General features: G+C 34.8%; 4 protein-coding genes across 8 annotated transcripts in view; 2 read left to right on the top strand and 2 right to left on the bottom strand.

The window, feature by feature from the left end:
* The first annotated feature begins 2,185 nt into the window (after window positions 1–2,185).
* On the top strand, window positions 2,186–13,284 carry LOC106059895 (uncharacterized). Its single transcript, XM_013217589.2, has 5 exons — window positions 2,186–2,619; window positions 5,822–5,982; window positions 6,370–6,498; window positions 9,660–9,705; window positions 12,063–13,284. The coding sequence occupies exons 1-5, from the start codon at window positions 2,506–2,508 to the stop codon at window positions 12,315–12,317; spliced, it is 705 nt and encodes a 234-aa protein (XP_013073043.2). The 5' UTR covers window positions 2,186–2,505; the 3' UTR covers window positions 12,318–13,284.
* Window positions 13,285–13,355: 71 nt separating this feature from the next.
* Window positions 13,356–32,614, bottom strand: LOC106059896 (uncharacterized). Its single transcript, XM_056023790.1, has 5 exons — window positions 32,307–32,614; window positions 23,592–23,752; window positions 21,643–21,768; window positions 20,799–20,841; window positions 13,356–15,473 (listed from the first exon to the last, which is right to left on the bottom strand). Exons 1-5 carry the CDS (start codon window positions 32,418–32,420, stop codon window positions 15,135–15,137), a joined length of 783 nt encoding a protein of 260 aa, XP_055879765.1. The 5' UTR covers window positions 32,421–32,614; the 3' UTR covers window positions 13,356–15,134.
* A 5,564-nt stretch (window positions 32,615–38,178) lies between these two features.
* LOC106059899 (uncharacterized) lies at window positions 38,179–44,720 on the top strand. 4 transcript variants are annotated; one of them, XM_013217595.2, is made up of 5 exons: window positions 38,182–38,403; window positions 40,579–40,733; window positions 41,581–41,706; window positions 42,835–42,877; window positions 44,359–44,720. In XM_013217595.2, the coding sequence occupies exons 2-5, from the start codon at window positions 40,591–40,593 to the stop codon at window positions 44,593–44,595; spliced, it is 549 nt and encodes a 182-aa protein (XP_013073049.2). In that variant the 5' UTR covers window positions 38,182–38,403; window positions 40,579–40,590; the 3' UTR covers window positions 44,596–44,720. The 4 variants fall into 4 exon arrangements, with proteins under 4 accessions (XP_013073048.2, XP_013073049.2, XP_013073047.2 ...); XM_013217593.2 differs by having other exon boundaries at window positions 38,185–38,398; XM_056023791.1 differs by lacking the exon at window positions 38,182–38,403 and adding an exon at window positions 39,522–39,625.
* A 3,399-nt stretch (window positions 44,721–48,119) lies between these two features.
* Window positions 48,120–62,901, bottom strand: part of LOC106059897 (E3 ubiquitin-protein ligase FANCL-like) — a 15,238-nt gene continuing 456 nt past the window's right edge. Inside the window, exons 2-13 of one of the 2 annotated variants that reach the window (XM_013217592.2) lie at window positions 60,798–60,926; window positions 59,471–59,527; window positions 58,738–58,832; window positions 58,248–58,344; window positions 57,473–57,541; window positions 56,513–56,663; window positions 55,710–55,793; window positions 55,422–55,467; window positions 54,395–54,476; window positions 52,910–53,026; window positions 48,607–48,675; window positions 48,120–48,246 (exon numbers count right to left, since the gene is read on the bottom strand). In XM_013217592.2, coding sequence (XP_013073046.2) covers window positions 48,211–48,246; window positions 48,607–48,675; window positions 52,910–53,026; window positions 54,395–54,476; window positions 55,422–55,467; window positions 55,710–55,793; window positions 56,513–56,663; window positions 57,473–57,541; window positions 58,248–58,344; window positions 58,738–58,832; window positions 59,471–59,527; window positions 60,798–60,926 — 1,032 coding nt within the window. In that variant the 3' untranslated portion in view covers window positions 48,120–48,210. The other variant, XM_056023787.1, reaches the window with a different exon arrangement.

Below are 62,901 nucleotides of genomic sequence, written 5' to 3'. Positions count from 1 at the left end.
AAGGAAATTTGTCTTACAATTTGTGCATTACACCAAACAAAAAACATTATAACTATAAGAAACCAAAGTGTACACATATATAATCTATCTAGATATTTTTCAAGCAGAGGACATAAATAGGCCTATTCTTGACTCCCCTCCCCTTTACAAACAGTAGTAAACACAGCCCGCCCCTTGTTTGCAAGCAGTAGTAAACACAGCCCGCCCCTTGTTTGCAAGCAGTAGTAAACACAGCCCGCCCCTTGTTTGCAAGCAGTAGTAAACACAGCCCGCCCCTTGTTTGCAAGCAGTAGTAAACACAGCCCGCCCCTTGTTTGCAAGCAGTAGTAAACACAGCCCGCCCCTTGTTTGCAAGCAGTAGTAAACACAGCCCGCCCCTTGTTTGCAAGCAGTAGTAAACACAGCCCGCCACTTGTTTGCAAGCAGTAGTAAACACAGCCCGCCCCTTGTTTGCAAGCAGTAGTAAACACAGCCCGCCACTTGTTTACAAGCAGTAGTAAACACAGCCCGCCCCTTGTTTGCAAGCACAAGGTACACGTCTACATTCTGTATTCACATATGGCGAGTAGAATCAACAGTCTTTATGCATTCTTATTTGAGCAGCATTCAAAGTTGTAAAACTAATCTTGTATTATTTTTTATCTAGTCCTTATAATGTATGCAGTTAAAATGATTAATTTAAGCATAAAGCATATGCAATTACCTTGTGTCAGGCTGTGTCACTAAATGTTGCTACAACTAGAAGTTATTCCGTTGAAATGTGCTTTAAATGGAAGGAAGGTTTAGGATATTACCTAATTTTTTTATATGTTTTAAAATGCTTTTATCATTATAGTAATTGGATTGTTTAATCTAAACTTTCATTTGAAGTGTCCCCCTCAAAAGCAGTTAACTTCTTTTCCATTGGCCTGAGGGGATGGGGAAGTCTGCTAAACACTTGGTGCAGTTGGTGTTATACAGTATTAAAGATTTGAATAGAAATAAGAACTGCCCCTCCATAATCATACAAGTAGGATTATTAGACAACTAAAAGTCCAGAGAAGAACAAGTGACAATAAAAGTTTTTTTTTTTTCAATCAATTTCTCCTTTATGACTCTAATGACTAATAGTGTTCAATGTATTTCTTGGAATGCTTCATTGCTGCAAGGAGGCTTTCCAGTGAGCTTTGCATAACCAAATTCTTCTATATACAGTTCAGCTGATGATCTCTACATAAAACAATGCTCAAATTGAAGATTTTCGTCTATTTATTCCTTCAACTCTTTACTGAATACAGAGACATTTAAGCCAAGGGCGGTAATTCCTGCTGAAGCCAAATTTAATTTAAGATGCATTTATACTTGTAAACTGCCCAACCAGATTTTTCTAATTAGGTAGTTTTTTTTTTTTTTTTTTTTTCAGAAATGTATACATAAATTTTCAAATATTTAGGAAACTCTTTTGAGCCATTTTCGAAATACCTGTCTAGTTTCCAGGCAGTTTTCAACTTTTTGAGACTTCATCTATGAGAGTTTGCAAACTAATAAGAGGAATTGTTTTTAAAAAAATGGGTAGGGCGCATGAGAGTAGAGTTTAAAAAAACTGGTTTATGTGATGAAACATGTCAGTAACTCAAATGCTGTAAAAAAAAAAATAAACAACATAGAATAGCATTTCTCAAAGCGACATTTTATGGTAGTTTCTTATTCCCGCTAATATAGATTACGTGTGGAAATGTATGCAACATTTCTCCAGATAAAAAGCTTCACTTTGTCATAAAAAAGGCTCTCAGTGAATCAATGTGGAGTATTTTTATTTCTTTTTGTTTATTACGTTGACCAATGAACATCGGGAATGCAAAAGAAAACTTCACAGATCATGGTCAGCTCTGAGTAATAAGATAAGAGTTTGTCTGAAGCTATAAAGGATTGTTTACAAAAATATTACCATTGTGGTAAACTACAGACTGAAGGCCGGCCATTTTCACTATTTACCCCAAGGATGCCTAATAGAGGACACGACCCCAAAAAGGAGAATACGTCCTCCTTTTTACGGAGGTCGGATAACCTTATATATAAGAGCAATAGCTGCATTTGATTCGTTTCTTGTAGATGTTAGAATCACCATCCGACGCTTCTATAGACGCGGTCTAAGCACTGACAAATAAAATCCATATAATCCACGGATCCATTTCTGGAGTAGCAAAACGCTGAAACACACCGCACGCTCCGTATTGACTAATCAGACCAGTCATGGACCAGTTGTGTAGTGTTTTCCTCGCTTGAATGTACGCTTATTATTTTTGTTCTATATAGATCTGGAGCTACGTTTTACCTGTCACTAGAGCAAGGGGAAGTAATGAAATTCTACTGGTAATATACACAAAACAATGTCATTGATGTACCCTGCAGTGTAGGCCATTGCATTGATGGCACTAAGACGGCCAGCCAACTTTGATTATTTTTTCCTTGTTGGATTCAGAATTCAAAGCCTCGCAAATGTGGTGTGACAGTTGAAAATAAATCATGAGGCTCAGTGACATATTCACGCTGAACAATGCCAGTTTGGCCAGGCTTGTTCTGTACAGTGCATTGTTTTGTTTTAGTTTTTTCATCTTCGTGGGTGTGGCCATCGTAAAGGTAAGCCAGCCAAGGTTGTCAATGTATTAAATAATTAAATGCCAATTTACCTTGTAATTTTTTAAGAAAAACAAATATTTCTTTGACCTAGTCATTAGTTGTTAACAATAGTCTTATATAAAAAAAAACAAAAAAACAAGATTAAACAGAGAGTTTATGGTAGACACACGTATTGTTAGAATTCAATAGAAGTGAAAGAGAAAGAGGAACAGTAAACACGCAAAATATAAAAATATCCTTTTAAAAAAAAAGCTTTTCTTACAACTAATTCTTTCAATAATGTGCACATTTTCTCCCTTATTTGATATCAAACCAAACAATTAATTAATAGACTAACTGATTACTTTTTAAAATTGATTTATGCTTTGTCAGGTAAATAGCTGTTTCCACTTGATTCTTTCTAAAATGTGTATTCAACACACACAAAACTCATAATTATACTTATATCTGTTATGCAAAAAAAAAAAATGGATCTGGGCTTTGTCAGAGTTCTTATAATATTTCCAAAAGCCAGTAATTAACATTTTTAAACGTAGCCCAACGTTAATTAAAATCCTCATTCGCAACCAGCACACCGAAACTATTTGGCCCTTGGCTGATTTGGTTTGTCAAGACGTCAGCGCGTATGAAGGTTTAAGTTTACCTGTATGCTAATATAGTCAATTTGTTAAGGTTTTAATTTATGCTATACACTTCTATAAGTCTTTTTTTGCTCTTACGGTGTCTATTTAAAAAAATCATATGTTTAAACATGGTTTAAACGGTATATTGAACTATATTGTACTGTATGATTCTTATCTAGACAGCTATACAACTTCCCATAAATCATGATATAAATTCCTCTGCTCTAGTGTAGATAGTGACAGTTCGAAAATAGTTCCTTTGTTGAAGTTAAGTTTTTGTTTCTTTCCTGGGACCCATCTCTATCTTTTAAACATGGTTCCATAGTTTCAACAGACACTGTAGGTTTAGATTTTCTTACTTTCCTTTTTGTAATTGTAATCAGATAAAAGTAATAGTGCGAAAACAAAATACAAGTTCATTAAAAGTTAATATTATGAACAAATGGATTATAAACTTGTCCCCCTCCATCACCTTACCCGGCTCATTAAAATGTTGCATTTTCTTGATTTCAAAATGTTTTTTAGGGTTTTAGTTTTGAATGAAAGATGTGTTTCAATAATAGATGTGAAAATCTTCGAATTACTTTGAATAAAAATAATTAAGAAAAAGAATCAAAAGATTTTAATGCAAATTACCAATACTATACTTTTTTTTATAGCTTGTGCATAAAAACATTATTTCTTTTTATTGCTTAAGGAAACAATTTCAAATATTAAAATTTTTCATTCCCGTCAATTTGAAAAACCAATTAAATTTTGAATAGAAAAAAAGAACGGCAGAAAAACTAAAAAGAGGCAAAGAAAAGAAGCCTTGAGCCCAAGAATCCCCATGATGAATAGTGAAAAGCACAAATACTGAGGTTTCCTTTAAAAACAACTTTATTTCTAAAACTCTTCCACAAGAGTGAAAACATCTATAGGCTCAACCATTACATGTTAAGTAGCTTCTTGACCCAATGTAACAAATGATCATGCAACTCCTCCCCTTTTTAATTGTTTAATATGTATGTGACAGGTTCGAAAGGAACTCCCACACATGCACATTTGATCTATAACCGGCATTAAAGCATCTGAGCATCGTTTCTGTTGGATCTAGATTTTCCTCGAAATCTTATTAGAGATTTGCATCTTTGGCGTATAAATTTAAATAGCTAGTATTTCTGGTGCACATGGTATCAGAATTGTTGATAAGCTTTGTATTTTAAAATAATATATAATAATAATTTATTGTGCACTGTTTAGCAATGTAAAATAACATTTTTAATTTCTCTCGCACACCCTCAACAAAGTGTATCACTTACTCTTACAATATGGCTTACTTGACATTGTTGAGGTTATCTCTGAAATCTCTCCATATCTTCTTCTTTTAATTTTCTTACATTATCTCTTTAGGTTACCTTTAATCGCTTCCACATTTCCAAATTTCGCTTTATCTTCATTTTCTATTTAATCTTAAATGTAATTTTTTTTTTGCTTACATTCTGTAAACCGGATCTTAAAAATAGAAAATCAAATTAAAGGGAGATTACTGTGGTTACTTGTTTGACATGAAAATTTCTCGATATGCCTTGTCCAGTCTATAAATATAACACAGGAAGAAATATTTAAAAGAAAAAACTACACGAACAAAAGGAAGAAAAAAAAAGAAAGAAAAATGACACACAGTTGATTGTTTGGTGTCTAAATGTGTTGTTATAGTTCTGTTGACAAGATGGAGTGCATTGTTGTTGTTTCGTGTTGACTACATGGCGGTTGAGTGCTTTGCTGTAGCTGTGTTGACTGTTTACAAAACTTGTTTTGTGTTGACTACATGGCGGTTGGGTGCTTTGCTGTAGCTGTGTTGACTGTTTACAAAACTTGTTTTGTGTTGACTACATGGCGGTTGAGTGCTTTGCTGTAGCTGTGTTGACTGTTTACAAAACTTGTTTTGTGTTGACTACATGGCGGTTGAGTGCTTTGCTGTAGCTGTGTTGACTGTTTACAAAACTTGTTTTGTGTTGACTACATGGCGGTTGGGTGCTTTGCTGTAGCTGTGTTGACTGTTTACAAAACTTGTTTTGCTGGGGTTTTTTTTGTTGGTATTACATCCTAAATGCCTCTGTATTTCCAGTGCCACATCAATGCAACTGAAACCCAGGGTTGCTGCCGTCGTAAACCCATGGATGCTGCTGTTGTAAACCCATGGATGCTGCCGTCGTATAATCAAAGCAAACACGCGACACGTTACTCAGGCAACCGCGTGACATTTGAGAAATCGTTAAACAACAAAACAGAAATGTTTGACACGAGCTGCATTCATCTTTTCTGAAAATATTATTAGAAAAAACTATTCTCTGTATGTTAGCCTAAATTGATACTCAAGCCCCTAATGAAAATGAGCCTTGAACGCCTTTTAAACCCTAAACCTCAGATTCGAACCCTACAAGAAGATCCATATTGAGCTCTCTACTTCTCTAGTGAGTCTCGAGGGCGACGAAAGGATAATATCAATCCTATTTGAGAACGTTTTTAATGTGAATTGTTTTCTAATTACTAATGAAATTTTATCCCTTCTTTATTTGTATCATGTTTTATTTCAGAGTGAAGCCAATGGGAGCTGTCCACTTTTTCTGAACTACAGGTACTCACCAGTCTCTTTGTGCAATTATCCAATGGTGATAGCCATTATATTTCAACTCTGGTATTCTTTAGTGCGACTTGTTTACCTGGTGCTGTTCAAATTAGGAAAACTTCCAAATCCGTATGTGTTAATTTTACATTAGTAATTACAATCTCTCATTCTCAGCTCTGTTTGTCTGTCTGTCTCGATCCCACATACTAACACACCTAATAACTGCTCATACGTGTGTACACATGTAATGAAGTGTTAATTTAACTAAAGTAATTACAATCTCTCATTTTCAGCTGTTTGTCTCTGTCTGACTCTCACACATATTAACACACCTAATAACTGCTCATACATGTAATGAAGTGTTAATTTAACTATAGTAATTACAATATCTCATTCTCAGCTCTGTTTGTCTGTCTGTCTGTCTCGATCCCACATACTAACACACCTAATAACTGCTCATTCGTGTATACACATGTAATGAAGACGTTTGGACATGGTACATTCTTGACTTTGCAGATTTCCCACTCACTTCAACTTGATCGAATTCATTTGTCTGTGTGTTGATGCTGGGAGTCTCATACTTACCTTCATTGCAGCTATTATACTATCTGCAGGATACAACACAACATGTTCAAATCATAATAAGTAAGTGTTGAATAATTCCTCCCAGTTAACTAGTCGATGTGTATAAGCATTGATAAGAATCACTGCAGGTTACAGGTAGGCTTACTATATCGTTAGTTAGGTGTCTGTTGTCAGGGCCTGCCTTAGGTAATTGGAGGCCCTAGGCAAAGTGAATTTGGTGGCCCCAAATAAAAATTAACAACGAAAAAATACAATCCTGCAAGTTTTAAAAACATACCTGTATCTTTATGGAAATATGTTTTCGACACGTTCTTTATGGCTAATTGAAGATGACCAAAAGACTAGATCTTTCCAATCGAAACCGATCCTGCATCGCTTTATGAACTTGCATCTTCTTTACCGTGTTCATGACTTTTTCCTGCTAATTAGCCGAATCTTTGACTACTTTTTCTAAAGCCATCTGCTTTTCCTTTGCCTTTTGATGTAGATCTACCAGACTTGAAATAACGTCTCGACCATAGACTTATATATTATATCTAGACTGGAAACCGGAAACAAATTCTTATCTGCGATTGATCGATTCACAGACCTATATATATATATATATATATATATATATATATTAATGTACGTAACTCTTTTTCAAGCTCTAAGGGAAGTCGCCCCAAGCAATCTTTTCTGTCTTAGAAAAGTAATGATCTTTAGTTTTCAAAGTTTAGAAATAATGCAAAATCATTTCTCGGATTTTCTTTAGAATGGGCTATTTATCACAGAACTATATATTCACGCCATGGGCGTAGCCAGGATTTTTTTTCGGGGAGGGTTTTGGGGGGGGGGATGCCCCCCCCCCCGACCTCCCCCACCCCCGCGAAAAAAAATTATATATATATATATGTGTGTGTGTGTGTGTACATAATTAATCTTTATAACATTCTGACCCTTTCGGAAGACGTTTATTGTTTATTGTAGACTCCCCGACATTGCTAGCAAGGGGGTCTGGGGGAGTCCGCAGCGCTCCCCCAGCGCGGGGCAAAGCCCCGCCGTCGAGCACTATTTCTGGTATTGAAAGCCGCCGAGCACTATTTCTGGCTTTGAAAGCCAACAAAATGCATATTCTGAGGTATATACAGTGCATTATCTTGCTATTAAAAAGTTTGCTTTAAAATAATATTGAAGAGAGATTTTCAACTCTAAACGCTCTGTAGGGGAATTTTAAACTCAAAACCATCTGGAGGGGTTTTAAAATTTAAAGAAAAAGCCATCTGGAGGAGGGGGATTTAAACTCAAAACCCCTTTGGCTACGCTCATAGATTTTATAGTGTGTAATTTGCTTTTTTTTTATATTGAAGAGGTACTTTTTAGCTTCAAAACCCCAACTGGAAGAGTGAGGGGGGTTAAACTCAAAAGCCCTTTGTCTACGCTCATAGAATTTTGAGTGTGTAATTTGCTTTTTTTTATTGAAGATGGGCTTATCGTAAATTTTGGATGGGGTTTTAAAATCAAAATCTTCCTCAACTGTGCTGTTGGAATTTGGGGATTGTTGTTTGCATTTTTTTTTTTTTTTGTTTTATAGAAGAGGGGGATTTAACTGCAAAAACCTCTGATAGTAGGTTTAAAATTCAAAACCCCCTGTAGGGGGTTTTAAACTCAAAGCCCCCTGGTAGAGGGATTTGTATCTCAAAACCCCCTGATAGGGGTTTTTAAAATCTCAAAACCCCCTGGTAGGGGGATTTAAACTCAAAACCCCCTGGTAGAGGGTTTTTAACTCAAAACTGCCTCTGCTGTGCTGTGGTAAGTGATGATTTAGTATTAAAATCTCACCTAAAATAAACAAAATGAAAGCAAAAATCAGTCACTTAAGTCCGTCCCCCCCCCCTGCGGGGGGGGATTTCATTTCGGGGGGGGGGTTTGAACCCCAAGAACCCCCCCTGGCTACGCCCATGATTCACGCTAAAATATGAAACAAAGCCATTTCTTTTTAGTCTCCATTGAGATAATGTTTCAAAAACCCTAGATCGAAATAATTCATGTCTGTTGATTTTAATCATCTTATATTATATATCTTATATATATATATATTTGGCGGTGGGGGGGGGGGGAGAAAAATCGAACAAAATCCTGGCTACGCCTATGGTGGAGATGCCGGAAGAGGTTGTCAGTTTTGATTTAGTAGAAACAATATAGGTAGGCGTAGAAGTATTCATGATGGTAGAGAGTAGAGAAAGTAGATAGTCATGGAGGTAGCCACAGAAGTAGCCTTAGAGCTTGCCAATAAAGAAGAAAGAGTAGACAACGTAGACATAGTGATAGCTATAGAAGTAATAATAAAGAGATATTGATTGAGATAGTCATCACAGAGTAGAGAATAATTATTGTGTCCCGTGGTAGTCATTAGAGATAATTATAGAGATTATCATATTTGTAGTCGTGGAGTGGAGGTAGCCAAAGATATAGTCGTGGAGTGGAGGTAACCATAGATGTAGTCGTGAAGTGGAGGTAGCCATAGATGTAGTCGTGAAGTGGAGGTAGCCATAGATGTAGTCGTGGAGTGGAGGTAGCCAAAGATATAGTCGTGGAGTGGAGGTAACCATAGATGTAGTCGTGAAGTGGAGGTAGCCATAGATGTAGTCGTGAAGTGGAGGTAGCCATAGATGTAGTCGTGGAGTGGAGGTAGCCAAAGGTGTAGTCGTGGAGGGGAGGTAGCCATAGATGTAGTCCTGGAGTGGAGGTAGCCAAAGATGTAGTAGTGTAATGGAGGTAGCCATGGATGTAGTCCTGGAGTGGAGGTAGCCATAGATGTAGTCGTGGAGTGGAGGTAGCCATAGATGCAGTCATGGAGTGGAGGTAGCCATAGATGTAGTCATGGAGTGGTGGTAGCCATAGATGTAGTCATGGAGTGGAGGTAGCCATAGATGTAGTCATGGAGTGGAGGTAGCCATAGATGTAGTTGTGGAGTGGAGGTAGCCATAGATGTAGTCGTGGATATAGACGTAAAAGTCTAAATCGATGTCTGTAGACCTGTCAAAGAGATAGCCAGTGGAGAATGTAAAGATACTATAGCTATAGATGTAATAGAGATGGTCATAGAGGTAGTCATAGCAATAGTCATGGAGGTAGTCATACAGAATAGTTAAGGAGTAAGCCATAGAGGTAGTCATGAATATAATCGTAAAAGTCTAAATCGATGTCTGGCTCAATTTTAGTTTTTGCTTTTTCAACAGGATCTGTGATGATCTGAGGTGGGCCCATGCAGCGAGAGTTGCTCAGGTAAGTAACATCATGTCTTGGCAGAATTTAAGTCATTGGTTAATGTACATGACTACATGCATGACGCGTGGAGTGTGATTGTCTTCTTTTTGTAATAACGTCTGTACTTTATAAGATTAGATGTCTATATTCTCTGTTGTGAAAATTGAATTTGTGGAAGATGTATTATTATTTAGCCTACAAACTCAGATTCCCATTGTTTTGCGTAAAAAAAAATAATTCTACTACAGAAAATGCCACACACACCAATAGTGCACCTTTAAAAATTGATACATTGCTAACATATGAAAACTGGAATTCTCATGATACATTCTTTTCTACAATAATTCTTCGGCTTACTGCTCTTTGCAATTATTTTTTTTTTTAAATTATTGTCTCCCTTTATTTTAATGTTTTGGAGACTAAATGTAGCCTAGATCTAGATCTAGTGGGAGGCGTCATAACGAGATGAAAAGGGTGAAACAGTTTAATTTTATCATTGCATTAGTTGAAAGACAACTAGGCCCTACTCTTAGTTATATTTAGTAAAGTATCGAGATGTAGGCCTACATGTATATCTACATAGAACCATAATCATTGTTATCAACACATAATGACTTCTAACATGGGCGTAGCCAGGATTTTTTTCGGGCGGGGGGGGGGGGGCCGCAAAAAAATGTATATGTGTGTGTGTGTGTCTGTGTACATAATTAATCTTTATTACATTCTAACCCTTCATTCTTCGAAAGACGTTTATTGTACCCTAGAATAGGTTCTTCCTGGAGTTAGTGGACAAATTGTAGACTGCCCGCCATTGCCTGCAAGGGAGTCTGGGGGAGCGATGTGAGTTTTTTTTAGCTTCAAACCCCGCTGGAAGGGGCTTTAAACTCAAAACCTCTTTGGCTGCGCTAATAGATTCTTAAGTGTGTAATTTGCTTTTTTTTTATTGAAGAGAAATTTTTTAGCTTCAAACCCCGCTGAAAGGGGATTTAAACTCAAAACCCCCTATGGCTAAGATTATAGCATTTTGAATGTGTAATTTGCTTTTTTTTATATTGAAGAGGTATTTTTTTTAGCTTTAAACCCCGCTGAAGGGGGGTTTAAACTCAAAAACCCTTTGGCTACGCTCATAGAATTTTAAGTGTGTAATTTGCTTTTTTTATATTGAAGAGGCGGTTTTTAGCTCTAAACCCTCTGGAAAGGGGTTTTAAACACAAAACCCCTCTTGGCTACGCTCATAGAATCTGGTGACTGACTTATATTGAAGAGGGGGGTTTATCGTAAATTTCGGAGGGGGGTTTTAAAATCAAAATCTTGCTTAGCTATGCTCTTGGAATTTTGAGATTGTCGTTTGGATTCTTTTTTTTTTTTGTTTGTTTTGTTTTATAGAAGAGCGGGATTTGACTGCAAAACCCCATGGTATGGGGATTTTAAACCCAAAAATCCCTTGGCTGCGCTGGGGCAAGTGATGGTTTAGTATTAAAATCTCACCTAAAATATACAGAATCAAAGCAAAAAATCAGTCAGTAAAATCCGATCCCCCCCCTTGGGAAATTTCATTTCGATTCCCCCCCCCCTGGCTACGCCCATGGCTTCTGATTTTCTTTATATATTTCCCCAATCAGCCACTAGAATCATTTTCAAACAGTTCCAACTTTACTCCATCATCATTCGTCATTTTTTTTAATTGCGAGTTACTTTACTTACTATTTTCGAGACATAAGGAAATAGGCCTACTTGGAAACTAATGACTATGTGAAACCCAGATTATTACTTTATCTAAACAATTTGCTGGATTCATATATTTTATATATCAAACTTACTGGCCAGAAGTGCTTCTGAAGAAGTCTACATGTTATGAGGCCAAAGTTGTTCTTGGTTCTGTCTGTCCTGGGTTACGCTACCCAGCCTGAAAGATGCGCCCGTGTGGTAACTGTCATTAGAGGAGACGACTATGCCAATAAGGGTGCTTAAGAACTTTTGTTTCATTGAACTGGTCGGGGATTGAAAGAGAAAAGATCCCAAACGCCGTTCTTCAAGGGGCCGTTCTAGAACGAGGTGATATGTTTACATCTGCTTGAATTTCTCTCAAAACTATTGTGGAAGCTTTCGTTGTCTAAGAGTTTCAAGAGTCAACTATTACAACAATAACGACAATCTGTCAATAGGAGTCTCATTGTAGATTTCACTTTTGATATCCATGAACGTTTTTTGACAGAATTTGTTACAGTCTGTTGCTTTTTTATGCATGCATTTTTTTTTTGGTGAAGAGAGGGGGCCCATTTCATTTGTATGTTTTTGTTTCCCGGTCCCCCACACACACCTTCAGAAAATTGCAGCATTTTTTTTACACGTGTTTTTTTAATACTCTGTTTCAGGCGGGTGCATGGATTTCTACAATATTATGGATAGTTCTCATCACTATGTGCGCCATTACTTTATGGAGAGCAGGAGTGATGCCTTGGATGATCAAAAATCCCGCCAGTTCTTCAGCACCAACCAATCAGCAAGTTCCAACTAACCATCAAGTTCCACAAATCTCCACATTGGCTGCCGACACATATCAGCCCACGGCAATGCCGGGAAAGACTTTTGAAACGACCACTGACAATCCATATGAACCAGATTTTTAGTGTTGTGAAATAGAAGGTGGTCCAAAAGTAGATTTACAGTTATTAAACTGCTTTTAATATGTTTGAATCGAAAGGAATCGTTATAGACGGCATGAACACTGACCTAAAACGTCGCAACCATGGGGCAATTTAGACCAATAGTTCGTTGCCGCGTCACAGGTCTGTACGACATGGCAATGAGCTATTGGTCAAAACTGCCCACAGGTTGTGACGTTGCAGCTCAGTGTTCATGCCTTCTATAACGAATGGTCTTGGTTGAAGTTAATTGCGGCACTGTGTGTCTGAGTTTCAAGTAGAAGGAGGATATTCTGAGCATCTGTGAGATTCAATTGTTTCAACTAACAAGTTGATCTATAACGAATTTCAAGTAGATTTAAAACGAGTTTTAAGTAGATCTATAATGAGTTTCACTTTCAAGTAGATCTATAACGAGTTTCAAGTACATCTATAACAAGTTTTAAGTATATCTATAACAATTATAAGTTGATCTATAACGAGTTTCAAGTAGATCTAGATCTATAGAAGGCTTCGTGTAAATTTATAACGAGTTTTAAGTAGATCTATAAAGAGTCTAAAGTAGATCCAAAACGAGTTTCCTTTGTTCTAGTGTCGAATTGTTAAATAAATAGTCTACGTGATAACTGTAAACCTACTTTTGGACCAGCCTCTGTGATTGTGATACAATGCATTATATTTATGAGAGAGAGAGAGAGAGAGAGATTAAAAGTCATAGGGTGAGGCCGAGTTAAAAAGTTGCGTAAAATATTAATTTGTCGTCATGGTTTTTTGTTTTGAGAATAATCCCCCGTTATGTACATTTATTTCTTGTCGTTGTTTTTTTTTCTATATTTTAAAAAAATATTTATATTAATATAATTAATAGTATTATATAATACATCATTAATATAAGAACGACTTTTTTGTTACTATGAAAAAGAAAATACGAATAAACAAATGAGATGTCATGCGTTCATTTTTTCTCTCTCTCTTTTTTTTTAAATAAATGATTCTGTTTCGAAATCAAAACATTAAAAAATATTAATTGATAAAATTTAATTATAAATTAAATTACAAAACAAAATATTTAAAACAACAATTAGCCCCCAACATGTGCTCCAGACAAATCATTGCGCAAGTCTACGCAATAAATAAATGTAATTTGCAACTAAAATTAATAGTAAAATGTAAAATAAAGTAGTTGGCCAACCAAACACTCCTTCATTTGTGGCAGCAAGGGTCAACTTTTCTCCTAACGAAACTCGCTTCTTGCCAAGTCAATATTTATTGACTCCTTGTGTGTAGCCATGACCTTTGCACAACTATTTTCAAGAACGTCTGTGTCTAGATCTGCATTTTATTTTTTCCACATTTTCACATCTCGCTTAAGGATAGTCGTATTAGACATAGATCTACATATCGCTTAAGGATAGTCGTATTAGACATAGATCTACATATCGCTTAAGGATAGTCGTATTAGACATAGATCTACATATCGCTTAAGAATAGTCGTATTAGACATAGATCTACATATCGCTTAAGGATAGTCGTATTAGACATAAGATCTACATATCGCTTAAGGATAGTCGTATTAGACATAGATCTACATATCGCTTAAGGATAGTCGTATTAGACATAGATCTACATATCGCTTAAGAATAGTCGTATTAGACATAGATCTACATATCGCTTAAGGATAGTCGTATTAGACATAAGATCTACATATCGCTTAAGGATAGTCGTATTAGACATAGATCTACATATCGCTTAAGGATAGTCGTATTAGACATAGATCTACATATCGCTTAAGGATAGTCGTATTAGACATAAGATCTACATATCGCTTAAGGATAGTCGTATTAGACATAGATCTACATATCGCTTAAGGATAGTCGTATTAGACATAAGATCTACATATCGCTTAAGGATAGTCGTATTAGACATAAGATCTACATATCGCTTAAGGATAGTCGTATTAGACATAGATCTACATATCGCTTAAGGATAGTCGTATTAGACATAAGATCTACATATCGCTTAAGGATAGTCGTATTAGACATAGATCTACATATCGCTTAAGGATAGTCGTATTAGACATAGATCTACATATTGCTTCCTTGACTACTAACGAGCATTGTTAGATTTCTACAATGGTCGAATGTAGACATTTACATAGTTAAACATTTTGCTTTCTAAACCTATTCTTGTCATTAGGAGATGGTCCATTACAAATATAATTACATACCATTGACCTATACATGTACCGATATACATAGACGTAGATATATAAGTCTGCAGTCAAAAGTTTTTAATTTAATTCTAGAATCTAGATGAATTGAACTTGTGTAGATTTTTTTGTTTTATAGTGTCGATGTTTCAGTTGTTGGTGTAGGACATAATGTAAGGCCTATGTCTGGCTCACACAGAGGGCCAAATACATGTACATCAGCTGGAGATGTACATAAGTATTGATCTATGTTTTCTTTTTTGGCGGTTACTTGCACATTCTTGTAACTGCCTCTTTGATTCGCAATGTCTCTTTCTTTCATTCTCTTTCTTTCTTTCATTCTTTCCCTTTCTCCCCCTCTCCCTCTTTTTTTTCTCTCTCATTCTGTGTTTCTATCTTACTCTTCCAAATTAACGTGGAATCACTTGCTCTTCTCTCACCTCCTTTTTTTCTCTCGCTCTCTTTCTCTTTCTCTCTCTCTCTCGCGCGCTCTCTCTCTCGCTCTCTTTCTCTCTCTCTCTCTTTGTCTCTCTGTCAATCTCTCTCTCTCTCAAAGTCAATACAGAACGTAAAAGAAACACAGTCAATGTTGTTCACCGCTCAGACACTGTATACCCTTTAACAGCTTCTTCATAGCTTGGAGGCTTGTCTTCTAGTGGCACCATGGCTAGTCCACTCGAGTCATGTCGGACATAGTTCACTTGGTCATCCCGCGAGTCCATAACGTTGACGTGTGCCCCCTGACCAGCATAGCCCGAACCAGGGTAAGGCACCGACGGTGGCACCTGGCATGGTTGCCCAGAGGATTGTGTCACGTTGATATCCTGCGTGGGCGCCTCAGTCTGCCAGAATAGATTGTTTGTCCTTTTCAAATAAGTGTAGCCCACAATGACAAGAACAACGAACAAAAGAGTGCTGATCCAAGCCCCAGCCTGGAAAGAGAAAAAAAAAAAATATTTCTTTTAAAAATAAATGTAAAAAAAGTATAACTGTGGTAAAGCTGATTGATTGTGGACTGTCTTGGGCTTGATCAGAATAATGTGTATTCACGAAAGGGATGAATGAAACGTCTACATTAGTGATGCCCAACCCAATTCGACATGCGGGCCATTTTCATTTCGACACTCGTGTCGCGGGCCACATGACGAAAAGGTACAAAAACAAATTAAATCGACCTGAAACAATTTTATTAGAAACCTGTGGATTTAGTACTGAGATTAATTAATGGGTCACCTAAAAGTGTTGTTTTTTTTTCGCGCCGGAAAATGGTTTCATTTCTCTATTTAAATTGTTGGTATCATTGTAGCTACTTTACCAGCGACTTATTTTATTGTCTCTTTTTGGTAAATGTCCCTATCGATTCTCCAATCTCTAAGTTTAACAATCTTTATTCACAGCTGAATGTCGTCATGTTTGTTTTATAATGCCGTTTTTACGTTGTTGTTTTTTTTTAAACAGCTACACTTTCATTACAGATCAGAAATGTTAAATTAGCATCATGGTCCACAAAAAAGTAAAAATCCGTTCACTTCTCCTGGTAGATTCTAAATCCAGAATCTACTTGTAGTTTCTTCGACTTTCCCAATTCATAAACGTACACATGTTAAACGTCATGGTACCAATTAATCAGAGAAAGGTGGGTGTCCTAAAGTAGGTAAAGATACATTTTCCAACCTTTTTTTTTTTTTGGAGGAAGGGGATTTTTAACACTTTGCGCCGACGTTTCGGCGGGCCGGATAGAGCCACGTCGCTGGTCGGATTTAGCTTGCGGGCCGTATTTTAGGCATTGCTGGTCTACATGTATCAATACTGGATTGAATTGCAATACAATAGCGTAACTTCACATCAAGGTCGAAACTTCTTTAATATGGTAAAAAAAAATACACTTTAGTGTGTATCTTTCAAATGCTACAATAATCCCATTATTATAAATTTATCAATGTTCTCTTGTAGAGGTTTCGAAAATAATGAGGGAATAAATTTGTCCTAATCTGAAATTGTGAACGCAATTTTAACTTTTTTTTTTCAAGGGAGACTATCTACGAAAAGACGTAAGACGTATGTCAGGATGCTGTGTTTTTTTTGTTGTTTTTTTTTGTGTTCAGTGGTTCTCAAACTTTTTTTTTTACCCGAGGACCTTTCTCTATATATAGTCAAAACTTTCCCAAGGACCCCTAAGTGAAAAAAGCTATACAATACAAACTGGGATACTAACTTTTGTTTCAAAGAAAATTATTTTTAAAAATGAATAACTTGGATTAGATTTCATGCGTGTACTTATGGCCGCCTCAACGAGCACAAATTTCGAGTCGGTTACTTTCTCTGTGATGAGGTTTATTAGGCGAATGAATGCACGTTGTACTAATGAAGAAGACAGGAAGGCAGTCATGAACTTCTTTACAAAGTCCCATTATTCGTGATATAAAATTTGGTTCTGTTTTTTGTAATCAAAATGTGTGGTATCTTGAATATTATTCCAATTATCCGATCGGATAATATCACTTTAAGCGAAGAAATTATTTTAATTGTATAAAATTTTTATCTTTCTGCGGACTCCTTTCGATCGTATTATGGGGGGTCCGCGGAAACAGTTTGAGAGCCAATACATTTGTGTACTCTGCCGAAAAAAATATATATTGTAGTTGGGTGGTTAAGCGCTTATCTTGCAAACCTGGTTATCAAATGTTTTGAAATATATTTGTTTAATATACATATTAATTGCAATATATATCTTTTAAACAAAAGTATTTTTAAAAAGTTTTTACTATTTTAGTAGCTTGAATAGCATAAATGTTTTGAAAAAAATCAGAAACATCCCTCCTCTTAGAAATATAGTCTCCCCTGTTTTTTTGTTTTTTTTTTATGTTTTTTTTTTTTACTATTTGAATAGTTTAAAAAAACGGAGTATTTTTATATGAAAAATCTGCTTGCATATTTAATTTTAGAATTTTAAGGTTCGCTTTGTCAGGAAAAAAAAAGCAGCCGCTGCGACAGATCTTTTCAGAATCTAAAATATCAGGATATCTAATTTTCAATATCTTTTTCTAGTTTTGCGATCTAAGCGGGACGGCCGGATGGACAGATCACACAAAAATAATAGCTGCTTTCCCATTCGAGGCGGTTAAAAAAAAGATGAGAAAATTGTGTGTTTAGTAGGCCTACCTAAATTATAGCATACATAGTATTGACCAATAATACCTTTCTTTCACTTTTAGATAGGGGTCACATTAAATATTTTTAGTACCGGTATTCACTTTTTGAAAAAAAAATGTAATTCCCACTGAGTGCCTGACTCCCAAGTCACAAGAAGCAATTACATTGACAGAGCGCGTCTTTGGAAATAGCGCATAAAATAACAATTGCATAAAAGAGAAACACAGGAGGAAGAAGCAACTCAATATGCGCATGACAATACTCAAAGATTAGCATAGCCTACATATTTGACCTTTCCTTTTCAAACGAACACATGTTGAATCGATTGAAACATGAAACTAAAGATACACGGGACAGCTTTATTTAGCGCCAATTAAGTCTGTTCCTGTGTAGTGCCTCAGCGGTCCAACAGACAAAAGTTAAAGGGATAGGTGAAGGTAAAGGTGAAGTCTGTGTTTCACAGTGCTTGTGTCTATGTTTTAGTGTGTCACATATTTTATACATGCATGAATGCACATGCACAATGTCAATTAAATAAATAAAACGAAACTATGTTATCTCGTACATCATTCGTCTTTTAAATTGAGAGTTGCATTTATTTTAAAGACAGGTTAATTATATAATTTACTTTTTCATTGTCAATGAAATGGATATTAGGCCTAAGTAGGCCTACAGCCTATTCAATACATGATGACAGTAGAAACAATAAGTTACTTTTATTTTCAAATAATCTGAGTCTTTACAATGCAATAATTACCAGCAGAAGCTGACAACTAATAGTGGTCTATACGTAGCGTATAGGTTCTTCTACTTTAAACCGGCGTCTATGCTACTCTATACTAGTATCTTTATAGTGAACACTTTAATCCGGCGTCTACACTACTCTATACAAGTATCTATATAGTGAACACTTTAAACCGGCGTCTATGCTACTCTATACAAGTATCTTATAGTGAACACTTTAATCCGGCGTCTATGATACTCTATACAAGTATCTTTATAGTGAACACTTTAAACCGGCGTCTATGATACTCTATACAAGTATCTTTATAGTGAACACTTTAAACCGGCGTCTATGCTACTCTATACAAGTATCTTTATAGTGAACACTTTAAACCGGCGTCTATGCTACTCTATACAAGTATCTTTATAGTGAACACTTTAAACCGGCGTCTATGCTACTCTATACAAGTATCTTTATAGTGAACACTTTAAACCGGCGTCTATGCTACTCTATACAAGTATCTTTATAGTGAACACTCTACACGTCCAGGTATAGGCTTGTTTCTGTTCATGGCATTCTGAGATGAGTTTTGAGAGTGCGCTATACTGGTTTTCTCTGAAAGAAAGTGTGGGAGAGGTGGAAAGAAAGTGTGGGAGAGGTGGAAAGTAAAAGTGGAAAGAAAGTGTGGGAGAGGTGGAAAGAAAGTGTGGGAGAGGTGGAAAGAAAGTGTGGGAGAGGTGGAAAGAAAGTGTGGGAGAGGTGGAAAGTAAAAGTGGAAAGAAAGTGTGGGAGAGGTGGAAAGAAAGTGTGGGAGAGGTGGAAAGAAAGTGTGGGAGAGGTGGAAAGAAAGTGTGGGAGAGGTGGAAAGAAAAAGTGGAAAGAAAGTGTGGGAGAGGTGGAAAGAAAGTGTGGGTGAGGTGGAAAGAAAGTGTGGGAGAGGTGGAAAGAAAAAGTGGAAAGAAAGTGTGGGAGAGGTGGAAAGAAAGTGTGGGAGAGGTGGAAAGAAAGTGTGGGAGAGGTTGGAAAGAAAGTGTGGGAGAGGTGGAAAGAAAGTGTGGAAGAGGTGGGAAAGAAAGTGTGGGTGAGGTGGAAAGAAAGTGTGGGAGAGGTGGAAAGAAAGTGTGGGAGAGGTGGAAAGAAAGTGTGGGAGAGGTGGGGAAAGTGTTGGAGAAGTGGAAAGAGTGTGTGAGTGGTCGGAAGAAAGTGTGGGAGAGCTGGAAGAAAAGTGGGAAAGGTGGAGAGAAAGTGTGGGGTGGTGTGAAGAAAGTGTGGTGGAGGTGGAAAAATGGCATTTTGTTGTTGCAGTGGTCAAGTCGAATTTCATTGAACCGAGGAACATTAACGAAGAGAAAACAACAAAAAAAAAAAAAGGTTGGAGGTGAGATACGGTCATGGATCAATGCTTCCGTTCATCCAGATCTGAAGTAGAATTTCTATCGGGACACTGTTGGGGGCCTACCTAAAAAAAAAACCTATAAAATAGCGAGGTGGTGTGTGCGCACTGGACTTGTTTGTATTGGGTTCCAAAATAACTGACCTGAGAGGAAGGCGAGGTGCCAGACAACTATACCCTCCCCATACCAACCCACACCAAAAAACTTAGTAGCATGTCAGTGTTACACGACAAAGTAACAGGAAGATATTTTCTTATCACCCGTGACTGGGTTTTAAACTGTGAAATCATCGAAGAAATATATATAAATCTGAAGCTGCATTTACATATTAGGAACTTACTAGAGGAGAACAGTTCTAAATCACAACAGTGTTGTCAACAGATGTCAAATTTAAAGTGTTAGATATAGGTAGGTAGGTAGGTAGGTAGATAGATAGATAGATATATAGATAGATAGATAGATAGATAGATAGATAGATAGATAGATAGATAGATAGATAGATAGATAGATAGATAGATAGATAGATAGATAGATAGAAGAAAGAAAGAGAGAGAGAGAGAGAGAGTCTATCAATTGGTTTATTAGTAACAGACTGCATGAAATAGAGAGCCTATCAGGTCGTAAATTTGTAAAAGACTGCATGAAATAAAGACTCTACCAAGTTATAATTTTAAGCAGTCTACAAAAAAAATCAAACAAGTGGTCATTTGGCAACGGACTAGTCTACTTGAAATACACAATGCGAGTCAATTAGACAAAATGAAACAAATATTAGATTATGTCAATGTACTTTTTGACAAACAAGTTTGAGCCGGTTGAGCCAATCAGACAGAGGCGAATACCAAAGTGGGCTTCACGAGACAGACAAAAAGATTGAAAAAGTTGTATATGAAGTACATTATATGAAATCAATGATCAAAGTAATGCCTAGTAAGCCTTAGAAATAATACAAACGAATCAAAACAAAACAGTTATAGACAACCTACCTGGGCTGTCCTAGAAGATTCGTACCAATCTTGTCCGGTGCATCTGAAAAAAATGCATGTCACAGTGTTAATTGTTTTAGTATATATCTAACATAGAGACTAGTTATAACTTACGACATCGATTAATTGCTTAGCTATATAGAAACTCTATATTCTAATTAACTGTTTCTCTCCTAATTAACGATAGCATCGTTGATTTGACCTCGTTAAACTTAATTAATTTTTGGTTTTAAAAAATTTAATTAGTGTTATATCAAAAGAGCAAGAATTCTCCTATAATTATATACTAAAAGTAGCGCTTTCTTATTACAAACAAAGGTGTTATTGAAGTTTAATCACAACAGGGTAGATTGTACAAATGGGAAAAAAAGAATAATTCTGTCATAACGTGGACAATTATTACGGCGATAGAGTTAATACATTAAATTAACGCTTGAATTTTTAAAAAAAATAGTCATTTAGATAGTTTTACGAGAACGAAGTTTTCAATTATTTAAAAGAAATCATTTTATAAGTTTGAATATTGTTTTAAATTTGTATTTAGAGAATCTCAATTTTGATTTCGAAAAAAAAAATACAATAGGTACCCAATAAGACATTTATTCATTTACTCCACAATTAATGTTATTCTAATGCAGTGATGTCAAACTTTTTTCCTCTAGAAGACATACATTTCCGATAATACCGCTACACGGGCATTAAATTTTTGCTGAATATTTTTTTGCATTGAGGGTCCGGATAGAATGAAGAAGCCAGATATGGCTCTCTGGCTGTAGGCTGGACATCACTGTAATAAAGATAACATAGCAAAGAAAAGACACAGGTGTTTTTAAGTTACACTAACTCAATGACTGAACAGGATTGATTGACTCCAGACGACAATAAGCAGGCGGTCACCAATGTGAAGAAAGTAAAAATGATTTCCAAGAGAACCTGATAGCGTTGATTTTGTTTGTTGAAAAGAAAAAGCCTGAAAAAAAAAAACATAGTTTAAAATTTGCAAGTAGGACAACAAGTAAGATAAGATAAGATAATTTTTATTGATCCAATCAAATGGAAATTTAGTTTGACTACAATTGACAACCTCAGCGTAACTACTGTACAATAACAATAAAGATGCAAATACGAACAACATTCACACACGAAAACACACACACACAACACCAGCGGTTTATAAATTAGACTTCTATGTACTTCTCGAAGACGACAGATGACCTTGTAACACTCTGAATGAAAGTGGGATGAAGGAGTTTTTAAATCTTTCTGTTTTAGTCCTAATAGAAAGGAGACAACCACTTCGTTCAGATCTTATGTAACAGTGGTTTAATGGGTGCAGATTATCTTTAAGAATCGTGAGTGTTTTACAAAGGCATCTTTTATGAAATAGCACTTCAAGAGATGGTAGCTGTGTCCGAGTGATATACGATGCTTTTTTAAATAGTCTATTTAGTCTAAGTCTTTGTGCCAGTGAAGTATTACCATACCAGCAAGTGATGGCAAAGTCGCCTAGGTTATTCGAGTTTATGATAAAAACTTATAAAACCCAAGAGTGCCACAGTTTTGTACAGTCAAAGGGCAGAGGAAAATTTACTAAAGAAGCGTCACCAGTGCCCTTACTATTAGTAGGATTATCTTTCTGGTTCCTCTCCTCATTTTCTTGTTTAGAATAAAATTAGCATTGACAGGGTTATATTTTATTGCCCACGATGGATATTTGTGTCGTCGACTCCTCATTAATCTACTATAAAATTAAGTATTATCAAATTTGGGGCAAAGGCTATTAAGGGTATGGAGTAAAATGTATATTTTATTTTGAAAGGCTTCGACTGATTGATTCACTGACTCGCCTATCACTACTACTTCCACTTGCCGTGGATAAAAAGGTTGAAATGATCAACTTTTTATCACTTGAATCAGATTTGGGATAACCAAGATATTTTTTTTTATAAGATCGAAACCGCAGCTGTTAAAAAAAATCTTGGAAGACATCGGCCACCCCCTTCATCAGAACTACGTCAGGTCGTCGCGAAGTGGGCGACTGCTGTCAATCAAAACAAGAACAGAGCGATACAAAAACTCGTTCGTACCTCACTCGGTCAGACTATATCACCGCCACGCGTTGATCAGGGAACATGAAAAGCACCAAGATACCTGTGTGTAGTCGATGAATGTTATGATGTGTCTGTTGTATTTATGTGTATTTTTCTGTTGTGTTGTCTTTAAATGAGAAAAGAGTCCATGTAATCACAACAAATTTCCGTAATGATCAAGAAAGCAGTCTTAGTCTTAGTCTTAAATTTACTACATACGATTCTTTATTTGAAAATTTCGACCCACAAGTTGTTTTTTTAAGATGCCGACATTATGAAAAGTACAAAATTATACTTCCGTTTGTTAAGTACTATATTTTTTTTGCGTAATTTCCTCTGACTAATATAGATCTAAAAATTCTAAATAACTCGGCTAGTTTTAATAATTTAATCTACGTAAAAGTTGAAAAGGAATTAATAACCTCGATCCTAAAAATTGAGCCTTTCAAATATTTCGATAAAGCTGAAAAGTTGAAGAATATTCATATTTTGTCTGTAGGACTATTTTCTAAGGCGTAGAGTGTGTGTGGGGGGTATAGTTGATATCAGTAAACGAATTCACTTGCAGGGGTAGCGTTATATAGCGGGCCGTGCCAATTAGATATAGCAGATACTAAAATTCAAGTGTTTTTAGGGAGGGGTTCGTGGACGGGGCGAAAAGAAAAGAGGGGTGGGGGAGAGAAAAGTGATCTAGACTTCTCACTCAGATCTAAAGTTCCCAGAGAGCAGTAGTCCGGTTGAGATGAGTCTGAAGACACAATAGATGAGCTGGAACACGATGGAGACAAACATGGTGAAGTTACAGCTTGACGAGGTGTAGACTTGTAAGGCTGACATGTACAGAGGGCACCCATTCTCATGCTCCTGGAACAGACCAACATAAAGAAATTAGCCTTGGATGAGATGTAGCTTAATTTGTAACTGAAACATTGCAAATATCTCAAGATTTACGTACAGATGTGGGTTCGATGTCATAGCAGCCGTGTCGCAAAGAAGTTCACCATACCCCAGACCCAGGACTATTTGAAGCCCATTGGAGCCTATGAATTAAATTAAAATCGGACTTTTTCTTTAAGAAATTAAACGTATCAAATATATAGCAAGCATTTCTTGTTAGAAGTCGTCAATAAATTTAGCGTGAGAACACAATAATACATCGAATAGGTTTTCCACTAGCTTGCATCATTGGAATTCCTTTTTTTGTAAAAACACTGAAAAATAAAAAGCTGACTCGATTTCCGTTTTCGTTACACTTAACCTACTGGGGGGGGGGGGGAATCATAATATTTTGAACCCGGGCCCACGTGTATCTCGCTACTGTGTGTGTGTACGATATATGCTTGTGTGCTGTTGAGTAACAGATGTATGTAATGGAAGGTCAAGGCTAGACATGACACTATTTGTACATAGAGCTACAGTATATGAAGATTTGACTAGTTTTTAAGGTCAGTCCCCCCCCCCCCTCCAATTTGTAAGCTGTGAAGTGGTGTACAACGACTAATAAAAATATTAGAGGCAGTTTTATTTCCGGTCTACGTAAACCTACAACTAAAGTCTATTAACTTCGCTGTACCAAGATGTATGAGTCTGAGATAAATATCAAGCACTGCTAGGGGGCGAATAATGTGATGCGAAACAAATACCTTGTGGTAAAAAAATTGGTTTTTGTTTTCTTTGTCCATTTTTTCTCAGAGGTGAAAACAAAAGAAAAAGTGTTTTTTACGAGCAGAAGTAAGAAATTGAAAACAAAAAGAAAGATTTCTAAGATAGGGGCACTGATGTTAAAAACTTTCTTGGAATCTCCCCACCCCTCTCCCAACAATCGTCCATTTTAGGACCAGCTGTATTTTTTTATGCTCTTAATTAATTGTATCAATTCCAAATCCTAAATAGATTTGTTTGCAGGCGCGGACCCTAAACATTATTGGCCTAGCCTTATAAAATATTGTTACATACTTTAGAATGTAATTAGGCCACAGAAACAAATGACCTTTATATCATCTGCCCTATAGACCACAAGGTCTAAAATAGGATACCTTTAGAGTGTAATACTAGCTACATATTTCGAAATAATTGATTCGCTTATGCACGTAAATCGTACTTCTGTGAGTTTCACACCAAGAGATTAACAAACAACATGAGACTTATGCCATAATTTTTCTTTAGTTCTTATAGAAGTCGATCCAGTATGAATAAACTCGTATGAATTTAAATCGGGTCTCTGAAATTTAAAATTAGGAAGTATTTCTTGATGTTATGATGTAGTTATGTTTATAGCAGTCTGTAGATCCACTGTTCGGACTCGAAGACAGGCCTCATTATATCCACTGTTACTAAAGTTTAATCATTGATAAATTGGCTTGTCCAATGTGCATTAGGCCTATATAATTGGGCTGGCTGGTAGGTTCGTCGCAAGATCCAGGAGTTATCAGGACCGGACACAACAGAATGAGACAACATATGTAACGGAAGCTCAAAATTGGAACCAGTGAAATCTGCCCATGTGGAGTGTCACCAGAGAATGCTGATCATGTCCTTCAAAACTGCATTCTTTACCAAGTGGCCCCTATAAGACACTGACCCCAAAACACCTCAATAGATAGAAATCTACTTGGAGAGCTCCCTGATTTGGAAACCACTGCGCAGTTCATCTCATATATTTGTTTAGTCATGTGAACGCCCAACATAAAAATGAGAACGAGGAAGAAGATATCCACAATGAGGCAGACTAATTGCAGACTTGGAATACAATGACGATGGCTATAGTGGAGATGGTTTTATAGCAAAGAGTACTGTCTTGTTCAAAATGTCCAAATGGCTAGTAATGAATTGAGGGTACAATGGATTGAGGGTGAGGGTATTTTGAGGGTGAGGGTATTTTGAGGGTGAGAGTATTTTGAGGGTGAGGGTATTTTGAGGGTGAGAGTATTTTGAGGGTGAGAGTATTTTGAGGGTGAGAGTATTTTGAAGTCTTCATTGGGGCTCTTGAGTTAGTGCTTACGCCGTATTATACGTAAATAACATTTGAAATCAGGTTTCTGCATTTTTCTCCATATAAAGAACAGACTAAGAAGCATCATGGCACAAAACCTCTTGACGGATTTTATGTTGAAGGCTGGTGATAAAGATGTTCACAAGAAATTGTTTTGGACACAAGCATAAACGTAAGCTAACAGTTTTTGATGGGGGACCTTCTTATCCAATGAATATGAAGACATTTCTATGTTGCAAGAACATTTCACGTCACATCCTTTTCACATTTTTGTTTTGTTTCACAGATTTTGGTTGTTACTTTAAAAAAATACAAATCCCACAGAACGTTCGGGGAAGGGGGAGAGGGTGAAGTGGAGGTTTGACGTCGGGCAGACTTTGAACCCTGGGATACGGACACGACACTCCAGAGCGCATAACACAAGCATAAGCAGCCATCAACTGTTATGATTTACTCTTTTACTTATATCAAAACAATGCAATAAACTAACTAAGGTTGCGGTTTCACTGTTGATTTTTTTTTACAAATGAGTATTCCTATAGCCATTAAGTCTATATCTATGTAGAAATACAATACGTTAAGTCTATATCCATGTAGAAATACAAGACGTTAAGTCTATATCCATGTAGAAATACAAGACGTTAAGTCTATATCCATGTAGAAATACAAGACGTTAAGTCTATATCCATGTAGATATACAAGACGTTAAGTCTATATCCATGTAGAAATACAAGACGTTAAGTCTATATCCATGTAAAAATACAAGACGTTAAGTCTATATCCATGTAGATATACAAGACGTTAAGTCTATATCCATGTAGATATACAAGACGTTAAGTCTATATCCATGTAGAAATACAAGACGTTAAGTCTATATCCATGTAGAAATACAAGACGTTAAGTCTATATCCATGTAGATATACAAGACGTTAAGTCTATATCCATGTAGATATACAAGACGTTAAGTCTATATCCATGTAGATATACACTACGTTAAGTCTATATCCATGTAGAAATACAAGACGTTAAGTCTATATCCATGTAGAAATACAAGACGTTAAGTCTATATCCATGTAGATATACACTACGTTAAGTCTATATCCATGTAGATATACAAGACGTTAAGTCTATATCCATGTAGATATACAAGACGTTAAGTCTATATCCATGTAGAAATACAAGACGTTAAGTCTATATCCATGTAGAAATACAAGACGTTATAGAAACCCACGTTTGCATACGTGCGTTCAGTTCTATGCATATCAGTATTATATGCATTAAGTTGTGGGCCGAATCGTATGGTAATGCCCGGGACGATTTTTACCCCCAATCCTCCCCTACTTGTTTGTTAGCACTTAAAGTGCAGAATTTGAATGATATAAGGTCAACCGAATTAATTAATACACACAACTACAAACAAAGAAAATCCTTTTTTTTACAAAGTTTATATTAACTCACTGTCTGTCTGTTTATCTGTCTGCCGGGTACAAGTTTTGTACACGTTAGTTATCTCTCCCAAACCCAATCTCGGATCACGAAGAAATTTTTAATAATTTTTTTTTTTGTACCTGACAAAACAAGAATCAATAAAAAAAATAAAAAATTAGTTAGTTAATTATTAATAAATGATTTTTTTTTTTTGGTTATCGAACAAGGGAAAGAAATTGTACTTGACATGTGTGGTGGTATACGTTTAATAAGTCCCCTTTATAGTAATTTTATACATTGTGTAGAGAATCAGGTCGTCGCTTAAAAGTTTGAAACTTACAATAGATAGCTATGAAAACGTTCTATTTTCATAAGCCTTTCGCTGGCACAGTGGTTAGTGTATTGGCTTGAGGAGGCTTGAGCCCTCGAGTTTGAAGTCAAGTCGTACAACTTTTGTTTCTAAATCAAATACATATACAACGTGATCACGGTAACCTTCACAAAGATACCCACTTCTTTCTTTCTCTCCAGCCCCCCCCCACTTCTTTCTTTCTCTCCACCCCCCCCCACTTCTTTCTTTCTCTCCACCCCCCCACTTCTTTCTTTCTCTCCACCCCCCCCACTTCTTTCTTTCTCTCCACCCCCCCACTTCTTTCTTTCTCTCCACCCCCCCCACTTCTTTCTTTCTCTCCACCCCCCCACTTCTTTCTTTCTCTCCACCCCCCCCCACTTCTTTCTTTCTCTCCACCCCCCCCACTTCTTTCTTTCTCTCCACCCCCCCCCCACTTCTTTCTTTCTCTCCACCCCCCCACTTCTTTCTTTCTCTCCACCCCCCCACTTCTTTCTTTCTCTCCACCCCCCCACTTCTTTCTTTCTCTCCACCCCCCCCACTTCTTTCTTTCTCTCCACCCCCCCCCACTTCTTTCTTTCTCTCCACCCCCCCCCCCCACTTCTTTCTTTCTCTCCACCCCCCCCCACTTCTTTCTTTCTCTCCACCCCTCCCTCCCTTTTTTTCCTTCCCAACTGGTGCAGACAAGCGATGGCATCATAGTGCATTGAGAAAGCTAAAAGCATATTACACTGAACAAAAAACTATTGTTAAAAATATTTCTTATCGTACAGATTTATTATTATTAGAATTACTCTATATCAATTACAAATTTAATTAGACACGACTGCTGCAAACTAATTGATACAATTACATTTAATATAAGCTTTGTTTTTTTTTAAGTATTTTTTATAAATATTTTTCTTGTTTTAATAAATATATAAAAGTACAAAGTTCAAAAAGACAATCTGTCAATTGAAAAAAAAACGCATATGTGTGAACAGCAAGCAGGTCATTTAGTTTCTTGGTTATCTTGGTAGTTAAGTCAACAGTAATATAGGTCCCGCTGACCTACATTGCAGCCAAAAAAAAAAACGCTCGCATGTTATTAGTTTGATCGCCCCCCCCCCCTTTTCACCCCTTTGATGGTTTAAAAAAAAGCCAAGGATCTAGTACGTAGTCTTTGTTAATCAAATATGATAGAGATTATAGCAAGCCTACTGTCTAGTCTATATGGTGACCTGACAAAATAGCTCGTAGAAAATAAAGCCGACAATGTAGCGCTGAAAAAATAATGATAACATTAAAATTAAAAAAATATCGTCTCTATTAATATTTTTCGATATCTAAAGTAGTTTTGCAGATGAATGAAAAAAAAAAAATTTTCCGCGCTATTTTGTCCACGCTATTTTGTCGGGGAACCAGTCTATATATGAAATATGAATATAATTCTTAGATTATCTAATATAGAAAGTAGAATGTAAAGAGTATGTATAGAAATATACATAGCATAGCATAGAAATCAAAACCCTTTTGACCAGCCTAAATGAAACGTGGCATAAATGTTCTTTAGATCATGCCGGAGACCGCAGTGTATGTTTAATGGCTCTCCCACAACCGGAAGGTCCTAAAAATAAAAAAACAACTTAATTTATCTCTATTAAAAAACGAAACTTTTTAACAAATCGGGTAAACCCGTTTTCACAGTACTTTATAGTTGATATCGATATGTCGGCTTAAGTGGTAAACCAATTTTCACACTCTACTTTCATTTTCGTGATGAAATATAAATAAAAATTAAGGGAACCTTCGCCATATTAGATAGATCTAAATTCAGTCTACTAGATCACTAATACCCAAACTAAGGCTCGCAGGCCGCTGGTCATATCCGACTAGGTGGTACATAAAGTTATTAATATAATAATAATTTCATTTTGTATAGTAGGCATACAATAAAAAAAAAGCACGCTTTTAAGAACGCAACAGGGACAAAACAAATAAAAAGCAAACTAAACTATAACTGTTCTGAACTGGTAGGTCATTATGTTTTTTCTTTAAAGTAGAGAAGCCTGAGGTCTGTCTGTGTTCAGTAGGGAGTCGTGGGGACCAACTTCCAATCCTTTGGTATTCGTCGGGATACACAATCAACTGGAATAGGATATTGTTTCGTTTATTGTATAGGTCAGTGTTATAATCTAGAACCAAAAAGTAGTTTGAATGATAACGACAGTTTTAGATTAGAGAGTAGTTACGTTGACGCTTACTAGTATACAGACAGAAGACAACACATTGTCCATCTTCAGATATTATTTTGAAAAGAATCTCTATAAGATTCTTTGATTCTAGCAGCTGGTTGAGTTCTCTTTGGATTGTAACATTAACAGACACTCAGTGCGCACGGTTTGATGTATAAACGTGGCATAACTAGAAAGTCGTACCCTACCCATGCCTTGTATTACTTTTTTTTTTCTGTTGTCATGACAACTGTGGAGCTGAGTCAACTCAAGGAATTCAGTCCAGGCGATCAATTCTAAGTTTAAAAAAAATAAAATCTTTGCACTTCCACCGTGACTTGAAGTCAATACTTTGAAAATGTCATAACTACCTGGTTACGCCCAATACAATGAAAGGAAAGTGTACACCACACACAGACACAGTCTGTTGACGCTGTCAGAGATCTTTATACAAATTAATTTCTCTCAATGTACACAGTTTTTAAAGTAATTTATATATATGGAATTGCAAAATGTTTATGATAAGCAAAGAATAGGAAAACTAATAAAAGTATCGGCAAAGAGCGTTCTCTCTCTCTCTCACACACACACACACAATATCGTTACAGGATATATAAATAAATAAATAATATATCGTTATCTTTTCTAATAAATTACAGACCTGCCTTTAAAAAAAGGAAGATAATTACGTAGTTAAGAGCAACACTCTAAACATTTGTTCTATTTATAGTTTTGCGAGAATGGATTTTAATAATTTGTTATCAGATTGAGGCCAGTCTTTTGGTTGGCATTGGCATACACCTCATTTCAATACTTTTAATTTGATATGTGAGAGTTATTTGACCTCTTTTTTTGACAGTAATTGAAAGAAGCAAAATCAATATCCAAATAAGATACTGTACATTTCTCCCAAACTTTGAAATCCACATTTTGCAGTTTCCTTTTCTTTTCTGTTAAAAAATTAGAACTTCAAACATTCATTTTTTTTCCTCTAAATAACAAGAGTTAAAACTTTATTTAAACACCGCATCTCAAACCAAGAGATTAGAGACAGGGTTACTGCAGCGATTGGACCCCATGATGACCTGCTAACTATAGTAAAAAAAAAACGCAAGCTAAAAATCTAGGCCATATTACAATGTCTTCGGGGCTTGTAAAGTCCTTCCTTCAGGGAACAGCATCAAAAAAAAAAAAAGAAGAGGCAGACAGAGAAAGCGATGGGAAGACAACATAAAAGAATGGACGAGCCTGCCATTCAGCAAGGTTCTTACTAAAGAAAAAGACTGAGGAATGGAGAAAGACGGTCGATAAATCTTGCATGGTGCCCCAACGGTCCAACAGGCTAAGGGATAGGTAAGGTAAGGTAAGTTAAAACGTACTTCACTTATGCTCATACTTCTGCAGCAGCTTCTATTTATAGCTGAACATGTTTAAGGCCCTTTGTATTTTTTTTTTTTTGTTAACCTGATTGCATGTCGGCCCAATGACAATGATTTGGATTGTGTACACCTGTATTCCCACACTTGACACTTCAGCAAACTAAAACAGCCAAGCAGACACTAATACTAAAGGTCTTATTTGTACAAGTTTCTCAAACAGTTCATAAGCTGGAAACAACGTTCGAAAGGGGGGGGGGGGCAAGGTGATAGGTAGAGCCTAAGCATTTTAGCTGTTTGAACACGGAGAAACTTTAAGCCCGACCAGAAGGAAAACTTCGATTTTTGCTAAGAAAATACAACTTAAATAGCTACAGTTCTACACAGTTGTAAATTGCACTTATGTTTGTGTGTGTGTGTATGTGCTTGTTTGAAAGCTTAAACAGAACCATATATGAAAATACTTAAACTACAATAAGGAACATATTATGATTCCCTAGCTTAACGATAAGACGTGTTGAGTGCCTATACCTACATGTGCCTTTAGGAAACAATGAACAGTAAGTATGTGACATTTGCTGGTTAAGTCAAGTGCTTTAGAAATGTGTGTGTGTGTGTGACCCGGGGGGGGGGTGACAGCTATGTCTTCCTGGCCACGTAACCTATACATAAGCAATCCAAATGAAGTTATTGATAAAGGTAAATTATTCATATATAACATTACATTTATGTTGGTTTAATTGTTAAACTAAAAACATCGCACGCTCTTTTACATGACAATAAACACAAATATAAGCTAAAAAAATTGATTGGTAATACAATTATGAGGTTTCTGTTGTTTTTTCCTGAATTTTCATGAGTGTGTGTTTGTGTTTGAGAGAGAAAATATGTGTGTGGACGCGTGTATCCATTTGTTGTGTTTGTATATGTCAGTGCATCTGAATGAGTATAAATTGGTGTACATTCCGATGTGGGCAATCTATGTGACATTTTATATCGACGAGACAATACATACATTGTACAGAAGAGTTTCACCACGAAAAAAATGAAATCAAGTTACCATCATGACAGCTACTCCAGAAAATGTGAAGAAACTGAAAAAGATGAGCCCTCCGTAAATCACTAGACGAATCCTCATTAGCACCGGCTCCGTCAGGCTACTGGGAATCGCCATCACATCGTTAAAAATTCGTTGATATTATCATCCCTTCTAAACAGACGCCTTCTTGACTAAGATTACATTTGGTACTTAATTTAGTTTTTTTAACACTGCTACACACACGCGCGCACGTACACACAGACACCAAACAGTGCAGAATAACAGCACACCTGATAAGTCACTAGTGGGACACACAAGAGAACCTTTTGATAAAGATTAAAAGATAAACATAAATACAGTGACGTGTGTTGGCACGAGTGTTTTAACATGGGGAGTAGGCGTGGCTTAGTCTGCCGATGTCACCAAGTTAAAACTAGTAAATGAAAAGCAATTAATTTAATTGGGCCTAGTCTGTTTGGTTACTCTTTAGTTTTAAATTATTATTATTATTTTAGAAAAATTATTTTAGTTTTACACTTTTGTTAATTTCTTCTCACCAACAACAGTTCATCAATTGGAAGGTTTAGAAAACATTTCTATAAATAAAAGTCCGTATAGTGACCCATGCAATGAAGGCGCGTGAAAGTCGTCAGTGTGTCGATACCTAAAGGTATCAGAGCGCTGAAGCGGCACTAAAAAAAAAGGTGTTCTTGCATGTGACTTGATGGAGAGACGGGGTGGGGGGCGAGGGAATGCAGGTGGAGCTGTCGAGGTTGGGTTCAAGTTCAAGTATACAACAACATCAAGAAGTTATGCCCAACAGCTCGCGGTTCTTCCCACATTGCCTAATGAACCAGTATTGCAGTGAAGTCAAACTAATTCTTGCGGGACTTATCCGGCGCGCATAGCGGTGCTTTCAGGTCCGTAGCACTAGAAACGTCTGCCCAAAGTGCATTTCGAAGCCTCTCAGTTTAAATAATTTCAACTAAATTATTATAATACCTGTATTCAATTCGTACCTTCGTGGAAATAAAAACTAAACCTGGGTGGTGGGACACGGATCTCGAAAACGGCTCAAAAGATTTTTCTAGAAATTTGAAATTTGCTGAATTATAGTTGGGAAAAGTGTTTGCTAGTTCGTTGGCCACACACTGGGGAAACTCTAGTTTGGCCGTTATAATTTTTCAAAGTAAAAAGAAAAAAGAAAGAAATTTAAATTTATGTATTCCTTGAAGAGTTTGTGATAACTTAATGTTCAGGAAAATTTTGCGCAACTTCTTCTAAGTTTATATTATAAAGTGTAGTAGATCTATAGCCTACATTCGCTGAATCAGGATTCTTTCTCTGGGGGAAGGGGAGAGGCGGGGTAAAGAATGTCCTACTGTTCTTTAATGAAACATTCATTTGTTATTAAGAGAAATCTTATTGCTCTATAAGTTGTATAAAAGAGGAATTGTCTTTTTAGCGGCCCCCGTAAGGAGAAAAAGCCGCTATTAGGTTTGTGCAAAATGTCCGTCTGTCCGTCTGTCACACTCAGATCTCAAAAACTAGAAAAGATATGAAAAATATTATTTCACCATTAGGCCTCAATGCGGCTTGAAAAGTTTAGGTGCAACGGCTACTTTTGGTTTTCTAAAAGCAAACCGTTTAATTTATAAAATTAATTATGCAAGCGATTTTTTCATAAAAATACAATTCTAAAACAATTACGTAAATGTAAGGGAGGCAATGTTACAATATGCTAACAAAGATAAACAAGTTATGTGTATTTTCAGTATCAATAAGTCAAATATTTTTATAAAATGTACTAGAAATGTTTACAACAAATATAAATATTAATTAAAGGTGTTTTTCTGGTCAACTAGCTGCTAAAATTAAAAGAAAACATTTCTGTTTGTTTATAAAGGCTAATAATGCACTTTGTATGTAAATATCACGCACATTTTTTTAAATGGACTTTTTATGCAGCAACTGTCGTGTAGTAGCGTAAAGCCCGGTCTTGACATGGTGCCAAACTAATTTCTAAAAAAGACACAAAACGCAAAAACAATGCGGCTTTGATCCTCTTTAAATAAATTCTATTAGAACTCAGTGCACCTATGTCTATGAACCTTCGTTAAATATCTCGTGTAGCCTAAATAAAGACATTTTTTTATGGTACTAGCCTATTGTGAAGTAATGGATTTTTTTTTTTTACGTCATATGAATGGACTCTTTAAATGTAATGCTAAAAGAACGCACTCGGTGCACTAATGTCTATTAACTCTTGAAAAATTGTTCGTACTGATGAAGGCATTTTTTAGTCTAACTAAGCCGTGTGAAGTAGTGGTTTTTTTTTTCCTTTGACGTCATATGGAATAAAGTCTTTAAATGAAATGCTAAAAGAACGCATTCGGTGCACCAATGTCTATGAACACTCGATAAATGGCTCGTATTGATGAAGGCGTTTTTTAGTCTAGGCCGTGTGACGTAGTGTTTTTTTTCCTTTGACGTCATATGGAATTAATTCTTCAAATAAAACGCTAAAAGAACTCGGTATAGTAATGTTTATTAAGCCTCGTTATGTGACTCGCGTTTAAAAAATGAATGATATCTTGATTTAGATGTAATCTAGATTTTTAAAACTAGATCTAGATTTTGATTACATTATATCTAGATCTGGATTTATATTCTAATTAAAATTATTTTAGAGTCTATATCTAGAATTTCTAGATAGGCCCTAGACTAGATTAAGATGTAGAATTTCAATTTCTAGACTTATAGTGTAGATTTTGATTTCCAAACGTTTTGATCAATATTGCAATGATATAATATACTAAAACTAATCTACTATTTTTAAATTTAATGTTGCATTCAGTCTATTTATAGACTATCTATGATGTTTTCTTTTTTACATAAATCTTATCTAAATTACAGCTACATAATTCCAAGTTCATATTTTAGATCTAGATCTACTAGATATAGATGTTAAGAGTGCTAAATCAGAAGTTTAATTTAGGTAGATCTACATCCTCTTTCTAGTTCCATTTAAATAAAAATGCCGATATCTCTATTGATAGGCCTAACTGTGCTGAGACATCGAAGTACAAGCACGATATATCTGTTCTTTTCTTTTTTTGTTTTTTATTATATTACAAATCAATGCTGAAATTTAAGATTATCTAAAATCGCTCGTCTGACATATTGTACATATCCGGTAGATGTCATGCCGTAATGTTTAATATATCTCTTTATCAATAATAGGCTATTAGTTTATTATTAAGTTAAGAGCAATGCCTGGTCGTGCTGTTAGCGTGCTGAACTATTTATCTCTACGGTCCCGGGTTGTTTGTTTGTTTGTTTTACATGTTTCGAATGTTCCTTCAGAGTTGAAGATAGTTTACTTCCTAGTCCAAACCTCCCGTAGGACGACGGGGGATGGGAGCATGCAGGGTTTAAACCAGCGACCATCGATAAATCCGAAAGACAATCCAGCACGCAAACTGAAAGACCAGGCAGGGTTCATACCATGCTCGTTGCCATCCTCCATCGTCCAGCGAGAAGTTAATTATTTTAAACTTGGAAGGAACACCCGAAACATGTAAAACAAAAACAAAAAAAAACATTTTTTACAACGGCAAATGAATCTTTAAAATATCAAAATTAAATCACCTCTTGAATATTCCTTGCGAATAGGCAGATCCGACAGGGATCCGACTCCGACGGGGGCCGCCTCTGAGTTTGTGTGATAAACAAACTCTCATTGTAATCTTTTTTTAAAACTATTTTTTAATGTTTTTCTTATTTAAGCTGATTTAGCCCGTGACGCGCGAGAGGGAAATTTATTTTGTCCCTGGTCCGAAACAGGTCTGTCATCATTAATGTAGAGTATTATTGGCTCTATTGGATTAAACTATTTGCGACGATAGAGTTATTGACCGATGTGGGATAATATTCCTTTGGAATTTTGTTCTAGTACGTTGTAATAGGTCTATGTTCTATGTAATCAATTGTTTGCTAAACGTGTAATCCAACGTTGCAAAGCTTCGATTGGTTGAATTTATAAATTGAGTGGAGAAAATAAGCAAGTATAGTTCAGTGGTGTAGCCTACAGGCTTATCAGCTGTTGCGCTCATATGTAAGAATGAACTCCCTCCTGTTCGGAACAGAAATACCCTCTCTGCGTGTGCAGGTGTGTGTGCGCAGAATGCACCAATTTTTCTGTTGTTTTTTTTTTCTTACTTTGGCAAAAAGAAAAAAAAATTTTAAAAGTTTTTAGAACTTTTGAAAATTTAAATGACTCGTCAATAGTCATTAAATTATTAAATAAGGGAAATAAAAAAAATACTTTTAAAGTGTAGCCGCATCCAGTAGTCTGAATTTTGGATAAGTCATGTAATAAATTTGTACTAGATCTAGAGTAACAATAAAACAAACAAATTGTGCTATTAGAAATATTTTTTAATTGTTTTTGTTCAGGGCAGTTTCATGCTTTTAGCTTTCTGAATGCGCTATGATCCTATCGTGTCTGGACCAGTTGGGGGGGGGGTATCTATGTAAATGTTTTTTAAATAAATTTTATTTTAAAAAGTTGAACGACTTGAATTTGAACTTCAGGGCTCAAGCCAATACACTAACCACTGTGCCAGCGAAAGGCTTATGAAAATAGAACGTTTCATAGCTATCTATCATTAGTTTCAAACTTTCAAGCGACGACCTAATTGTCTACGCAAAGTATAAAGGGGACTCATTCAACTTTTACCATCACATCTGTCAAGTACGGTTTCTTTCCTTTGTTCGATACCACATAGCCTACAACTTTGCTAGCTTCTAATACTGCATCATATTCACATTTTTGTTGGATTCATGTAAACACATCTTTATAGATCAATTTTACTGCTTGAAAAAGGGTTGAAATAGGCTTATTTTACAGACTCGTGCATTTTATGATTTACTCATCATTTCATCATTGTTAGCAGGTCCACACACTGAGAGGAACAAAGAGATACACACACACAGGCAATATAGTTAGAGAGGGAAAGAATAGGAAGAAAGAAGATGGGGCAGAATGTGTGAGACAGAATGTGTGTCTCTGAGAGAATGAGAGAGAATATTTGAAATGTGTGTCTCTGAGAGATTGAGAGAGAATATTTGAAATGTGTGTCTCTGAGAGAATGAGAGAGAATATTTGAAATGTGTGTCTCTGAGAGAATGAGAGAGAATATTTGAAATAGTAAAATGTGTGTCTCTGAGAGAATGAGCGAGAATATTTGAAATGTGTGTCTCTGAGAGAATGAGAGAGAATAATTTAAATGTATGTCTCTGAGAGAATGAGAGAGAATATTTGAAATAGTAAACTGTGTGTCTCTGAGAGAATGAGAGAGAATATTTGAAATAGTAAAATGTGTGTCTCTGGAAGAATGAGAGAGAATATTTGAAATAGTAAACTGTGTGTCTCTGAGAGAATGAGAGAGAATATTTGAAATAATAAACTGTGTGTCTCTGAGAGAATGAGTGAGAATATTTGAAATAGTAAACTGTGTGTCTCTGAGAGAATGAGAGAGAATATTTGAAATAGTAAACTGTGTGTCTCTGAGAGAATGAGAGAGAATATTTGAAATAGTAAACTGTGTGTCTCTGAGAGAATGAGAGAGAATATTTGAAATAGTAAACTGTGTGTCTCTGAGAGAATGAGAGAGAATATTTGAAATAGTAAACTGTGTGTCTCTGAGAGAATGAGAGAGAATATTTGAAATAGTAAAATGTGTGTGAGAGAGAATGACAATATGAGAGCGATAGGCTTGAGATTCTGTAACAAATCTAGCTATACATACATATATATATTAGGATCACTAAAAAAAACATTATCTGCACAATGACGAGTTGCAATGTTAACAGTAGCTCTATGTTCACACCGGTGTTGTTATGTTATCACAATCAATCTAGTGCTACCTTTTTTTTTTACTAGTAGGTGGTTCTAAGGCCTATCGCAGCTTGAACACTTGATAACTGTCCACAATATGGCTGGACTAACTTTCTTAACAAAGGCATTGATCATCAAGACCCGTCTTGTTTTACTAGGAGCTTTAATTTTCTTTAGCTTCTTCATTATTTCAGGAGTTGGGATAATGACAGTAAGGTATTTATTACTTCCCTTAACCCTATATTTAGCTTACATGAGTTGTTCTTTTTTTTTTAGAAGCATTTAAATTCAAGCAAATTTGAGATTTTATTGATTGACCTTCTTTCTGGTATGAAATTTGATTAATGTATAAGGTGCCAAGTATAAACAAATAGTACAAGGGGGGTGCACTTTTGGAAAAACTGATAATTTAAATAAAAAGTGTCATTGGCTTAATATTAGAACATGTTATTCACAATTGATAAATAGATCTATATATATAATGTAAAATATTTCGGCTAAACATATTTTAATTTTTAAATGAAATACTACAAATAGTCCAAAACGTTATATTATATTAAAAGCAGATGTGAAACTTTACTTTCAGCTGTATATTAGCTGCATGTATATAAACGCTGCTTTGATTTTTAATTAACAAGGTCTTTACCGAATCTATTGAAATAGTAGCTAGCAACGTAATATCAGGATGCCAACCAAATAGTCCCCGATTAACAAATGACGATATTCTCCAGGCATGTAAACTTTGTAAAATAGGAAATTAATTAAGTCACAATTGAGATTTCTGAAGATGATAATGCAATTTCAGAAGTTGAATGTAAAAGAAACTCTAGCCAATAAAAAGAAAATGTTACAATGAATCAGTGGAATGTTATAGATTTCAATATTTTAGGAGTTTCTTTTTGTCGTGTGCCGATTTCCTATAAATTGAGTAGAAAATTATCACAAGGAAAAGTAGACCAGTTGTTAAAATAATGGTACTGCTGCTTCCTGTTGAGGATAATTTAATCACTTAAAAGTAAGGAATTGCATGTATTTTGTTGTCAACTATTTTCAACTTATTCTATAGAAATGAAATACAAATTAGTTACTTCATAAGTGGTGGTTATAAAGTCCGAAATTGGAATATCAAAAGACGTATGAAGCATAGTCATCAGGATGGAGAATCGGAAAACAATGGCAAGGAAGTCGTGGCTATGATTGATGTAAAGAAGAAAAACAATAGAAGGATATATTGCACAGACTGTTTCTATAAAATCAGAATATTTGACATTTTGTGACCATATTAACGACAATTTTAATGGATAAAAAGCTGGTGAAATCTACTTAATATCTTCAAAGGAGTGAGCTTTGAATTTCTGATATGTCGAGCTCAGGAATGTAAACAATGCAGCTTCGGTGTATAAAGGAGTGCAAAAAATTTTAAGAACCAACAGAAAAGGTATTTAATACATTTGTATAAAAGTTCCCCATTCCGTGCAGATGATGTAAAGGTCATCTGTTTCTGTTGTCTACGGTAAACAAGGGTGTCATGTAGCCAGCACAAGAGCAACCGCCTTTACTTTTCCCCAACTAATGTCATGCACCCATTAGAGCTGGATGGTCTCAGAGGCGCCCAAAGATCCCGAAATTAAAAATCCAGTATTAAAAATGAAATCTTTCAAGAAATTAATATTTAGTGATTGATACGTTTTCAAGTTTGAAATCCAGAAAAGAAAAAACACTGTAATTTACTTAAGGCTGCATTGTTGCAGAATTGAACAATAGATAAATTGTAACAACTGAATTTTACATTTTAATTGACACTCATATTATTGTTGTTTAACAATCAATGAATGTAGCTCATTCTAAAATGTGTGTATTATGGCTCAACAAACAAACAAAAAACACGAAATGTTTCTGTGTGTGTGGAGGGAAAGCTGGGGGGTGACACCCTGAATGAGCGCACCGGATGACACTACCCTAGTGACGCCACTGAGTGTAGGTATATATTTCATATAACAGTGAGAGCGCATGGAAAACCTTACCTTACCCGGTCTTTTGTGACTCTAGGCCTACTTTTAGCGGGCACATTTTAGACCCATTTGAGCTCAAATGAGAAGTAAAGACCCTAATTGGTAAAGGCTTTTATAGAAGTTTGGAAATTTATTATTTCAAATTTTGATAATCATTAGCTTGTATACAGTTACATCTCTTTAGCGCTAAGTTCATTGCTGTACCAAGTTCATTTCTACTTGTCCTGATCAGTTTCACTGTATGAATTTTTTTTCTTTGTTCTTATGTTTTTTACTTACCTATTTAAAAAAAAAATCTTTGAACTGTAATTATTTGACTGTGAACATAGAATTTTTTATTATAGACTTCACTCGCGTGTACTCGCTCGTAATTTTTCAGTCCAAATCTGGCATGTGTCCACTGTTCAACTTGAAACATTGGAGCAAAGGTGTCTGTGATTTCGCCATAGCTGTAGCAGTTGTTTTGCAGCTGTTGTACTGCACATTTAGATTCGTACCGGCTTTACTCTTGTTTATAGGGAAGCTAAGAGCTGGGTAGGTATTGTTATTAGTTTTATGAGTAGATATGCAATAATTGTTCTGGTTCGAACTAGTATGATTATTCTTTATAGTAAGTAGTTGTTGTAAAGTTCCCCTTTCAGACCATGCGATATATAGGGTAGATGATGTAAAGGTCATCTGTTTCTGTGGCTCACTGTTAACGAGGGTGTCATGTGGCCAGCACAACGACCAACCGCCTTTACGTTTCCCCAACTAACGGCAGGTATTCATTCTTTATAGTGCCAGAAAAGAAAAAGTCGGAATCCATAATGTAAAGGTCTGTATTGTATTGATGCATTACTTGCTGAGTCTTGTAGAATCCATAATGTAAAGGTCTGTATTGTATTGATGCATTACTTGCTGAGTCTTGTAGAATCCATAATGTAAAGGTCTGTATTGTATTGATGCATTACTTGCTGAGTCTTGTAGAATCCATAATGTAAAGGTCTGTATTGTATTGATACATTACTTGCTGAGTCTTGTAGAATCCATAATGTAAAGGTCTGTATTGTATTGATACATTACTTGCTGAGTCTTATAGAATATGATGTAGGCCCTATTTTGACTGTGATGAATGCCAAAACAGTTTTTTAAAACATAAAATTGAGAATTCTTATAGGATTAGTGTAACGGGAAAAAAAATCAGTAAAAGGAAGAGTAAGATAGTCAAGCGATGTGTCTTAATATTGGGACTCGAAAACACTGCTTTTTAAATATTATTATATTAAATTAAGAATATACATCTATTACAAAATTATTATGTAATTGTGAAGTGTAAGCTGTTCTAATCCTAACAATATCAACTATTCTCATCTTAATGGGACAAACTTTTTCTCCCCAGAGCCATCTATTTTGACTACAGTGTCCAGCGATGTTATATTTTGGGCGAACTGAACTTTACAATTGTAGTCTTTGTTACTGCCGCTCTTCTGTCATCGGGAGTCAGTTCTTCATGCTCATCATTCGAGTAAGTAGCCAGATCAATGTGGGTAGCATCTTTGTAGAAACTGTTTCTCAACCTTTTGTTTGTGACGCTCCCAAAAAACGGAACTCCATTCCCCCCGCTTAGCCAACTGCCGGGGGGGGGGGGCGGTAGTCATGGTGTCCACCAATGTCTTATGACACACTTCATCTTAGTAAAAAGAGCGCAAGTCTAATAAAGTCACAAGCCGGAAGAGTGAAAAAAAAAAGGTGGAGGAGGACGAAACTGATGTGTGAGACAATGTCTGTAGTAAAGTGCTTGATGGTCGTAAGTTCATCTCTGTGCGGGGCTAGACATCTGTAGACGTCAACAAAACAATGGTAAGGCGCTTGGGAGAAATTAGGCTATTCTGACGCGAGAAAACGATCTAAAAGGTGACACTCTGAAGATGAAAATATGGTAATGATTAAAATGTTTAACTATTAGTAATAATCTTCTTTTCACTTACAAATATGGATCAACAATTAGGCCTACAATATGAAACTACAACTACAACTTAGGAGTTTAAGTCATTGGTTAACATGCATGATTATAAACCACTCGAAGGACATAATATTCTTTTTGAAGTAACGTCTGTATTTTATAAGGTAGCGAAACATGTCTTATCTAAAGTCCCTCGCGTGGAATATCGAAGTCCTTAACCTTTAACTCTGCCATCTCATGTCGTAAGTAAGAAATCTTCATTTCTGGAGAAACCTCCGAAATGTTTAAAATAAACTATATTTTTTAAAAAGCGGCTTGTTCCCTTATGGGGGCCACTGAAAATGATACATTGTGAATTAAATGGCTTGGATGAAAATTCAGATAGTCCAGTTTTCTATGCTATAATTATAGAGCACAGGAGTTCACGTTTCCACATCTCCGATAACACAGGAAACTCTTAAAGTTTGATGAAAAAGGTTTGTGAAACATTTAATTAGTAATAACTTTCCTAATTGGCATCGATTTTTTTTAGGGGGGGGGATAGGGGTACCAGTTGTCCGTTTTCGCTACTTGTACAGTTTTGCAATTCAAGCAAAATGTCAACTTTTAACAGTAGGCCTAATTATTCATCATTAATTTTATGCTGACAACGAATGACTCGCGTTTCTAATAAGTTATATGTCATTTCAGTTGCAATCAAGTTGATTGGTTTCCTGCCGTCCAAGCTGCACAGGTAGGCCTATATATTTCGTATTGTAATAACTGCACTTGGAAATCGGCCCATTTGCCAATAAAAGAGATTATACACTTAACACACTTTTCTGAAACAATGGAACACGTGTCTGAACACTAGACAAACATTTAGGCTGATTCTCAGATATCATTTTTGAAAAGCTTTTGACAGCCCAATCTATTCAGCCTTGATGTTAAATGAAGTGAATTGTATGTTTCCCCCATCACTCATGGAATAACTCAAGGTGATAGTAAATATTAGGCCTACTGATACTTTCATGCTTCGAAAACATTTAAAAATACAAAAAAAAAAAAAACTTTTTTAAAAAATAAAGAAAAGATTATATTAAGTATAGTAGTATCAATCAGCTTGGATCTGTCTTGTAATTAAATTTGTAATATATCTAGACTAACAATAATAAATCTGTGTGATTCTTTTAGCTTTCTCAATATGCTATGATCCAATCACTTGTCTGGACCAGTTGAAAAGGGGTGGGGGTCGGGAGAGAAAGAAAGGGGTATCTGGATGATCGCTTTTTAAATGTAGGCTTAATGTAAGCAACCTGAATTTGAACTCGAGGGTTAAGGCCTCTTTATGAAAATAGAGTTTATAGCTATTTATAGTTGTTTAGAAACTTTTCTATCGACTAACAATAAAGGGGACTAACACCAACTTATACCACCTTAGCAGTCGAGTAAAATTTCTTTCCCCTGTTCGAGTTTCAAACTAAAAAAAAATTAGCCTACCAATAGTTAACCCTTTAAACGCATGTGGTAGTTTAGCCTCTAAACATCAGAATTGTAATTCCATTTTGTATGCACTCACTGTAAAACAGCTCAGCACTTTAAGGGTTAATTAACTAATTTAATTTTTTTTTTATTGTAAATGTAAATTATATATTTGTGCAAAATTTCAGCTTATTCTTTCTATTTTCTTTCATTATAAAAAAAAATGTTTTAATTTTACTTCATTTGCATAAGCAGTACAAAAAAAACAACGACATAGTAGAGAAAACAAACCCATTTTCTTGTCCGGCACCATCTATTCAACACATATTTTTATAAAATAAGAAAGAGATCCCCTTTTTAAATAACCTATTATAATTCATACACACTCATCCTCAACACGTCAGTTCGCATATTATGGACTGGATTTTCTGTGTCTTAACACCAGTTCCCGGTAAATTCTTTTCTGACTTGATCGCCTAGAAAGGAAAGAAAAGTTAAACTCAAGTGGCATACTTTTATTACATTCAATCCCTTCGTAATTTTTTTCCCTTGTTGGAGCACTTACATGTTATGGTAGTATTCTTATCATTTCCTTTCAGTTGTAGGAATTCATTAACCCTCTCTCCGTAACTATTTACCACATTCTGGTAGAATCAACATTAGTATCGTCACTTAGTAGAGAAAGAGTTAAATCATCTATAACAATGGTTCATCATTTCACAAGTTTATTTCATGGTAAACCTTCAATCCCAGGTTGGAGCTTGGTTGAGCAGCATCATTTACGTTATACTTCTGGCCCTTGACATCATGGCTCTGCAGAGGATATCCAATGCTGAAGAGTCCTCCAGTGAGCCCCCCAAAGTGGTCTACACTGCCAAAGGTCCATCAGCTGGCCAAGTAGAGTCTGACCCTGGTCAAGGATTTGCAAACCCAATCCAAGATATATATCCAAACGAAGACAGTCCATCTTCTGAAAAGCCATCTGTTTAAACAATTTAAGCCTCGTTCTAGAAACTTTAATAACATTCAGATGAATAAGATTTCAAGGTGTCTTTCTCTTCAGTGTAAAAAGATTCATTGATCACCAGTAATAAAAGTACTGATATTCATGTAAAGATATATGTTTTATATATGTATTTATATTATAACATAACTAACATAAAGTTAGCAGTTAAATATATTAACTAGGATTAAGTGCTGGGGAGGACAATGCATAGTTAAGGTGTAGAGTGAATTTGGTAATTCATTAAGCTAAACATATTGCTGTGATGATCAGTTAAACTTGTTTTCAGAAATAGGTTGATAAGTAAATAGCAGAATCTTTATTAGCACAATAGAAAAAAAAAAAGACTCTTGAGGGGAAAAAAAATGAGTATAGACCTTATTTGTTTTGTTCTGTCAAATGCCCTCCATATTAAACAGTGTAATCATTTATTTGGTTGACTTTTTATACAATTCCTCTATTCAGCTTGTAAACTCTTAATGGAAACTGAAACCCAGATAAACAGGGATCTTGAAAACTGCTGTAACCACACTGGGCCTAAAGATATATATTAGGTATATTATGTATATTTTTGGGAAAAGAATTCCTAGCTAATTGGCCACACTAGGTAAACTGGTTTGACAGTTATGACTTTTTAAAAAAATATAATAATCTAATTAAATTTGGTCTGGAGTTGAAAGCACATACACCTACAGGTAGTGATGGGCAAAAGTTAACTAAAAAGTTGCTAACTTTTAGTTTAACTAAAAAAAATTAGTTAAGGCCAAAGTTTAATTAAAAAAAAAAAGTTTAGTTAAAATCCTAGTTTAATTATTTTTTTTTTAGTTACAAACTAAAAAGTTTAATTACAAATTTTACAAACTTTTTTAACATACATACTAAAAAATATTTAGATCTATGTAATTTGGAGAATATATATAATGAACAATAGAGAGGTATTGAAAGCCAACAAAATGCATATTCTGAGGTATCTACAGTGTATTTTCCTGCTATTAAAAAAGTTTTGTTTCAAAAAACTAATTTGCTATTCTTACTGACTTAGACCCTCCCGCGCCGTTCGTCGCATTTGCCGTCAAGCTGTTTCCATTAAAATCTGTCACTGGTAATGTCTGAAGCCTCTTCCCACCTGCTCTGAGGACCTCCATGAATGTGTGGCGCTAAGTTGTACTAGGATGTCATCGCAAATCTTCTTATGCGTATTTCATTTTGTCGGAGAACATGTCCCGCAAACCTTATGCGACGCTCTATCACAATCTTACTAAGGGGTTGACTCCCACTTCGGCATAGGATTTCCTTGATATAGACCCGATCTCTATAACTGATTCCTAAAATCTGTCTTAGCCATCTTTGTTGAGCCACATTTAGTGTTTTTCAATTTCGGCAGATGACTATTCACTGCACTTTATTAATGGAGCCCCGCCACTGGTAGAAATGTGTAACTGTAGTTTGTTTTAGAATAATATTGAAGATAGAGGTTTTCCACCTCAAAACACTCTGTAAAGAAATTTGAAACTCAAAACCATCTGGAGGGGTTTTAAACTTTAAAAAAAGCCATATGTAGGAGAGGGGTTTAAACCTAAAACCCCAATACGCTACGCTCAAATAATTTTAGTGTGTAATTTGCTTTTTTTTTATATTGAAGAGGTATTTTTTAGCATCAAACCCCTCAAGGGGGGGGGGGGAGAAAAACACAAAACCTCTTTTGGCAACGCTCGTAGCATTTTGAGTGCTTAATTTGCTTTTTTTTCTTACACTGAAGATGTATTTTTTAGCTTCAAACCCCGCTGGCGTGGGGTTTAAACTCAAAACCCCTTTGGCTACGCTCATAGATTTTAGAGTGAGTAATTTCCTTTTTTTTATATAATGAAGAGGTATTTTTTAGCTTCAAACTCCACTGGAGGGGAGTTTAAACTCAAAACCCCTTTGACTACACTCATAACATTTTGAGTGTATAATTTGCTTTGTTTTTATTATTAAAGAGGTATTTTTTACCTTCAAACCCCGCTGAAGGGGGGTTTAAACTCAAAACTGAGTCAAAACCCATTAAGCTACGCTCATAACATTTTGAGTGCGTAATTAGCTTTTTTTTTTTATATTGAAGAGGTATTTTTTTAGCTTCAAACCCTGCTGAAGAGAGGTGGGGGGGGGGGGGTAAACTCAAAACCCCTTTGGCTACGCTCATAGAATTTTGAGCGTGTAGTTGGCTTTTTTTTATATTGAAGAGGGGTTTTATCGTAAATTGTGCTTTTGGAATTTGGGGATTGTCGTTTGCATTATTTGTTTGTTTTGTTTTATAGAAGAGTGGGATTTAACTGCAAAAACCCCTGGTAGGGGGTTTTAAACTCAAAACCCCCTGGTAGGGGGTCATAAACTCGACCCCCCTGGTAAGGGGTTTTAAACTCAAAATCCCCTTGGTTGTGCTGGGGCAAGTGATGGTTTAGTATTAAAATCTCACCTAAAATAAACAAAATCAAAGCAAAAAATCAGTCACTAAATTCCGATTCCCCCCCCCCCCCCGCAGGGAAGGGGGGGGGGATTTCATTTCGGAAGGGGGGGGGTTTGAACCCCAAGAACCCCCCCCTGGCTACGCCCATGAGTAGTAACTAGTATTTCTTTGATTTTTTTTAGATTAAAATATTAATTATTTGATCTAGGTCTAGTAGCTAGATCTAATTCTAGATCCAGATTATATTTCTGATCATTTCGTATGTGGAAGATATTAGATCCAGAATATTCTAGAATCTAGAGTTAGTTAGAGTCAACATGCAGTTTTATCATTACTTCTAAAGGTAACTTATATTAGAACTTGGACAATGACTTCTAATTTCTTTCTATAATAGTATCATTCTTGTGATTCTATTAAGATCTACATCTATCCCATAAAGACATTTAAATCTTTTTTCATGTGCACAAATAAATGTTTATTACAATTTGCTAAAGAGATTGGTTGTGCTTTATATTTTTCATGTTTGGCTGTTTGTCCTTAAAAAAGGTCAAAATAGTTAGTAAAAGTTTAACTAAAGTTTCTTAGTTTAGTTTAACTAATTTTTTCAATTTGTGATTAACTAAAAGTTTAATTACTTTTTTTTAGTTCAAACTTAGTTTTAGTTTAACTAAAAAAAATTAGTTTAGTTCCCATCACTACCTACAGGTATTATATAACAGAATTTAAGTCATTGGTTAATATGCATGACTAAATGCATGACGCATAGGACGTAATCATCTTAGTTTTTGAAGTAACGTCTGTATTATATATGATAAGATATCATTCTAATTTTATAACTCATAAAATTGTACACATGCTTAACCTGGTATTTTTTTCGTGGTGTGGAATAGATACAAGGTAAAAAAATGTTCATTAGTTATTGAGAGCAAAATAATCACTTTTAAAAATGTTGGTCAGCAGTAAAAAGGAGGCATAGTCTTTGTCTAAAAAAATAATTTTATGTTATTAGTTAAAGCCATTTGCACATGCCATTGCAAGTAGAAATCATTTTTTAAAACATACATAGAATTTTTGCATTTAATTTATTCTTTTCAACAATAACAATATATTTCACCAAGGATAAGGATGAGGCTGATTCACTATAGACAAATCTTTGTCATGTCAACAGTGCAGGAACTTTGACTCGTATTGGCTGAAACAAAAACAACAAAAAGTCCATGAAATTTAAAGTCCAGGAGAACTTTATGAACAAAACAAAATTATATCAGTTAAACTTTCTCCAATGTTTAGTTAATTGAGAATATAAAGATGCTTTAACCACTTTCTTAACTTCCTCCTTTTTTTCCATTAGTAAAAAATATAATAATACAAATTATATACCAGTCCAAATATGCAGTGTCAGATAAAATCTTATTTTGATTAAACATTAACTAAAGAATCCTCAAGTCACATATTCCATCTTCAGCCTGACAAATCTTAACATCACTAATGAAACAACCCTGTCATTAATGACACTGCAAGCAATACTGAGCCTGCATGTTTTAACACTTACATGGTCACAGAATGGACACTCTCCAAATAATGTGTTGGCATTTTGTCTGGCGTTGAGGTTTCTCAGCCACTGAAAAGAAAATATTGTTATAGAAACAAAAATAAAACAATACTTTTTAGCTTATCGATACAAACATTACCCCTAAACCATTTTGGAAAGTGTCCAAGACAAAGCCCCCTGAGGCCTTTTCTCTAACTAGATAGGTATGGGCTGAATGAAATTTCTGTCACCTCTGTTACATGATTTAACACACCCAGGACTCTATTGATCTATCCTGTCTTCTTCATAAACAATTTTAGATCTGAAAACTACATGTCTTAATGAGGTTTAATTAACAGATCATTAGCATTAGACAGGAGACCAAAATAGTAAAGCAAAGGAGCATAACTAAACACATTTTGAATAGCAAGGAATAAAAATGAGTATAAAGCATTAGATTATTAATTCTGCAGTACTTAGCCAGGCAGGAATGAAGAATTTTAAAATAGAAACTCTGAAATTTTATCTTCAAGTAATAATTTCCTTTTGCATTACTTTTTTATACTTTGTATGTGGAGAGGTTAGATTTCCGATTTATCTCCCTATACAAACTTGATAGGCATGATAACTCTCTGGCGATGAGTTTTTTTCAGGAAGAGCCAAGATGAGAAACAGGGTGGTGCTACAAAAAGTACTATAACTTTTCTAAACAAACTAACTTTTCTATTAATTACTTACTGATAAGGTTGATTCACAATAAAACATTATGCACTAAACCACACATATTTGTCACATAAAAATATAAAAAATGTAATATTTGCACATGATTTAGTTTTTTTTTCCAGTTTTTTTTTTAATGTCCACAAAAATGACAAAAAAACTCTATAGACACAATATTTACACAAATCACAAAACCAATTTTCAAATCAATGTCACTATATACACTATTCAAATATTTGCAGTTATTTCATCAGCATTTTAAAAATGAATCTGTGTGGCCGGTTTTTCGAAGTATCTTTTGGATGCAGATGAGGTCTATCAGGACAATCACTATATATGAAATGATTGTGCGCTGGTTTTTAGGGTGTGCTACAAACTTTACACTGATTTTCTTTATCTGTATGCCTGCCAGCCTTAGGATTTTTCATTGGTCTTCATTCTTTTTTCTTTCTTCTGTCTTCTGGGGGCATTGCAGCAACTTCTTTCATACAAATAGCACATGGACAAGTTGAATTAAATAATTTTTCAAACTCATCATTTCTCTTTTTCTCCATTTTTGCACAACAAATAGATAACACTGGCATTTGAAATTGTTATTTCAAGTATCCAGTAAAACCAATTTTTTCCACCACTTGATACTTTTTCTATTCTGTAATCCTAAGTAGCCAATTTTCAGATCAACTAGTTTGCAACCAAAATGTACTTGTTGTATGTATCCACTACAGCAGGATTCGTTTTATTTTTAATTTCTCTGTTTTTGGCTCTTCCCAATAGTAACAGACTTTTTTTGTCTTGCCAGCTTACAACCATTAGTTTTTCTTCTGTCATGGCCCAATATCTGGACTCCTCGTGTCTCATGGTTAGCTTTCTTATTTCATCAGGAAGGCCTTTATGAGTAGTCTGCGCTGTTCCTGTGTAATATTGTTCTGATAATACATAGTCCACAAATTTTCTAGTTGTGTAGAACAGATCAGCAAATCATGGTATTCTCTGCCAATGATGCCAAGCAAAGTCTTGAAAATCTAAACAGCCTGCCCTCCGTCCGTGTAACTGTCAGGATCAAATGAGGTGTTTTTTTCGTAGTATGTCAGAAGATTGAGCACATAACCTGTACAACTATCAACAAGCCCAAAGCTTTTGATGTGATATTTGTACAGTTTTGATGGGTTAAATTGCTTGTACAGCCATCTGACATTTAAGCCCACTAATTTTCAATCAAGAGATTGATAAATGGCTCAATCTTGTTTTTTCCTTCAGCATCTGGTTCCCACCAATGTAGCATTGAACAGAATGTCAATGATAAAAACCTATCCCTCTCAAACATTTCCAGAGTAAAAGGGAGTATGAAAAATATCATCTGTTGAAAAATAGTCTTGAATGTTTGATTTTTTGTTCAAGCCCATAGCCAAGGTGGTAGCTAAAAATGTAAGCATTTCATATTTTATAACAGGTGAAATCTTGATCTTCTTCTCAATGGGGTGTTTTGTTTCACTTTCTTCAGAGCATATATCACAATATCCATGATGGTAGGCTACATGTAGACCATGTCAGTACAGTCAGAGAAGCAATCAAGAACAGAAGATGACTGGGATAGATAATCTTCATTTAGGCCAGGCTCATTCTTTGGTACAAAAGTAAAATAGTTTTTGATTTCAAAACCATCTTCTACCATAATCCAGTCAGAGATAGATCTATTATTTAGAAACATTATTATCATACAGTTTTCTTTCTTTGCTTTTGCTATGTAAGACAGCAACTGGGAAACATGATAAAAAAGAAGTGGGTGCTGCCCCTGCTGTTTCTTTTTCATTGTCACTGCTTTCACTAGATCTAGGTCTAGATCTAATTCCATTCTCATAGTCACTGTCAGATGAATTTGCATTATCACCATTATCTGAGGAAAAGTTATTAAACATTTATAACACTTGCTGGGCAGATCTAGAATTAGTCACAGGTCTAGAGAGTTGACTACATTCATCTAAATCCATTTTAGAATCTATTCTAAACAAAAAAACAGTGTTGCTAAAACAAAGATGTGAAAATAAAACGTGCACGTAAGGCGTCCAACTATGAAATGAAAGAACAATCACTCATCCAGAAAGTAATAAAAAATATGAACTTTAACATAAAGAAAAATAATGAAAAAAATACACTATATACCAAGTTACTCAGGAAGAGTAACGCCACACTCTACAGTGCTATGGAAGTTACTCCTTGAGAGTATCCCAGCACTGAAAGTGTTAATAAATTTATATTTCTTTAGACAACTTCATTTATTTCATAATTACTTATTGAAACATTGAATTATCAAATCTACCTCCACTTTCAAAACAAATAATGCATTTCAAAAACTTTAACTTTTTTTGAAAAAGTTGTTTCTCATCATTGCTTGCATTGGTGTTTCAGCCTCATCCAGACCTGCCGACCAAAAAAAGTCCAAATGCGTAACGCTGATGGTCAAAATGCGTATTTTGGCACCTGAATGCGTAACACTTACCGTGACTTACGCGATCCACTATTTTGTCATATATATATATATATATATATGTGTGTGTGTGTGTGTGAGTGTGTGTGTGTGTGTATATAATATTGGATCAAGATGTCATGATTAGATCTATATCTACAATCTAAATCAATATGACAAAAGAGATTATATCTAGACTAGATCTGGATCTATGTCTATAATCTATATAATGAATATAATCTACTCTAGATCTGGGCTCAAGAGTGTTACAGATGACGTGGATCCGCTACAAACGTAGGTCTACTCCAAACTTTCGTAGGCCTACCTTCATCCTTGATCTATTCTATACTAAGACTAAGAATCTAATCTAGATTTAGACTAGTTGGTAGTAGATGTTATCGATCTAAGATCTATATCTAGTCAATCTAAATCATACTACAACTAAATTGGATCTAGATTGTAGAGTAATGTAGAGAATCATGACATAACGTAATAACTAGCTAGACTCTAGATCTACTCCTGTATAACAAGTTATCTAGATTCTAGATCTAGTATCCAGATCTAGATCTAGACTAGATATCTACAATGTCACTCAATGTGTTTTGAATCGATAGCACTTCGATATTTTTTTCTATACAAATGAATACGGGAATAAGGGATTCATCATAATTAATTTCTACTATAATGAACTTACAAAAAAAAAAAAAAAAGTCACATTGGTGTATCAGCTAACTGACGGTACCAACCTGGTACCAACCCGCCACTCCCTCACTCTCGCATTCTTCATTTCTAGACTAAATCTAATTGCTTTTAAGAACCAATCAACGTAAGAACGTATAGATCTGGACACAATGTGTTCCCCCACCTTTTCTGTCCCCCCCCCCCCCCCCCCCAACAGGACGGCTTAGCAGACCTCCGTGACCGCTCGTAAGCTAGTCAAGAGAGAAAAAAAACAAAGGATACGAAATGCGTAACGCATCGGGTTCAATGCGTATTTGCGTACTGACGGTCATTTTTGGGAAATTTTGCGTAACGAATACGCATTTTGCGTAACGGTAGGCAGGTCTGCTCATCACTGAAAATCCTCTGGCTGCAACTAACACTCAATGTCATGCAACTATTGCTAAGGAGCACAATTACCTCATATAAACATGACTGATGAAATGCATGAGAGCATCTCTGGTCTTCACAAACAATGTCTGGTACCTCCTCATTCTGATTATGGCAGTAGCATATACCACAGTCAGCTTTCACAACCTGCAAAATAGTACAGCCATTAATTATCAGCTAACAATATCTTCAAAAATAGCAAACAGATTTCAGCAGATTTCTAGTTATAAGAAAAATATTGTTAAAAGATGAATTTATTTTAATATTCATAGAATTGATTTATTTTTCATTGCAAGAACCAATTTCTAAATTTTTAATTTGCTGGCATTTATTTAATTAAATGGTAATCACATAAGCTTCCTGAAAACATATATATATATATATATATATATATATATATATATATATATATATATATCATTTTCTCTTGTACTATTGCCACACGATGAAGAAATGACATAGAATAAAAATAATATATTAGAGGTTTGCTTTAGACAATGGATTATCTTTAGTTTGTCAAAAACATATCTAAAATGGATTTATTTGAAAAAGTTATTGCAATTTTACTTAAAAAGGGTTTCAAGAAGGAGAAAGGAAAGTGATTTTTTAAAAATTATCTGCATAAAAAAACAAACAAAATATATTCTTTAATATATATAATTTAAGCAAAAACTTCCTTTTACAAATGAGCACATTGTGTTTCATACTGTTACATCTCCAGGAGACAAAAAAAAAGTAAAAAGTATTGTTCTAACCATGGTGGTGACAAGGGTAGGAGTAGTAGTGTGTTTGCGAATAGATAACACAGATCAACTTGCTGCAAGGGTCAACTGTGTGAAGGGACAGATCTACAGGGTGTGCTGGTAAGAACTCTTTGTGAATATCACCAGTGATATGGTGATGAGATGATGTAGAAATGACGCGTTTGCTGTGATTTTGCAAGAAAGTCACACAATTTGATTCGGTCCTGAACAGTTCAGCACAGAATGACAGCACAGAGAGTCCAGAGTGAAGCAGATCAGCAGAATTTAGTATGGTAATATGGTTATGTACAGTGAAGCTATTGTAGCCAAAGTATGTTGCTAGTTGTACCAAAATGACCCACAATAAGTACTGTCAAAAAACGCCAACTAAAACTCTATGGCCATATTACAAAGGTCTTCAGGGCTCACAAAGACCTTCCTTCAGGGAACAGCATTAGGAAAAAGAAGAGGCAGACAGAGAAAGCGATGGGAAGACAACATAAAAGAATGGATGGACCTGCCATTGAAAGAGGTTCTATCCAAGGCAAAAGACAGAGAAGAATGGAGAAAGACTGTCAACAAATCTTGTGTGGTGCAACACAGTCCAACAGACTAAGGGTTAAGATGAAGGTGGTTGATTAGATGTTAAAGTATAGGAATTAAAGTATCGAAAAATTCTTGAGTTGGTATATGTTGTGTTATGCAGTGTTTGCAGAGAGCCTGATAAAGAGAGTCGTGGCAGTCCATAAAAAAAAAGGTCTTAAAATCTCACCTGTATACTAACATCTGTGGGAGACGGAAAATCAATATCAAGTACTTCCTGTAAGTTTTTATAAAGAGATCTCTCCACATCCCTGACAAAGAAACACAGAGATAAGAAGTGCTAGAAAATACTTTCAACTGTCAGTCCCTCGGTCTTATTGTTAGTCTGAATGTATTTAAGTTTCTATTCAAACACAGTAATACTAGACCTTTCCTGGTCAGATGGACATATACATTTCTGACTTGCATCCAGGGAAGGATTCAATACTTTAGTATTAGTTTACGACTTGAGATGTGTAAAATCATCATATTTACATATAATTTTAAGAATTCTTACTAAAAAATGCAGATTACAAATATATTTAATTTGTTATTTGTTTTTCCCCGATGACAAATATGTTTTTAAATTTAACATCTTGTTACTGTGTATTGTTAATCCAAATAGTCCTTTTTTTTCTTAAGGACCAAATTAGATAATCTTGTTTGACCTTTTTACTACTAGTCAACTACAAACACATTTTTTTATGTCTATGATCAGGGATTTGGGGAGTTAAGGGTAAGGTTTAGGGGAATTAGGGGTAAGGGTTAGAGTAATTTAGTCTCACTTCAATAAACATTAAAACATAACATTATAGCATTATAGAGAAGGGAGATCAATCTGCTTTATTAGTAACTTTGCCAAAAGCATTTCATCCGGCCAGTCACTTATACGAGTATCTAGACTGATACCTATATTTTTCTTCTCTTTTATTTTCTATAACATCCCAATTTCTTCTTCTGTGGGCAGAATATTTAGAGTATGGATAGCACTGTATCTCTGGCTGATACAGCCATCTGGCAGTAAGTTTGCTTCACTGCTCAAAAAAATATAGCAAGATATAAATTTCTACAAAGACCAAAACTTAACAATAAGGGTAACATAGCTACAGCTTCAATACTTTAGATAATACACTGTTTAATGATTGATCAATATTTATTGGTTATCTTTACGAATGAGAGTGAGTGAACAGAAACAAGACACTTTCATCAAAGCTTACCATCTGTGTAGATTTAGATTCAAAGTTTCTCTAAATTCTGATGTTTCTAGAACAAAAAAGTAAAGAAATACTTTTTACTAGGCAATTTTTAAAATTTATTTCATTAAAAAAATATTAAAGATGTATAACTCTGCATAGTACAAAATTACCTAAAGTAAGACATATTTCCTTTTTTATAGAGTAAAGTAGATACAGCAGCATGCAGATGGGTTTGGAAACCTCTGCACACCACTGAATCAAGTTGAAAGCTTGAGAATTTCAACATTAACTTGTTAAAAAATGTTTTACCAGGAGGATTTCCAACAAATTTACACTCAGGGAATGTTGTTGGCTGTCGACAGTTGACAACGATGTGAAGTGACAAGTTGGATTCTAAAAAGACAAAATAATACTAACAATGACAGCTTTTATATTAATTATAAAGCAATAATTCAGTGTTACTGCATCAAATGATTTTAATATATATATACAAGTTTGAAGTTTTAAAATTGAATAAATAATGAACAAATTTCAAAAATATTTTGATCTATACCAGTATAAAAGGAAGTTGAAATGATGTAAGGCATTAAAAATATTTCTTTAGAAATAAGAAATTTACTGCGGCCTTCTGGGGAAATACAGAAAATAAAATACAAAGGTTTGATAGAGCTTAAAAACAAGTGAGAAATATAAATTTGACTGTTTCTTTTAAGGACTGTAATGCAGATACAAAGTAAACAGTAGATAATTTTATTATTAATGTTCTCATCTAAACATAACGTATTTTCAAAGTTTAATAAAAAATTACTAAACCAAAGCATCAAAAAGATTGAATAAATTAACAATTATGCCATGCAATTTTTGATTATTTAATTAAAAACCAATCCATTCACTGAGTATTTAACAACTTTTCAAATCACAAGCCCCTAAGATTTAAATAAAGACTTGATGCTATTATTTAAATTGTGTATAAAGGCAGAATGGAAATGACATCTAATTCCAATAGTGGCATGTGGGTCAATTAAAGGCATCTTAAAACCTTTTATAGTCAGTAATTGCTATACATTATAAGTAAATTGACACATACAAAAACTAATGTATTGCAAACTTACTGATGGCAATGCGTCTATTAGTAGAGGCAAATGTTGGCTTCTCAGGTTCGAGTACACAGCAGTTGTCATCAATTTCTTTCAACATATTCCAAAAGTTCTGGTACAAGTTCACTGCTACCTCAAACTCTTGGAAGATATGACTTAGTCTTGTCTGCAATGGAAGAGAATCATTTTTTTCATTCTGCAACACCCTTTTATTTACACTTCGTAATTTTATGTGGTCTTGTTTAAAGTGCACAAGTTTTCCTATCAAATTATATTGAACATGGATAAGTAAAAAAGGTATCATTCATTAAGTTACCAAAGCAGTTAATGAATGCCTAGTCCTCTTTACTCTCTAGTTTATTTTATATATTTATTAAAATAAACCCAGATAAACTTGAGGACTTTTAGGTTCAGTCTTAAATTTCCAGGTAAAAAAAAAAGGCAATGTCAATTACTGTCTCCTTGTTTACTTTTAAGATAAAAAAAGGTTTCAGAGCCCAGTTGTATATGCCAATTAAGAAATAGTACATGTAAAAAAATGATATGTATGTAAATTTGCATTTTAAGAGCAATTTTAATTTGCATTTAGTGAAAACATCTTTTGAAATAAAATATTTGCTAAATGTGTCACCTCATGTTTGTTTAGGTGCATAATGGTGGTTGTTTTGGGTGAAAATCAGAATTTAAAAAAACATAGTTATGATTCTTAAAAAAAAAAAACAAAAAAACATTCAATGTAGTTTCTGTCATACTCTTTAATTTGACAATTCAAAAGATAATAGTTCAAAAAGTGATACATTCAGCAACTAAAAAGAAATCTACTTATGGTAATTTTTTTTTACATAATTCTTCTTAGATGGCTGGCATACTATTTTAAGGGGCCATCAAAACATATTTAAACAATATATACAAAGCAATTTCTTTTCTTCTTAAAGTTGTCAGTATTCCTGCAGATATATATTTTTTTTAATTTACCTTTCCAGACCAAATAAAGTTAAATGCTTCAGGAAGTTGTGTCTGACAGATGGGACGGATAGTCATGTCCTAAAAGAAACAAAAACAAGTGTCTTATTGTCAACATGCTTCAAGTTCTCCTTTATAGCTTTATACCTACAGAAATAAGGACACAATTTGCTATAGCTAATGCAGTCTAAAAGATGATAGATACACAACAAATGTGCACAACACAAAAAAAAACAGGTAAATAGTTTCACATATTTATGGAAGAGACTGCTCCATTGAAACAAGATAAAAAAAAAATTTAAAAAGGGGATCCAGGACAATATGTCAGCAATCTAATACAGACTTTTGCCATCAAGCAAAAATAAATAGGGATGTATGATAATATAAAAAAAAATAATAATAATAAAGACTTCTGCTATCTGGGAGAGATTACTGGAGAAAAGCAAACTGTTGTCATACTTTCAAACTAAATATCTTAAAAGGAGCAAGAATCATTTATTGGCCATGATTTCATGAATGGAAAAATATTGGAAAAATAAAAATGGAAATGTGCAGCTGAAATTACTGTAATAATTTAAACAAGAGTTGTTAAAAAAAACTGCAATGACAATAGTGCCAATTGACAGAAATGGAAACTAAATTCTGGGAGGGGGACAATTTAATGTGTTTGTACTGGGGAGGCATGAGAAATGATTCACTGATATTATACACAACTATAGTGGACTAAAAACAAAACTGAAAAATAAATTATTAAGCAAATATAATACCATACATCAAGTTATTTCACCTGTTTATTTAAAAATATTTTGAGCTTATGCATCCTTCCAGAATCATCTTTATGTGCTAATTCAATCAAAGACAGAGTTTGGTCTAGGTCAAGCAACCTTAAAAAGTAAATTTAAATAAAATATTCAAAATAGAATTTCAGATAGAAAAAAAAAGGACCAATAAATATACATCTTCTTAACAATTGCTTGTTGTTTTTTTTTCTTAATGGTAAACATAAACACAACTAAGCTAAGTTTTTTTAAATTTCTAATAAAAGCAAAAGAACAGACTTAAACGGAAAGAACAAAAAGAAGAGGTTTACATCCAAGGTAAATATACATGGAAAGTATCATATATCAAATGTGTAAAAAACTTTTTGTTTTATATTTAGAGCCCATGATAAAATAAATATACCTATCCTCTGACAACATGACTACTCCCATGACTAGCTAATTTTTTGCAAAAAAAGAACAAAATGTCATAGCTAAAATTTTCTTCTATTTCATTACCTGTTCCAGCCAAGCTCCTGAATTTGTTCTAGAATTTGAAGGCTGACAACAGAACATAACTCTGGTTCAACAAAAGAATCTTTTAGACTGTTTTCCTATATTCAAAACAATAACATTTTTTTTTAAATAATTATTATTTAAATTCATATTACTCTTAAATAACAATAAGTGCTCTTTGATTTGATACAATAAATAATGGCAGGGAAAAAATAGTTATAAAAAAAGTGAATCAGAAAGTACATATTTTAAATGTGTGGCAACAATTATGCGTATAGCTCTTTACATCATGAAACAAGAAAAACAAAAAATACTTTAAAAAAAAACAAAGCTTATATTAAGTGTAATTGTATCAATTAGTTTGGATAAGTCATGTGATTAAATTTGTTATAGTTATAGATTAACAAAAATAATTCGTGCAATTTAAAATATTTTTACCAATAGTTTTTGTCTATCACAATTTCATGCTTTTAGCTTTATCAATGCACTATGATCCTATCACTTATCTGGACCAGTTGGGAAAAGGGGGGTGGGGGGATTTTATTGATTCATGTTTTGTCAGGTACAAAAAAAAAAATAGTTGTGGAAAAATTTAGAATTGATCAGAGATTGGGTGTGGGAGAAATAATGTGTACAAAATTTTAGTGTGAGTTGATATAAGCTTTGTAAAAATACATTGACATCATTTACTTTGGTTAGTTATAAAAGTACAAATATTGATAGTACTTTTACTTACAACAATGAAAACAAAGTCTTTAAGGAAAAATGCCAAGCTGTTAGCATTATTCAGTCGCTGTGAAACAAAATTTTTATTTTGACAACTTTATTCATAAAAACTGGAAAAAAACAACACTTTTTTTTTTAAATACAATGAAAAAAAATTGATGTTTATCAAAATATGTCTGAAATTGACACATTTTATGCCAAACTTGTTAATGATATACTTTATATTAATGTACACAATAGCAGAGGAGAAAAAACAATCTCATTTGCACTATATTCCATCAGCAGTAACTAACGCTCAACCAAATGTTTATAAAACCAATAAATTAATTACTTATTGATATGAAATTAACATTTTATAGGTATCAGTCAGACAGCAGTTTCCACTGCATTTCCTTTGTTTTCTATAATCGCAACATTGATTCACAAATTTATTTTATGAGAACATCAGATCATTAATAATGTATAAGTTTCAGACAACTTAGATATCAACTGTGATTTTATTATCTGTATGGTAATAGAGTCGTAGGAGGCTTGAATAAAAAGTGAAAGCAACTGAAGCATATTTTGTTTAGCCCAAAATATTATGTTATACTATGTTGCTTTATTTACTCAAGTATGAACAGATACTAAAATTACTGCATATAACAAAAACAAATTAATTGATAGAAGACAATTGTTCAAAAAATGAGACTAATGCAGTCCTACCTAATAAAACTATTACCATATTCAAATGAACTTACGCTGCACCCTATTTCTGGGGGGTTAAAAATTAAGATACGAGTTGAGGTTGCGCTATGCCATGTAGGGCTGTCCCCTCTTGGGGGTTCCAGGTTTTGGAAGCAGATGCCAAGAAGATGGGCAAGACAGGGGGACAGTTCTCACCCAGAACCGAGATGCCTGGAGGAAGCTGGTTGGTGGCCTATGCCCCAGAATGGACCACAGGCAGAGATAAAGAGATGATGAGTTTGCGCTACTCAATCACAGACATTAAAGCAAAGTGATGGCTGAAGAAGGCTCCAAGGGACAAAAAAATGAGAGCACAAGGCCATTCATTTATCATTAATAAAGTACCTTTCCCCTCAAATATTATACCTAAGCAACAGCCACAAGATAAGAGCATTCTCCTTCACCCCATATCTTTGTTTAGCAAGCGTGCTCAAAGTGTCTAAGTTTTCATTTCAACTTAAGCACCTGTTTTCTGGCCTCGGAAATATCTTTATTGCTCTGTATATAAATGTATATATTTATTTATCTATGCTAGTATATTATAGAAATATAAAAATACCCTTTTAATATAAACTAATAGTTTAATAAAAAATAAAATGAAAACCATATACCTGTTTTATCAGTATTTTAACATGATTGCCCAGTCTGTGATGCAAAGCCCATTCACACTCTAACTTCATTCCACCTTGGAGTTTTGACTCTTCCTTAGGTACCTGGATATTAAATTTGTAGTAGTGGCCCTACAGATATATATCAATTTCATTAGATTGAAATGATTTCATTATGTCTAATTGATAAAGATTTTGCTAAATTATGCCAATATATGTAAAAGAACAAAGGAAAAATTAAAAGGATTATTTTTTTCTAATTAGGTTTCCAAACACTAACAATTATCTTTAATATCATGACATTCTATTAGTTTTTTAAATTTAATTGTAGTGTTGTTTTTTTCTAACCCAGCATTTCTCAACATGTGGGGCAAGAATGTAATGACAGACAATTTAAGCTAGCTAAAGGTTAGCAAAAAAGTGAAAAAATATTTTTCTCTATTGATTTAAAAGTATTAATAGGCTATACAACACATCAGTTTTTATTAACTTATTTAAGCATATGATGTACAAATTGATAAACATTTTAAAAAGATAAAAAATGACAAAGATTTAAAGTAAAATAGCTTTATAATGGCCAAGTCTTTGATTCTGAAGATTAAAGAAGAGTGCAGTGTTTCACATGACTAAGCAAACCCAGTATTACATATATATAAAACATCACAGTATCTATAGATATCTAGATTACAGCTTTGTCAAATGTGAATATATTCGTTTGTTACGAATCTCACTTCTCTATTTTGTGTCTGTTCCAGTTTCTTAATGTTTTCTTGAGTTGAGGGGTCCCAAACAGAGGATGCATATTCTATTATTGGCCTAACCAAGGTTAAATAGCATTTTAGTTTTATGTTCTTATTTGATTTATAAAAATTTCTTTAAATAAACTCAAATGCTTTGTTAGATTTTTTGATAGTTTCATCAATCAATATGGGGATTCCATGACAGTTTTTCATTTACTATAAATTACAACACCTAGGTATTTTTCGTTTTTAGTCTGTGTTACTGGTTTACCATGACTAAGATAAGTGATAGGTCTAAGTCTAATGCAATATGAATTTGGTAAATCATTTATGTAAAATAGTAGTGGACCTAGTGGATCTAGATCTAGAATTCTAGTAAGATTATCTATACTACAACAAGATTTAGATCTACTAATGATCATCTAGCAAGCTAGCTAGAAATAGTGACATTGAAGTTGTTCCGGATTCCCCCCAAGTTAGGTGGTTGTTGTGTTTACATCGCGCACCGTGCATAATTTTAGTTAGTTTACAGTGGGAATCTGAAGCGTTTTAAGTCAATATTCCCCTCTGCCCATAAGTAAACACACGTTTGAACTTGATTAGAACACTAAACGTTGGACAACAGACCAGTGTGTATTGAATTGGTCAGATAGCTCTAGGCCTAGTCTAGTGTGTAGTCGATAAGTCGACTAGTTGTTATAAAAGATGAAAAGACCGCCATGTGTTTTTCCTTGTGCATAATAGGCTTGAGTTGTTTAGCAAACAAATAACACATCTGATAGTCAAGGATCACATCTGATAGTCAAGGATAAACATGTTTCGGATGTTCCTTCAGAGTTGAAGATAGTTTGCTTCCTAGTCCAAACCTCCCGCAGGATGACGGGGGATGGGAGCGGGCAGGGTTTGAACCCGGGACCATCGATAAATCCATACGACAATCCAGCGCGCAAACCGCACAACCAGGGAGCCATCCAAATCCAAATATATAAAATATATATATGTGTGTGTGTGTTTGTGCAATTTACACCAAGGCTTTTTCTTTGTAATCTTGCAAGAACGTTTGTAAAAACATCTTCTTCTGTATGTGAATGTATCATCAGCAATGTGTTGACGCTTGTCAAGGACTATAAACATAATTTAGGAAATATCTCTGATAATTTAAACCCATTCTTGGCCCTTTATGAAAACATTCCTATAGTTATTTGAAAGTTCAGGAAGTCCGTTGATGTAATCTAACACTGTACAGTGTATCAGTGTATGTGTATATTTTAAAATGTTTGTGAATGTAAAATCTTGTAAAAATAGAGGAGCAACAGCAATGGAAATATACTATAATATAGGAAGACAAGGCCATTTTCCTCTTTGTT

This window comes from Biomphalaria glabrata, chromosome 3, assembly GCF_947242115.1.
Source record: "Biomphalaria glabrata chromosome 3, xgBioGlab47.1, whole genome shotgun sequence".
Lineage (NCBI taxonomy): Eukaryota > Metazoa > Mollusca > Gastropoda > Planorbidae > Biomphalaria > Biomphalaria glabrata.
The sequence above is the reverse complement of the archived record's forward strand: the minus strand, read 5'-3'. Positions and strand labels throughout refer to the sequence as shown.

Coding starts and splice junctions, on each gene's coding strand:
- LOC106059895 (XM_013217589.2), top strand. CDS start 2,506: ATGAGGCTCAGTGACATATTCACGCTGAACAATGCCAGTTTGGCCAGG. Junction 2,620..5,821: donor TGGGTGTGGCCATCGTAAAG/GTAAGCCAGCCA, acceptor GTTTTATTTCAG/AGTGAAGCCAATGGGAGCTG. Junction 9,706..12,062: donor ATGCAGCGAGAGTTGCTCAG/GTAAGTAACATC, acceptor ACTCTGTTTCAG/GCGGGTGCATGGATTTCTAC.
- LOC106059896 (XM_056023790.1), bottom strand. CDS start 32,420: ATGGCGATTCCCAGTAGCCTGACGGAGCCGGTGCTAATGAGGATTCGT. Junction 23,753..32,306: donor CTGGAGTAGCTGTCATGATG/GTAACTTGATTT, acceptor GGTCTGTTCCAG/GAGCATGAGAATGGGTGCCC. Junction 21,769..23,591: donor TCTGGGAACTTTAGATCTGA/GTGAGAAGTCTA, acceptor TTTTTTTTTCAG/GCTTTTTCTTTTCAACAAAC.
- LOC106059899 (XM_013217593.2), top strand. CDS start 38,285: ATGGCTGGACTAACTTTCTTAACAAAGGCATTGATCATCAAGACCCGT. Junction 38,399..40,578: donor CAGGAGTTGGGATAATGACA/GTAAGGTATTTA, acceptor GTAATTTTTCAG/TCCAAATCTGGCATGTGTCC. Junction 42,878..44,358: donor CTGCCGTCCAAGCTGCACAG/GTAGGCCTATAT, acceptor CTTCAATCCCAG/GTTGGAGCTTGGTTGAGCAG.